Source organism: Cyprinus carpio, chromosome B25, assembly GCF_018340385.1.
Source record: "Cyprinus carpio isolate SPL01 chromosome B25, ASM1834038v1, whole genome shotgun sequence".
Lineage (NCBI taxonomy): Eukaryota > Metazoa > Chordata > Actinopteri > Cypriniformes > Cyprinidae > Cyprinus > Cyprinus carpio.
Window position 1 is genome coordinate 23,846,989 of NC_056621.1, and position 72,089 is coordinate 23,919,077.

The following is a 72,089-nucleotide window of genomic DNA, read 5'->3' on the forward strand; positions in this document are numbered from 1 at the left end:
AATGTGTTGATTCATTTAGACCGGTGGCCCCCGCTTCTACATTTAAGACACATCTAGTGCCTTGAAACAGTGTCAACATAATGATAAAGTTACACAATATGAGGGTAAATGTCAACATGGACATACACACTGTAACAACTAAAGGTTCCTGGAGGCTCCTTTTGGGGTTCTTCACGTCGCCACACCGGAGGAACCTCTGTAGAGCCGTTCTAAAAGAGGTGGCTCTCCTCATCTGAGCAACTTTAACGGCTCCTGGAGGAACCCTTTATTAAGAAAAGAAAAAAAATATTTTAAATTTTAATAAAATAAAACAAATGCATATAAAACATTGTTTATTGATAAACAACAACAATATCCATAGTTTCAAATAAATAATCACCTTCAGTAGTCAGTACTGCACATCACAATCCCATTCAGGGAAACATCAGTGTTAATGCTGTTATAAACAAAACATAAAACATTTACGCCTTGACAAAACTGTAAACAAATAAATGTGACTCAAGTATCTGAGAACTTTTAAAAAATGTACTTAAAACATAATACAATTTAAATTAATAAAATAAAATACAAATTTTAGTAAAATTTTATGTACAGTGCAATCAATAGTAACATTTTCTTTTCTGTTCTAAATGGAGGTCACTGATTGGGAAAATTCACACAGGACATTTTAAGAAATCGATATAAGCCTCAAGATGTGTGTAGTTTAATAAGCCTTTTTCACATTTCCGTGTTTCTCAGCAGCAGAAGTCGTCATAGTTGGGTAAACCTCAAGAGCAGTGAATCAGAGACTAACACAAAAATATATTTTTTGCATTCACATTTACTCAAATAGCAAAAGAAAGACTCTGTGATAGCCCTTTCACGACTTTCAATCAAAGGAAAAAAACTGACAGAGACTGATAACAGCAGTCAGAAGTGAGGACGATGTCTGATATAAATCAAAGTAAAGCGTTATAAATGTACATGTAATGAAAATGTACATAAATGGGTTTTTTTTAATCAAAATATACGAAAATTGTGAGGATTGACGATGCTGATGACCGCTGAAAGACATCATCAGTGTTGTGAAAATGGTCCATGATCTCCTCCTGAATGCCCAGCAGATACAGCAGAAAAAGAGTGCACTTTAGTGTACTTTTAACTGCTTTTCTGTATAATGTTGAACAGAACATAGGCACTCATAGTAAGATGAGCTCATGTCGGCAGATTGGGTATGACACAGGTATTACAATGATAAGGTAACTTTTCAGGATATTACTCCATGTCCCCACTTTCCAAAAGCATAGAAATCACACAGAATGGAGTGTATTGAAAATCTGAAATAGCACAAAGTTTCCTGTGAGGGGTAGGGTTAGGTGTAGGGCGACAGAATATACAGTTTGTACAGTATAAAAACCATTACGCCTATTGGATGCCCCCACTTTTCACAAAAACAAACCTGTGTGTGTGCACTATATAGTTTGTATACACACATGCACAAACTCAGACTGACCTCATTTATCATATCCAGTCCAGCACAGCAGGATCATCATGTAACAGGCAGGGCAAGGCTAGGATTTCTCAGAAGATAATAATGAAAAAAGAAAAGAACTGTTAATAAGCTATAAATAATTGAATATTTTAGAAGGGGTTCTGGTGTGTCTCTTATTTACACACCTTCAAAAGATGGGTAGGTCCAGAGAGGTCTTTTTTTTGTCAGATAGCATCAGACATCAGCAACTGTGCACTGCCCTCACATCTGAGGTGTCCACTACAGAGCCATATTCATGAAACATATGCAGAACACATTTCTTTATTACCTGCTGAATATAAAAAGAATACATGGATCATTTTTTAACGGTTTCATTCAGTTCAGTGTAACAGTGTATACAGTCATATATAATTTTGGATTAGGCCAAGCTGAAACACTATTTCAGTTATTTCAATGTCAAATAAACTAATAAATAAATACTTACATAGTGCTGCTCTGTGAACCCTTTGAGATTTTAAGAGAGAGCTCATGTATACTGGATTTTCTGAGGAGAGATAAAAAAACAAAAAATAATTGTAAAATTTTTAGTTGTATATACTGTGGCTGGTTTGTAGATTTTGTATGTCCTTTTGATATTTTATTTTTATTTATTCATTTGTTATGACTGCCAATTCTGACTGTGAACAGAACAAGTGTGAAGTGTGAAGTGTGAAGTTTTAAAACCATTTAGTCTTTTCTAATCATACAAGTTCAGACGGCAAGTCCCACAAAAGTCATTACGTTCCATCACATTCCAATAAAGTAAATATTAATAATGTTAATAATAATAATAATAATAATAATAATAATAATAATCAGTCATATTTCATTTTTGTCACCATGAATCTCTGGGTTGTTCCAGATGCTGGCTTTTACAAGTGAGATCTTCCAGGTCCCACTTTAATGTTAACAGATGTTATAATAACCCTTTTTAAAATGGGAGTTGGTGCGAGGAACAGCCGAAACTAGTGCTCTGTCCTCCTGATCCCTCACGCGTGCCTTTGTTGGGTCAGTGCTGCATCTTCTCAGGGATTTGGCCTGTACGTATGGAGTACGTAACAGTGTCTCAGAGGATCTACTGGAAATGACCAATCACGCAAACAGTCTCAACACTGACCCCACAGTCTTATCCAGAACATGCCAAAGACTCTAGTGTCCAGATGTGCAACAGAAAACACGGTTCCTCCGGGGGTTCACATACATTTGCATGCCGTTCTTCAGTTTTGTAGTGCGATGGTGAACTTGATGTCTATTGATTTGGAAGTAGAAATGAAGTGAAGTCCTCTGTCAGTACATTTCTTCTCAGAGTTATTGCTGTTGAGAAGGAGCAAAGGCAGAGAGCAGAGGTGAGTGAGAGGTCAGAGGTCAGGTCATGAGTTTTTCTGCTTTCATTCTGTCAAATCTTTTTTTTTTTCTGCAGGGTATGCTCAGTGCATGCATATTGTAAGAGTTTTAGTTGGCCCATACCTCTGATGAAGACCGTTGTGTGTGTGTGTGTGTGTCCATTTTTTTAGCTGAACTGACTGTGTGTCCCCGCTCTGGTGTGTTTGCAGGTCCGGCGTCTGTATCAGCAGGCGCTCCAGAACCGTCGTGTTCTCTCTCTCTAGTGTTTGCTCTTTGAGGCGGCTGAAGGAGGTAAGGTTGTAAGATTGAAAGAGGTGGGAGTGAGTCTGAATGAGCCGCTAGTGTTAGAGCCGAGCCAAAGCCAGTGACACGAGCAGCACGTTCCCAGAACAAGAGTATAGAGCACCACAGACACACGTCTTAGCTTAGACCCGAGTCAGTATTACGAGCAGAAACCCAGTGAAGACACTATGAGCTCCCCATCATCCAGTCTGTGGACCTCTTTTATCATCGTGGACGCAAGTATGAATCTGTGGATGATGCTTGTTGCTTCATGTTGTTTTTGTTTTGTTTGTTCTACTTTTAATTTTATTTTTGTTTTTCTTGAACATCACGTCATAGTTGTTGATGGACTGTGACCGCTTTGAAGGGGGCTTGCTTCTTTCCGTCCTCTAAATATACTTCAGTTTTGTTTAGTTTCTCATGGTGTCTCAACCATGTCTCGTGAAGCACGTCATTAACTCAGCTCGAGAGTTCAAGAGCTCAGCACCAAGGGTTTTTTCCCTGCTCCCCCTCCCAGTGTCAGAGTATTGATGTAACAGACTCCCTAACCTTGCCGACACTCACCATCCGAGTCTGTCGTCATGTGATATTGTTTCTTCACCAATAAAAAAAAAAATCCATCCGTGTGTACCGTGCATACACACCACACACACACACACACAGACACACACACACACACACACACGTAGGTGAACACATTCTGCAGGAATGATAATCTTACACCTGTTTTTGCTTTCAATTTATAAAAAAAAATTGAACAATGTTTCTTATTAAATTATTTGTACAGAAAATACAGTGTTGCGTGTTTATTATGGGGATGATTTGTTGTCTAATGTTACTTTTTTTCAGTTTTGTAAACAGATATGAAGAAGGTTTAATCGATTTTGTGTGAAGATTTGTGCCTCGTTTGTGGCTTTGGCCACATGGCAAACTTGTTTCTCCTGTGAGGAGGATTTCGGATCATCACACTTGGATAAGAGTAAGAGAGAACAAAGCAGTCCCTGAGCGGGGGTCACTGTATGTTACTGTTAACTACCTGATGCTTATCTTGAGACATAAAACACCTGCTTTGTTGTCCTCAGAGCCTGATCACATCAAAATATAAAATTTCCATGCGTTCCATCTTGACTGCTGTTCACTATATTGGCAATAACTGAATGCCTTTAAAGAATTCTCTTCTGTTTCTTTGATGAATAGAAAGTTTCAGAAGAACAGCATTTTTCTGAAAATCAAGTAGGCATCCCAACGGTGTCGGCGACGGGGTTTGTACCCCCCCCCCATTGTCATCATCACTTTTGATCAATTTAAAGAATCCCCCCCCCCCCCACACCAACACACAAATTACACTGACTCCAAGCTTTTTGAAGGTAGAGTGTAATGGTACAAAAGCTTTTTTATTTTAGATAAACATGCTGATCTTTGGATCTTTATGTTCATCAAAAAATTCTGAAAAAAAACTATTTATATTAAAACTTAAATATTGATAATAATAATCAAATAATAATAATCAATCATTTCTTAAGCAGTAAATCATCATAATTAGAATGATTTCTGAAGATCATGTGACACTGAAGACTGGGAGTAATGATGCTGTAAAATACAGCTGCACATCACAGAAAATAAAATTACAGTTTAATAGATATTCACATAGAAAACAGTTAATTTGAATAGTAAAAATTATTTCACAATATTACAGTTTTGGTTGCACTTTGGATCTGTTGTGTTTGTTGCATGATGAAGCACAATAAACACGGGCGGGGAATCTCTTCTTATTTCTCTTTACTGAAAACTGTTGCAGTGATGAAGCAGGAGAACTTACAAGAAACTTGCCAACACAACTCTTAACTCAGCATCAGTACAAAGTGTGGCCAACTAATATATATACATATAGTTCTATCTCACACAGTACACTACAGGATCAGATAAATGCAGGCTTGGTGAGCAGAAGAGACTTCTTAAACACCATTGAAGATCTTTCAGTTCAGGAATGGTTTGGCTGGTAGTGTAGATGTAAAGTCCAGCGGATCTCAGGTGGATGGATCGGGGGTCTGGGGTCTGATTAATAAAGGAAGGGACGTGTTCAGACAGCAGGGTTCTCCTGACTCTGGGATGCTGTGTCGCTACACAAATGAGTTCTGCAGGCTCCAATTCTGCATTCTAGTTCTTTCAATGTTTACAATAGATCAAGTAACACATTAATACACTCATTTCCAGATGTAATTTCTATAGATTATAAAATAAAAGATATTACAATGGTGTGAATAAAAAAAAACCCCCCATGAGTACATTTGAGGTAAAGCTCAAACAAAAAAAAAACTGTAGTTGCCTAGAATGTGTATTGTGTTGCGTGCATGCTATGCAAATGGACTCCATGTCTAACCCTTTGATGGGGTGAGACTGTGGTAGTGAAAATCCCACAAGGAGAGACTAAGCTCTCAATGGTCTCTCAGTTGCAGGAAATCACTGATTGCGGTGTGCAGGAAGTGTTTCCCTGTCTGAGTGAGAGTCTTGAGGAAGACGAGGAGATGTTTCCACGAGCTGTCGAACAATAGAAGTATGTAACTAGCAATCTAGTTTGATTTCATTGGATTGGCTCCTTCAGAACACACGATGGACCATTAAACATCATTGCAGTGCATGTACTGACCCTAGACAAACCTGAGGTTGTCACAGTTGTGTCTAGTCCAGGGCTGTGGGCGCAGGCAGAAGGTCCCGCTCACATCTCTTCCGCCTGTGCTGGGTGTAGCTTTCCTCCATCACAGGACGTGTAGTTACAGCGCCACACCTTCAGATCTGCTTCTGTATACCCTCACAGAGCTCACACGATTCTAATGCTCTGACTCCGTGGGGTCGTGATCCTGGAGCAACAATCACATTCTGAGAATCTCACTTCACGGCTTTCTTGTAGGGCTATGAATCTTTTGGGCAAACAGCGAATCGATTCGGAATCATAAGAATGTTTTTGCAAACTCAGAACGCTTCGATTCGTAGATTCACATTAAAATCCAGTCTTGTCAAACCATTATTTCCCTCTGATTTTGGGTTCAGGGAACGATCCCTTCACTCACCAGGAGGATCAATAGCAACTTATACATCTTTCTTCAGGAAAGTTAACGCTCACAGACTCTGGTATGACTGTTATTCCCATGATCCGTTTGGTCAGAATAAAGAAGATAGTTTGTTGTGTTCAAAGTGGAGTCCAGATAATGTTTAGTTAGTGCATGCATGACCACTGGCCGCCAAATTCAGCTCTTATTTTACTGTGTGTTATTAAAAGCACTTTTCACTCCTTTATCAGTCATCCTAGATATATATATATAATATATATATATAGCTCATGTTTTCTGAAGCAATATCTGGGGGTATCTGATGGGCTTTGATGCAAGCTGTCTGTATTTGATTTGGAAGCAGGTTACTATTGTTCTTGACCTGATGCTGTCTTGGGATGGTATCTTGTTCACGTGGTTAAATGGAGGAGGAATTGTTAATGCAGGCGCGGGTCACCTTCACAGTCGAGTCCCTCCTCACCTAATCTGCTGGTTTGTTTTTCAGATCGCAGTAGTGACACGCAGATGATGGGTTTTATATCATCACATTGTACCCCTCATATCTGATGGACTGGAATGTAAAATGTGTTGTGTTCTAATGTCGACCTTTACTTGAACATCAGCAGTCTGGAAAGACTGTGGGCAGCGTAGGACAACATTCACTAGACCACCTACCTGTGTGATGTGCAGGGCAAAACTCACCCCTTTCCCACGTCCTAGAACCACTTTCCGCTCTCACTTTCTGGAGTACAGCAACATCCAAACGGCAGCGTCTCAGGTGTGGATAAGGCATTGATTTGGTCAGTCTCAGGAAAGCATAGTAATGCTGCTCAAAAGCTCAAGGTTTGTTTGAGTCCCTCAGAACTGTGATTTTGAGAGTACAATTCTGCTGTGCTGCTGCCGAGGCCCAGTTTCTCAGTCCCACCCTCAAGATGTTTGAGACGGGAGAGTATCGAGGAATGCCTCTTTCCTACTGGACTCATCTGTTATGTTTTCGAGGTTTGGTCAACTCCCACTGTCACTAGGACAGCCACTGACCTGTTTTAACCTGGTTTACAGTTTTTCACCAGACGGCTAGGACACATTTCTCAATACTTAGTTCACTTTTGCTAAACTCGTTCACACAGTTCCTCCTAACCTAACTTTCAGCTTGGCAAAGCAGTTCATGTTCACATTCAAAATGCACTACAACTACCAAAACACTTTTAGTCAGGTCTTCGGATCAACTCATTCTTCCAGAACACTAGCAAAGGTTGACAGCCTGACAAACCACTTTGTCACCCACAAAACAATGACCTAAAAAACACTAACAAACATGTAGCATATTAGACAGTGTTTTCTTGTGTAAAACAAGGACACATCTCTGTAATAATTCACTGCAGTATATGTTCTCTTGGAATGAATTTAGACATGATGCAGAATTCCATCAAATATTTTATGTCCGTTTATTAATTTACTTTTTTTTTTTTTTTGCACTGAGTAATTCCAAAATACGAAGAATTTGAATACACACAATCACCTGATACAGACACATAGTAATGCTAATCTACCTCGGTCTTCTCCATTTGGCCAAAGGTTATTCATCCACATCACATCTTATGTCATCTAGAGCAATACACCTACGGAGAGAATCTTCTGGCATGCCTGATCATCCCCTGGCGATCTTCTGCTGATATGTCCAGGCATCCAGCATCATTGCGTCCAGGAGGGACATTTGATCATGTGGATGGTCATCTTTATAATTGTTTTTATACGCATTTAATTTTAAGATTTAAATACGTTTTTTTGTTTTTTTATTACTGCTTGGAAATTCAAGACCTCTTAAAATGTTTTTTTTTTTAAAATATTACTGTAGAATGTAGCAAATTGCTGTCTTACGTTCAGTTTTTGTATTATGTTATTGTTTTGTAACATCACAGTTTAAACAGTTTTTGGATAAACAGTATGTAACATGTGCAAATTGGCCTGTCCGAACAAAGAGTTTTGGCAGTTGTTGTGTGTGCGTGAGTGAGAAAAAGAATTCCATGAAATTTGACGAGATGTAGCATGAATGCAATTTTGTGCCGAAAAGCAATGATAAATTGATCCTCAGTTAGCCCACAAGGACTTCTGTTGTGCTCACTGTGTGAAGAGTTCTGCAAAAGTGCCTAAGTATTGAGGAAATGTGTCCTAGCATCTGCTTAAAAAACGGTAATGGAGGGGATGTGTCTGTGACCCCCGATCTGGTGCAGCTTTACTTCCTCAGGCCAGTGTTTTCATGGCAGTTTTACAAGCACCTGTTTCTCTGTCTGTGTCTTTTTGCTGGCTGGTCTAAAATGGATTGAACTGGTCAGCGCCAATTTACTCGTGGTTAGTGTGTCGACACACAGTGGCATGCTGCGCTCACGATGATTCCTTCGAGGTCTCCTCCCAAGTGCTTTTATGTTCATATCGCTCTACTGTCCTATCTATATAAAATCATGTGTGTGAGTGTGTCTGGGTGTGTGTTGGGTCTGTGTGTTTGTGTGTGGTGTCTTGTGTGTGTGTGTGAGTGGGGTGGGTGTGGTGTGTGTGTTGTGTGTGTGGTGTGTTTGTGTTGTGTATGTGTGTTAGTGGTGATGTGGTTGTATGTGGTGTGTCTGTGGTGGAGTAGTGTGTGTGTGGGGTGTGGTGTGATGTGCTGTTTGTGGGGGTGTGTGTGTGTGTCTGTGTGTGTCGTGGGTCGTTGGGGAGTAAGTATGGGTGTGTTATGGTGTGGTGGTGTGTGAAGTGTGTGTGTGAGGTGATGTGTGAGTTGTGTGTGTGTGTGTGCTGTGTTGTGTGTTCGTTGTTGTTGGTTGTGTGTATGTGTGGTGTGTGTGGTGTGAGTGTGTGTGTGGTTGTGGTGTGTGTGTATGATGGTGGGTGGTGTGTGTTGTGGTGTGTGGGTGGGTTGTGTGTGTGTAGGGGGCTTGTGGTGTGAGTGTGAGTGGGTGTGGTGTGTGTGTGTGGTGTGGTTGGACTGTGAGTGTGTAAAGTTGGTTAATTGAATTGTGGGGATTTCATGGGTGTGGAAGTGTGGGTGTGTTTGTGGGTTGGGGTCTGTGGTGTGTATGTGTGGTTGGTTGTCGGGTTGTGTTGTTGTGTGTGGTAGTGTGGTTGTGTTTGGGTGATGTGAGTGTTACTGTGTGTGTGCTGGTGGGGTGTATGTGTGGTGTGTAGTGTGTTTGTGTGTGTGTGTGGTGTGTGTGTTGCCAGTGTGTTTGAGTTGTGAGAGGTGTGCTTATGTGGTGTGTGGGGTGTGTGTGAGTGTGTATGTGGTGGTGTGTGTCGTGTCGGTTGGGTGTGTGGAGGTTGTGTGTGTGGTGTGTAGGTGTGTGTGGAGTGTGAGTGTGTGGGGGGTTTTGTTGGGTGTCTTTTTTGTGTCGTGTGTGTGTGGTGTGTGAGTGTAGCTAGTGGGGCGTGGGTGTTGTTGGCTGTGGCTGTGGTGTTTGGAGGTGTCTTGTGTGCTGTGCCCGTGTGGGGTGTGTTGTGTGGTGAGGGGTTGTGTGTGTGTGTGCTAGTGTGTGTGTAGTGAGTGCTTTTTGTGTTTTGGTTGGTCTGTGTTGGGGTGTGTTTTGGGTGGGGTTGGTGTGTTTCTTGTGTACTGTCGATAGTGGTGTGGTCGTGGGCTGAGACGTGTCTGTGTGGGGTGTGGGTCTGCCGTGTGTCATTCTTGTGTGTCGGTGTGTGTGTGTGGGTGTGTGGTGTGTTGTTATGTGGTGGTGTTGTGGACGGTGTCATGGTGGGTCTGTGTGTTGGGTGTGCGGTGTTCTGTGGGTGGGCCAGTGATGCTGTGTGGTGGTCTGTTTGGGTGTGTGTGGGTGGGGGGAGGGTGTGTGGGTCTGCGTGTGGTGTGGTGAGGGTGTGTGTCGTGTGTGGTGGTGTTTGTTGTTTGGTGTGTTGTTGTTTGTTGGGCTTTTGTTGTTGTGTGTTGTGGGTGGTGTGTGTGTGTGGCGTGTGGTGTGGGGGTGTCTTGTCCGTGTGTTGTGTTGTTGTTGGGTGGGTGTGTGATTGTGCAGTGATTTCGGGTGTGTCTTCTTGTGTTTACAGAGGTGTGTGTCGTGTTGTGTTGGGGTGTGTGTGTGTTTGTTTGTGTGTGTGTGTGGGTGGGATTGTTTATGTGTGTGGGTTGTGTCTGTGTGTAGTGGGTTGTTTGTATTGTTTGTGGGTCTGTGTGTGTTGAGTGTGTGTGTCTGTAGGTGTGGTGTGGCGTGCGTGTGATGTTTTGTTTGCGTGTGGTGGTTTTGGGTGTGTGTCGTGTTTGTGTCTGGTGTGTCTGTGTCTGTGCGTGTCTAGTGTTTGTGCTTGTGTGTGTTTTGTTGGGTGTTGTGTGGTTTGTATTATGTGTGTGTGCCGTTTTTGCGTTGTCTGTGTACTGTTGCCGTGTGCCAGGTGGGGGTGGTTTTGTGTTTTTGGCGTGTGGTGTGTTGTCTGTGTCCTAATGGTGTGTTGTGTGTCTGTGTAGGTGCGTGTGTGTGTGTTCTGTGTCTGTGCGTGTGTGTGTGTTTCTTTTGTCTGTGTGTTGTCTGTGTGTCTGTGTCTGGGTTTCTGTGTGTGTGTGTACTGTGTGTGCGCGTGTGCGTGTTGTGTGTGTGTGCGTGATGTTGTGTCTGTGCGAGTGTGTGTGTGTCTGTGTGTGTCTGTGTGTTGTGTGTCTGTGTGTCTGTGGTGTGTGTGTCTGTGTGGTGCGTGTGCGTGTGTGTGTTGTGTGACACTCCTCAGAAGATATTTCTCTTCCTTCTTCTTTTGGAAGTGACGGTGTAACATACAGACCAAGTATGTGACCCATACTCAGAGATTCGTGCTCTGCTTTTAATAACGGGGGAGGGGCCAAAGTGAACAGGCACACAGCAGTGAACCAAACACACAGGACCGTGAACACACCCCACTCAGCAGCCGTGTGTATCATTTATGTTGCTGCCGGCGCCCGTGGGACGGCAGTTGGGGTGGTTCAGTTCTACTTGATCAAGGGGGGCACCTCAGTCGTGGTATTTATTGAAGGTGAGGGACGCGAGCGCGTGAACATTCACCCCCCCCCACCCTACAATTCCTGGCAGGGCCACGACTTCCCCATTTATACTAATTGTATAAAATTATATTTTTATCGAAACTTTTAAATCTAATATTTTTCTAAATAAGGGCAAACACACCTATATGGGTGAATGTTAACTGTTTTTATCCAGTAAACCCAGAGAAATTTTTACTTTTTTAACGGGAGAAACAAAGATCTGCGTACTTGTCGCCATGTTGAACGGATCTGGTAGATGTGTTGATTCATTCGAAATCAATCTTTATTTTGAAATTCTGTGAATAACGAGTCCTTAAAAAAATGTTGCAGCGGATGAGACATATCAATCATAGAGACATAATAAATAACATTATTATTAGACATTTGTTAATATCTCAGGACAGCACACACATTGCTCTTACAGCACTTGATGCAGACGTCGAAGGACTGAAGCCCTTGGATCTACCCCAAAGAAGAGTTAAATGATTGTTCAAAGTTCTCAGGTTTGATTGATAACTGCTTTTTGTTTATATATTTTGTAATATATTTCAGAATATTTTCATTTTATAAATTACAGCATAAAATCCCCTGCTGAAAAAAAAACAAAAACACTATAGTTTAGTTATGTTTTATGTTTCAGTTATGATGGGACTGTATTGGACCGTGGTGGTCTCTGCTGGTGTAATGATGAGAAACTGATGAAGTGAAACTGTTTTGAAGGAATCGCCAGGCGCGGCTCTCTCAGCTGAAGGTATGTGTTGAGAGGTAAGTAAACGTGCATTCCCATGGCCAGTACTGACGAGCAGTTTTTGCAAAGACCAGGATTAAATGTGAGAGGTCTAAAAAAGAACTACGGAGTGACGTTAAATTTTGTTTTTCTCTCACTTTAAGATCATGTCTTTGTGGCTCATAGTAAACCCGGAAGGCCACTGATGCTCGCTCAAAAAAAATCACTCCTGCTAGACTCTAGAACAAGTCCCAACTTGTTCGGTATCCAAGAACGGTCTGTCTAACCTGTCTGGACATAAACCTGTGAGTTTGATGAAGCTGTTTGATGCAGAATCTGATTCGGTGTTGTTGTGCAGCAGCAGACAGATCGGTGAGTGGGGACTGTCCACTCACTGAAGATCTGAGCTCCCTATAGGCCTTCTAGAAATCTGGGCCATGAACTGCACTGAAACTGTACTGAACTTTCTGTATCTTGTGGAGTAGTGTTTCCAACAGGCGCAGCAGAATAGATGCCGGCCACGGACTCGAGCACAAATAACAAGGAATAGCAGTTATTTCAAGAGAAACACTGTCAAGGCCTGTTAGATGAGGGGTCTGAGATGATCTCTAGCCCTCACCCCACCATTGAATAAGAAGGAAACGGCGGTCAGGTCACTCTTCCGTCACTGAAAGAGTTTCTCCTCAGCGCTCAAACTATGCATTCCAGATTGCAGAGACATCACAAAGCAGAAGCATGGGCACGCTGCTTCTATTCTTATAAACCATGGAAGCCGTTTGTCTGCATTGAGATGAGTATTTACTATGGGCAGTATGCACTGCATTTGCGGTCTTTGTTGAACTGAGGGTTAGGGGACGATATGGTTACATAAACTGTTAATGAGATACAGAGCCAGGCCTGCTCAAAATGTGTGTCAATAACCATTTAGAGTACATTGTATTAATAACCATTATATTAATAACAGGATTTTAATTCATTTTGTTATGTATATGACTAATATTGGCCAGTGCCATTCATATTTCTTTTTCTTTGAGGATTTTTTTTATATTCATTTATTGCGTGTGCATTACTGATCCATTTTTTACAAGCCTTATGTATTTGTTGTTAACTAATGGCTGACTACTAAAGTTTTAATAATAAACGGTTATGTTTAAACTTTAACTTCAACCAACAAAAGAGCTTCCTTTTAACAGTGATTATAAAACAGATTTCAATGATTAATACAAATTAGCTAACCCGATAAATGTCATTGCAAACAAAGAAGTTAAACAGGGCATGTGAGGTGTGGCTGTGTTGTAAATGTCAGAGAGCATCGAGACGAGACACATGTGTGGACCACTGTCTATGAAAAACAGGATCGCGTTCATCCGTAACAACGTTCCTTTCTAATGTGTAAGATATGCTCGAAAATTCCAGAAAACAAAACGAGATCCAGCTCAGGTCGGTAAACAGCTGCGGAAATGAAGAAAATGTGAAAATATCATAAGAAAAGACTTTCTTTTATCATAAAAGTGGCCAAAAAACGCGACTTCAAAATGACGGAAGGAAGAGCTAGGATGAAGAAGAGCGTACAGGTTTTACCCTTTGTAAGGTGTCCGTGTTACAGTGTATTACACATTTAAGTACTGGGGGGAACATTAATAAACTCCATATGGGCAGAGTTATCTGGGTTTTCTGGGTTTGTCTTAGGGTTACGTTGCATGTAATTATGCATCATTTAGTGACTATTATAATAGTAATTTACAGTTCAAACCAAAAAATTATTCAGGACACCAAATATAATTTTTTATATTTTTTACTAGTGGGTGCAGGACACTATAGTTCAAATTATTGGTAAGTGAAGATAGCAAGATAAAGTAAACTTGACATATTCTACCCAAAAATTCTTCATCCAGTGGATACACGTAAAATTTGGGAGTCAAAGTGATTCAGACATTTTGATCTGACACTGTATTGTGAAGTGTTTTTCTTTAATTGCTAATGAGATCTTTTCCACCACAGACCTGAACACAGTTGAAGCAGTGCTTGGTAATTGGTTGAGCTAAAATTGGGTTTTATCTAATTTGTGTTTTTGTAAGTTGAACAACTGACAGCTATTTAATACCGAATTCATTTACAGACCTTTCTATCAGCGTTATCTGACTTGAACATCATCGAGATTGAATCTTGTTCTGACACAGTTTAACTCATGAGTTCTTGTCATATTTTTATTAACATTTTATAAAACTATTTAAAACTGTGATAATGTGAGAAATTTTGAAGGTGTGTCTGAATAAAGTTTCGCGTTGACTGTAATTGGTACGAGTAACTACCGAAACTATCTTCATTTATCTTCACTTCATTACAGCGATATCGTTGACTTTGATTGCAACATTATTGCACAGATACCACTTTTTAAAATGAACTGAGCTGCATGATTGACATCACTGAATTCAATGATGAACTGCCTTTAAACTGGCATTTTGTGATTATTTACACTGTTTTCTAATAATGGTGTGTTCAGTTGCCTTTGACGCAATCTGTTTTATTAAAAGTGCTATAGAAAATAAAGATGACTGACTATCTGCACAAGTCCATGAGAAACCGTGACAATCCACACCCAGTGTGTGTTCTTCAGAGATACTGACTGTAATCTCTGATCGTTAGGTAAAAAAGGTTAGCCTGAATGCACTGTAAGTCTCTTTGGATAAAAGCCGTTGCTAAAATGTGTAAGTGTAATAAGTTGTAAGTGTAATCTGTGTGCTGTATATCATGACTAGCCAGGTAACAAGCGTTTCTTCTCCGCTAGGTGGTTTTCTGGTGGCACGACGTGGACACAGGCTTGTGTCTGAGCACAAACAGGAGTGTGGTGGTCCTGAGGAAGTGTGACGAGACCAGCTCGTGCTTCAGCAGTGGGTCTGGACCAGCTTGCAGCAGACTCCAATCACTGCCGCTCATGTCCAGATGTCTGTGGGCCCAATCAGTACCAGCGATGTCCCACCATCACGCTCGCGTTGGTCTAAGCTCAGCTGACTGCCACAACTGCCCCGGCCTGTGAGCTGCTACCACCAACGGGCAGGGGTCTTTGGATCTGGCAGAGACGCCCATGTTCCTGAAGAAGCAGGGCGAGAGGGTTGTTGTCCGCTTTGGGCAGTGACGGTACTCAAACTAGGTCCATGATGACGGGGGACTCTGAGGGGAGACTGTGTCCACGTCTCTCAATTGTCCATCCACAGGTCAGCTGACTGTCTCACATCACATAAACACTCACTCATATATCTGCTCACACGTGTCTTCTCACAATTAACATTTGAGTTGATTCCATTGCTATGGAATGCTACAGTAAAAAAACAAAACCAGTAGGATTAGTAAATTAGTTAGATCTAAAAATATGTCAAACGTTTCTTCAAACATTTAGTCTGAGGGTTCTTTTATGCTTAGGCCAGTAATATCAGTTGTACCCCCCAAAAAAAACCCTATTACTTTTGTTTTTTTTAATTGCTTACATTTTCAAAACTTTGCTCCTTTTTTCAGAAATATTCTACACAAATCCAAAGAATTGCACCCACATAAATAGGCAAAATGCCTCACAGTCTCTTGCAAAAGGAAGCAATGGCATTCAAAATATCACTCACACATCTCAAAATAAACAGTTTGCAAAACACCGATTGCCATAATATTTAATTGTTGTTAGATGTGTGTGTGTGTTACAATAGAGAACTGTGTGTTGTGAGTTTTTCAAGTGTTTTATGAAATTGAAAACCGAGTCGAAGGCTGAGAATTAGTGTGTGGTTTTGCAGTTTTGGTGTTTGCTTCTGCTGTGTTTGCAGTGTCAGCTTTCAGAGAAAACTGTGTGACAAGTAAAGATTTTGGTGTGTAAAGCAGTTGGGAAAAAAAACTGTAAATGGTATGCAAGTCATTCGAGTGTAGTTACAGTAAGCAGTGTTGGGAAGGTTACTTGCGGGAAATGTAATAGGGTTCTGATTACAAGTTACCCTGTTTAAAATCGAATAAGTTGTGTACCTATTTCAGTTACTTTCAATTATTAATTTATTTTCAAAAGAATGTAACTGATTACATTTGATTACTTTTGAGCCGATGAATAGTTTTGTTTAACTGTTAATGATTTTGAAACATGTAAAGCAGCAGGGTTAAACTTTACAGTAATGCTAAAACACTGATTACTGACAGGACTTTCTCACTCCGTCTTCACTATTCCCAACAATTTTAGAGCAACAGCCACAACAAATCAGGACTTTAGCACCGCTTTTTTACTTTCAGGTCATTTCTGAGGTATAGTTTAATAGATATAATGCTGTTTCTGAAAATCAAATCATTTGCATAGCTATGACAGGAAACCACTGGCATCTAAAAAATGCCTTAGGAAACACACACAAAAAAAAACTGTTAATCTTAAAAAAATAAAATAAAGCATATACATAAACATATAAAATAAAATAGTTTGGAATAAGCATGTGCTTCCTATCTTGTGTCCTTAACTCCTGCAACATGCTGTCTCATATTTTAGCTGCAGTCAATGTAATTTATGAAAAAGCAAACTCAATCAAAATCTGTATCTGTGTGAAAATAATCAGACGTAAAAACTGTGTAATCAATTAACATTTTCATAAGTAACTGTAATTTAATAACACATTTTTTTCTCAGTAATGGTTAACAGATTACAGTTACATTTCTTGGTAAACACTCTATTTTAGTATGTCCTTGTATCACGTTACATTGTGCTTTACTTAATATTCATATAACAATGAAATTATGCATAATTACATGCAAGTAAACCTGAAAACCAAACCCTGAATCCTAAAAAGATAACCACTATAGTAGAGTACATGTAGTTAAATAATATGGACCCCCCCTCAAGAAGTACTTTGGTAAATGTATTAATTTGCAATGTAACCAAAAGACACCGGATTAAAATAAAGTGTAAACCCATTTATTTTGAAAACTAAATTGCACAATTCTGTTACACTGTAACGACAGAATAGCGTACTCCCCGAACGACTATGACAGTCAATTAACATTGTGATGTCAGAAAGAGTGTTTTAAACCCTAGACCTCATCATTAAGTTATCAAGCACAATCGATTGAGCCACAGGGCGACTGAGTATGGGCTTCAAGTGGTGTTTGTGACTGAATAATCCTTGATGTTACTAAAAATACCATAAAAAATACAGTATACAAGTATGTTATAATCAGGGTATTTATGCTGTTCGGGTGGTTGTTCGGTTCTATTAAAACCACATTGGTTGTTCAGTTGGAAAAAAAAATACCTCTTCCCTGCCATTTTTGTGTGAAACTCCAAAAAAAGCCGTGCCTTCATGTACGATGTCAACAGCAGACAGTTGCAGCTGGAAAATGAAAGACACCACACAACCTTTGTTGGAATGCCACTTTTAACAATCACTTATTTCACTTTGAAGGGTGTTGTGAAACGCTTGAAGAATGAAGCAATCACTTACTGGATATTTCACTTTAAAAAAATGTAGTGAAAACGTGAATCAAAGCAATGTAATATTATTTTGTAGGAAAAGATGTGATTTGCATGTTTTCCAGGTATTTTATCCCTGCTGCAAGTAAGGTTCCACATCGAACAGATAGTTATACAGGATGGGGGCTGAAGAAAAAGTCAAAACTGAAGTTCTTTTCCAGTGTTTTACTTGAAATATTCAGTTTTCTTCAGTTTTCAGAAATCTTCACAATATAATTTTTGTGAAACTATAATGCAAACACAAAACATACATTAAATGTGACGTGACATACAGCCAAGTATGGTGACCCATACTCAGAATTCGTGCTCTGCATTTAACCCATCCAAAGTGCACACACACAGCAGTGAACACACACACACACACACACACACTGTGAACACACACCCGGAGTAGTGGGCATTTTATGCTTGCGGTGCCCGGGGAGTAGTTGGGGGTTCTGTGCCTTGCTCAAGAGCACCTCAGTCGTGGTATTGCTGGCCGGAGACTCGAACACACAACCCTTAGGGTTTAGGAGTCCAACTCTCGAAACCATTAGGCCACGACTTCCCCTGTAAAAACTATAAGTATACTGTTAAGTAAAAAAGTATGAGTAAAAGTAATTTTTAAGAAAGAAAAAAACAATCTAGCGTTAATATGCAAGAGAGAACAACAATCTTCTTATTTAAAAGTACAACAATCTACGCTGCAAACACTGCTGTTGTGAAGTGAAATCTAAGATGGCTGCCATATTTTAGAAATTCCACTATTACCAGTACAACAGTTCTTTAGAATATCGGTCACTTCTGTTCTCCTGGTGACAGAAGAAGAATGACTTGGGACACCAGGCCTCATCACTGCCAGGGAAAAACCTTAGTGACAAGAGCTATTGGCCAGTCATTTCTCTTGACTTGAGGTTCCTTCATTAGAAACTATATGTTCTACCTTGATGTTAGACCAGTTAGTATGCCAGTTGCGGCGACTCTGTAGACTGACCCAAGTACTCAAGTCTCCATTTTTACCAGAAGGAGTCAGCAAGTTGTTGAACTTGTTTCCATTTCTGGTGGCAAGGATCCTTTGTTTTCAAAGTCTCCTGGAGGAGGAGAGAGCACACCAACCTTTTGAGTTCAAAATTGTAGCTGGAGTCAACAGATCGGATGAGTTTGGGTCAGCTGAGATAGGTGCAAGAGGTCTTGCATTCATAATTGCAGAAACTTCTGCCAATAATGTAGCTGACATATATCATGAGTGAGATGAGAGTAACTGTTTTGAAGCAGCATGTAGTCTAATATGCCATGTACAACTCTGATAAGTTGCTCCCAGGCACCTCTCATATGGGATGCATGGAGGATTAAAGATCCTGCAACATCCTTCCCTACTCAAATAGTTCCTGAAGTTAGGCTCCTCTGTAAGCATTCCCAGCTCCTTACAAGTGCCCTTAAAATTTGTGCCACAGTCACTTGATCGGCAGGGTTTTGACTTGTGGGAACATAATCTGGCCTTGTCGATTTCCTGATCCGCTGAACTCTATTACTCACATATACATAAAACCATATGATTTCGTTATGAATATACCCCAACACCAATTTACAGCATTTGGGTGAATGTCTAACTCATTTTTAATGAGTTCCGCTACTGCTTCCTACTGCTCCTAGCTCTAATCTAGGTATGGTTGTGAGCAGACACCAGGGCAAGTTTTTAGCTTTTCCTAAGACAAACCCTACATCACATAAGCCCTCTTTATCTATCACTCTCAGGTAGGCTACAGCTGCAAGCATCAGAAAAAACCATGAATATCTGTCCTTTGTGCCAAAGACAGAGTAATCTTTGAGTCCCCACTCTGGGCATTTCAAACTGAGCTAGATCCTGCAAAAAGTGTTGCCAAGCCTTCCATTCGGCTTCCACTGTCGGTAGGTAGAGGGGCAGCCCCAGTCTTTTGTTTCAACTGTTCAAATCACCGAAGAAGGAACTTTCCCTTGGATTGTAACAGGTGCTGCCAGCCCAAGAGGGTCAAAAAACAATGTTGACAGTTGCTAAGGCACCGCTACGTGTGAAAGGCTTCTCTTCTGCATCAACACAGAAAGTGAAAGTGTCAGCTTTAACATTCCAACTCAGAACCAAGGCTCCTCTAAATAAGGTGGAGTATTCTTTTCCAAATCCAGATCCTTGAGGTCTTCTCATGATCTCATCCTCCACAGGAAAGGCATTCATTAGAGTAGGAATGTTATATGCGATCTTACCAAGTCAAGTCAAGTCACTTTTTATTTATATAGTGCTTTAAACAAAAAAGATTGCGGTCAAAGCAACTGAACAACATTAATTAGGAAAACAGTGATTGTCAATAATGCAAAATGACAGTTAAAGGCAGTTCATCATTGAATTCTTCAGTGATGTTATCATTCAGCTCAGTTCAGTTTAATAGTATCTGTGCAATAATTTGCAATTAAGTCAACGATATCGCTGTAAATGGAAGTGTCCCAACTAAGCAAGCCAGAGGCGACAGCGGCAAGGAACCTAAACTCCATCAGTGACAGAATGGAGAAAAAACCTTGGGAGAAACCAGGCTCAGTCGGGGGGCCATTTCTCCTCTACCAGACGGAAAACCAGCAGTTCAATTCCAGGCTGCAGCAAAGTCAAATTGTGCAGGAAGAATCATCTGTTTCCTGTGGTCTTGTCCAGTGGTCGTCTCTGAGACAAGGTTCTTACAGGGGATCTGTCTCTGGGGCGCTAGTTGTCCTGGTCTCCGCTGTCTTTCAGGGCTGTTAGAGGTCCTCTCTAGGTGCTGATCCACCATCTGGGCTGGATACGTACTGGCATCCGGATGACTGCAGTGACCCTCTGATTTGGATACAGACTGGATCTGGTGGCTATGGTGACCTCGGAATAAGAGAGAAACAGACTAATATTAGTGTAAGATGCCATTCTTCTAATGATGTAGCAAGTACATCGGGTGTTATGGGAAGTGTTCCCGGTTTACCTAATTAATGCAGCCTAAAAATCCTGTTAACGGATTTGGATATTAGAAGCGTATTAGTGTGCTAGGTGTAAGCCAGGTTAAAGAGATGGGGCTTTAATCTAGATTTAAACTGCAAGAGTGTGTCTGCTCTCCTGAACAATGTTAGGTAGGTTTTTCCAGAGTTTGGGCGCTAAATAGGAGAAGGATCTGCCGCCCGCAGTTGATTTTGATATTCTAGGTATTATGAAATTGCCAAAGTTTTGAGAATGGAGTGGACGTGGAGGACTATAATGTAACAAGAGCTCATTCAAATATGAGGTGCTAAACCATTCAGGGCTTTATAAGTAATAAGCAAGATTTAAAAATCTATACGATGTTATATAGGGCGCCAGTGCAGTGTTGACAGAACCGGGCTAATATGATCATACTCTCCTGGTTCTTAGCAAGAACTCTAGCTGCTGCATTTTGGATCTAACTGGAGTTTGTTTATTAAGCGTGCAGAACAACCACCCAATAAAGCATTACAATAAATCTAACCTTGAGGTCATAAACGCATGCATTAACATTTCTGCATTTGACATTGAGAGCATAGGCCGTAATTTAGATATATTTTTTATATGAAAAAATGCAGTTTTACAAATGCTAGAAACGTGGCTTTCTAAGGAAAGATTGCTATCAAATAGCACACCTAGGTTCCTAACTGATGACGAAGAATTGACAGAGCAGCCATCAAGTCTTATACAGCGTTCTAAGGTTATTACATGCAGAGCTTTTAGGTCCTATAATTATTTAGCAGTAAGAGATTACTCGTCATCCAGTTTTTTATATCGAATATGCATTCCGTTAGTTTTTCAAATTGGTATGTTTCACCGGGCTGCAAAGAAATATAGAGCTGAGTATCATCAGCATAACAGTGAAAGCTAACACCGTGTTTCCTGATGATATTTCCCAAGAGTAACATGTAAAGCGTGAAGAGTAATGGCCCTAGTACTGAGCCCTTGAGGTATCCCTACTGCACTTGTGATCAATATGATACCTCTCATTCACTGCTACGAATTGATGGGGCGGTCATATAAGTACGAGTTTAAACCATTGCTAACTGCACTTCCATTAATGCCAACAAAGTGTTTTTAGTCTATGCAAAAGAATAGTGTGGTCAATAGTGTTCGAACGCAGCACTAAGATCCAATAGCACTAATAGAGAGATATAACCACGATCATATGATAAGAGCAGGTCATTTGTAACTCTAAGGAGAGCAGTCTCAGTACTATGATACGGTCTAAATCCTGACTGGGAAATCCTCACATATACCAATTTGTTCTCTAAGAAGGAATATAATTGTGGAGGATACTACCTTTTCTAGCATGTCTTGGACAGAAAAGGGAGATTTGAGATCGGTCTATAATTAACTAGTTCTTGGCGGGGTCAAGTTGTGCGTGTTTTTTTGATGAGAGGCTTTGAATAACAGCCAGTTTTAAGGTTTTTGGGGACATATCCTAATAACAATGAGGAAATTAATAATAGTCAGAAGAGGATCTATGAACTTCGGAAGCACCCTCTTTTAGTAGTCTTAGACTGGAATAGGGTCTAACATAAATGTTTGTTGGTTTAGATGATTTAACAAGTTTATACAATTCTTCCTCTCTGCCTATAGTAGAGAATGAGTGGAACTGTTCCTCAGGGGATCTTTAGTGCACTGTCTGATGCGATACTGTAGCTGACAGCTGCATGGTTACAATTTTATCTCTAATAGTATCAATTTTAGAAGTAAAGAAGTTCTTAAAGTCATTACGAAGCCTCAGGTTGGAACTTTGCCAAAATCCTCCTGAGATCTTTTCAACAGATCAAACCGCTTTGCTCAAGCGTGGGCACTGATTTTAGGCCATCATCCATCTAGAAGTCAATGCTCTACAAAGGCTCTTGCATCGTTCTCAAACTCAAGTTCCCCATGTTGAGCCACCACAGATGAAGTCCATAGAGTGCGACTGCAGGAGAGCGACTATTCCCCCAAAACATGGACCTTCATTCTATCTTTCTTTGACATCTTTAGAGGGGTCATTGTCCTCAAACCAAAGAAGCTTGAGAAAGTTGCGATGATCGCTCCTCACCACAAAGCTATGGAACCACCTGCTCGATGTCAGCATCAAACGCTACCACCTCTTTTCGAAAACACAGTAAAACACCCAGTAAGGAATTCTTCAGGTAAGGCTCCGGAGAGAGAAGTACTTGATTCAGGGCAAGACCTTGGTAATGGGTGCTAGAGTCAAAAACGACTGTCCCGGATTATGAGGGTGATAGACACTGAATATAGGCAGTGTACCACACTTCCTTATTTTCCTTTACAGAGTGGAGCTAAATGAAAGTGAAAGTGACGTGACATACAGCCAAGTATGGTGACCCATACTCAGAATTCGTGCTCTGCATTTAAAAAAAAACCCATCCAAAGTGCACACACACAGCAGTGAACACACTAGGGCTTACATAGACTAGGCGAGTAGTCGAGTGCTCGACTACTTTAACCACTAGTCGGTACTGTTGGAAACAATCGACTACTCGAGCGTGCATAACCATAATGCATGCACAGTTTGCCTACAACGCAAATTGTAGGATTACAATATTGCGTGTAGCTGTTACTTTCTATCACTTTTCTCTATGTTACATGTAAAATTAAAATATGTAATGTAATAATTAGGAATGGCACGGATAATGGCTTCTACAAAATGAATAACGCATAAGGAATACTTCTGCCTGGATACTTCGGCTGAGGCTGGCACACTTTGCTGTTTGCTAGATAACACTTGAGCCAGGGGTTCAGCGCAATATTATACACCAGACCTCTAAAGTCACGCAATTAATGAGTGTGTGAAGTGAATGAATATAACCTTTATGAATGAAAAGAGCGCAAATCAAACACCGCATTAGTGTTGCCTTCTCCATGCATCTCTCATCAGGAAATCAGAGCTTGGCGAGGGAGTAATATCACCTATAATAATACATCATACACGTTATATTATTTGTATATATTTAAAAGGCAATGATTTAAACTGTAGGGCTACGAAAATGATACATGAAGAATGGAAATCAACAGCACAATCACCAATAAAACAGTTCCGCGCTTGCGCACCTCAGTCCTCTCAAAAACCAAACCAGTTCTCTCTCTTAAAAGTAGGCTAATAATCAGATTAGATGAAGATAGATAGTTCTGTGTTTGCTTCTTTATCTTTTGCTGGTTTGCGTGGCACACGCACATTTGTTTAGTAAGTTCAAAAAGATTCAAGAAAAGAAAATTCTGCGTAATGAAAATGTGCACCTTGAAATCATTCAGTCAGGTCACGTTCAAATGATCACTAAATGTTTGTCATGATGTCTCTGCTTATATGATTAATTTATTTTTAGAAATTAATAATTATTTTACTTTAACGCAGCATATTTGTTCAGTTATAACTACCGGAACAAGGAAAAAAAGATAACGGTCTTATCAAGTAACTGTAAGACACCTGGTTTTATCTGAAAACAGATACTAATAATTTTGTGACTGTTACAGATACAAATACTGACAAAAAACATGTGACGTCATAATTATAAAGTTTTGACAGTTTACGTATGCTTATGTAATTGTTGCATTAGGCTATTAATTAATTAGTTAATTAATAAACGTTTACTGATAAAAAACTATTTCATGTCTATTCATTTACAGTAGCATAAACCACGAGTAGTCGAGTAACTCGAGTAGTAGTTTTTTAAATAAGTAATCGACTAGCAGAAAATCAGTAGTCGTGCAACCCCTAGAACACACACCACACAGTGAACACACACCTGGAGCAGTGGGCAGCCATTTATGCTGCGGGGCCCGGGGAGCAATTGGGGGTTCGGTGCCTTGCTCAAGGGGCACCTCAGTCGTGGTGTTGCCGGCACGAGACTCGACCCCACAACCTTAGGGTTAGGAGGTCAACCTCTCTAACAACTAGGGCCGCGACGTCCCACATGAACCCCTTTAATTCCGCATGACGTGCATTAAAAAATCCTTTGACTGAATGTAACACAAAATTTCCTTGCATCTGAGGCTTTCTCTTCAGTGTCTGACAGAGTGACAGGAGACGTTTCATACTCTGGTCCCTATCGTTGGGCAGCCGTTGGCATGGAACTGGAAAAGGAAGAGGTGACTACCCAGCTGTTAGAGCTATAAAATGAACATTTCCTTGTTCATCAGTTCTATGAATGCTTAATCTTCAGTGTAAGGGGCTACCTTTTCATTATCTTGGGTCCCGTTTTAAAGATATTGTTACCCAGCAAGTGCTCAGGACAAGTGTTTGAGTTACAAATGACAGCCATGAGAAGAGACAGCATGATCTTTGTTGCTTAGCTTCTCTTTGACCTTTATCTGATTAGGACATGGCTCACAAAGGCTTAGACGTCCTTTGTGAAGTATGTTTGTGCGGAACGCATCAACTGTCGCTAGGTTTGTGTGATGACCCCAAGCAAACATTTCCTATTATCACCCAACTGAAATCGAGTTTTTGGGCAAATGGTGCCTTGGTTCGGACCACTGAACTATTTTCCTGCTTTGTGGACTTGAATTATGTCTTTTCCCTAAGGAGTAGCAATATTTGAGCACATGGATCGATCTCAGGTATTTCATGACCGATAGACTTCAGATGGGGAACTGATGTGCAATGGTGGTAGATGGAATCTCAGAATGGTCATCCGGTATGTAATTGCACTCGATAAGTGATGGTAGTGACATGCTTTACCTTCCCATTCATAGATGATGAGGCTTGAAACCCAGTGCCAGAAGTTTCCATCACTCCAGCACAGGTTCGAAGAGTGTATGGATGCTCTGTTCCTTTTACTTTGAATATGTCAAAAAACTCAGATCTAGCTAGAGGATCTGTTACTTTGCTCGGCGAGCACCACATACAGCTTCATCATAGTCTCTGGAGAGCCTCAGGAATATACTCTTATCAGACATATCTTAGAGCATGATTTGGGTATTGGACTGTCTCCACAAATCTCTGTGAATTACGAAGTGACATTAGCCAGAAGAGCCTTTTATCATCCTCCCCGCCATGATCTGATAAAGGGGTCTTTAGTGGCCCATGGAGGAGGACCAGGATGAAGTGAAGAACATGAAATGAAATGGGCTCACGACGGGTAAGAAACCTTGCTAAATCCCTCATTTCAGCTTCTCCTTGTAAGTCAGTGCAGGGGCCAGTAATTATTTGGGCTGTATGTGGCCCAGGGACAGACAGACTGAGGTTTTTCAATCGTGACAGCTTTGGCTTCAAGACTGAATCAAACCATTTTTACACAGTCAGGTGGAGCACACCCTAGAGGGTTTTCCGATTAACAATCTGTTTTCATTTTCATAACGGTTTACAAATTCAACATGTGTGGTTGGTAAACTTATTTCTTCAGGAGGAACTGCAATGGAATGACTTGGGTGCTGCTCCACATAATCACTGCTGCATTGCACAGGGTTACAGGAGGAGCAATTTGGCTCTGAATGACAACTGCCTCCCTCCATGCTCTCTATAGCCTCTTCCAGTATTCTCACCTCAGCCCTAGCAGCAGCAGCCTCTTTTTCATGTTTTAACACAGTAAGACTGCCTTCAATACAAACTTTGTCAATTTTCAAGTTCAGTTTCTTTCCTGTCATAATATGCACGTATACACTCAGCTTCAGCTCTAGCTTGTGCTTTTGCTGCCATGCTAGCCGATGTCCTACTAGACCTTTTTAGTTGATGTTGTTGAACTGTCCGAAAATATACACTATACTACCCCTAAAGCTAACCCTACCCATAATTTATTCCTAAAATCAGTGTGAAATGATAGCTGATTAACAAGAGGTGTAGAAGCACCTAACCCTGATCGTAAGCCTAAAACAGATTATCCCTGAAAAGTTATCCCTCAATTCTGATTGGTTTTGATTGTAATGTTATTCCAGGATCAGCATGGATGTTGATCCAGGGAACATGTTGTACTTGGTGAAAACACGCTCACCGTTGTAACAACAGATCTAGTTTAAATATATTCTCAGTCTCTAATAAAGACACTTCATGTGTGAGAGCAGACTTTGTACCTTAATTGCTGAGATTCCGTCTTCTTTCTGAATTGAAGAGGCTTCGTCTTTTCAATATTCTGTCCCTGCTGCAAGTAGGTTGCACCTCGACAGATAGTTAAACAGGATGAGGGCTGAAGAACAAGTTTGAAACTAAAGGAGACCAGTGTTTTTCTTGAAAATGTTCAGTTGCATAACATACTTGTTTTGTGAAACTAACACTATAATGCAAACACAAAACATACATTAAGTATAAAGTATGAGTAAAAGTAATTTTTAAGAAAGAAAATACAATCTAGAGTTAATATGTTTTAGAGAGAACAAACAATCTTCTTATTCAAATGTGCAACAAATGTTTTTTTTTAAATGGCATAAAATATTTTTTAACAGATTAAATTCAGTAAAACAATTAAACATACAGATGATGGCCTTGCATGAAATAACGAGAATATAGCTTTTATCAGGGAGACATCTACTGCTGCATCACTGCTGTTGTCAAGTGAAATCTAAGATGGCAGACATGACCTCTAACCTCACATAAAGTCACATAACGTGTCTCAACCCATAAATAAACTCAAAATGAGCAATGACTATACAAAACAGTCAGAACACTAGGTGAACCTGGTTTGCCAGGTTTGCACCATTAAAAAGCACTCATAAGAAAAAAAGTTGTCTAAAAAAATGCACATCCATTTCATTTTTGAAAATGCACCTATAGTGAAAAACACATCATGCTGCATAAAGCTAACATCAGTCTTTTTTCAACAGGCCCGTCCACAGTTTCAACATGAACTCCCAAAGGAGAACTGACCCACTCTGACAGTCCCCGTCATTACTGAAAGCAGAGCAGTGACCCACCACAGTAACACAGTCAGAAGCAGAACCAACGCGCAACCGCTTACCACTTGTCTAGCTGATCCGAGGACATTCACTGCCAAAACAGACTTTCAGGAGAACGAGACTCAAATGCCCGAGACAGATTCACCCTACAAGATGAGTGATGCTACAGATGTGTCCTCCACCGCTCTGATGGTCACCAGAACTCCTCGTGCACCTCAGAACTTCACCCAGAATAGAGCTGACATGACAGAGACCACCTCAGATGTTATGGAGCAGACCCACAACCCTCTGACTCCTCAGACAGAGTTTACTATCTCCACGACAGACGCAGAGCCTTCGGGTTCTTCTGACTTTCATACAGGACCGTCTGAAACTCACAGCACTGATGCAGATCCTACACTGACCAAGAGTTCAACCAGTAGTGTCCCAGTGTCAAACACAGACGAGGAGTGGACAAATGCCACGACCAGAAGCCCAGAGATCATCAAAGATGTTCAGACCTTGTTGCCATTTAAAACAAGAACGAGCCGAGCCATTACTGAAGATCTTCCCAGTACAGATACTAGAGCTACTCCCAATACAGCCACTGGTTCTGCTGAAACTAGAGCGCATGCAACAAGCAGCCCTGCAGCCCTGTACACATCTACAGCTGCCCCGGACACATCAACAACATACACAACTACTGTGGCTCCAGCCACAACTGTAGGAACCACCAGCACCATCCCCAGTACTGCTGCTCTGAGCACAGGGACCTCACCTCCACCATCTACTGCCACTCCGACCACGGCTTCCACAGCACAGGTCAGCAATTATATTCTCTCTGGTAGAAGTTTTGCTGTGGCCTTTCTGCTTACAGTCTTGTTTGATGCTGTCAAGAATCTTAATCTTGAAGGATTCATGCAAATACAACAGCTAGTGGTGTGTTCACTAGATGACAGTCAGTAAAGATTTTGCAAGGTTTCAGGTAAGTTTGGAATCTTTAAGATCAGCAGATGCACCATCAAAGGACAAGATACAAAGGTTCTGATGTCTACTTTGCAGCCAAATTTTGCTACACCCCCCCCCCAAACACACACACACACGGTATAAAATACAATAACATAAATAGTGCTAGTACTTGGATAATTTTACATTTTTAAATGCTTATAATCAGATTGCAGTTACCTTTTTCTCGATTACATGATAACAAATTAATCACACAATGGCAGTAAATTAATTAATTAATTATTCTCTCTAATTCTTCTTTTTTCTCTTAAATTGTAAATTCTACATTTGCGTATCATATTGAATACAGTGACAGTGTACCATGTAAATGTCATGTAAATTAATTTGTGATCCATGCATTTGAATTTGGGGACAAAAGCACCTCTCGGTCATGAATGTTACTGAACACTGACGATGTATAACTGACAAAAATAGTTCAAACCTTGAAGACTTTTGGCCATGTTTTTGAGTTTATTAATGTTTGTTCATGTGATGCAGGGTTTTCTCAACTTTTTTGTCAGTCTAACACCTGAGATTTCATTGTAATATTTCACAACACATTTGCATGTTCTCTGATGTCAGTTAATGGTCAAATTTGATTCTTTTCTCTTTTTTGCCTATAACAATAATCCCATTTCAGTCTATAAACAAGTTAGATAAAAAGTAATCTAAAAGTAATCCAAAAGTGAGTAATCTAATTACATCACAGACTACAGTTTTTTATCATATAATATTGTAATTAGTAACAGACTGGTTACTATGTAACTACAGTAGAAGCCCTTGAGATTTTCTTGGGATTACCTTTACCTGTACCTGCAAATACTGGAGGGGTTTGCAAATATTTGCCATAAATCAATTACAGTGTCCAGTGTGTTTATGTGCACAACAGATTTAGTAGATTTTTTTATAGTACTGGTCAGTATCTGTTCCTCTTTAACTTTCCGTTGTGTATTTCTCGTTTGTAGCTTGTAACGACGGAGGCGGTCAGGTGTCTGGTGAACATGACTGCAGCAAGTATTCATATGGATTATTGTGTGTTGAATTTCACAACACCTGGCAAATCCTGCAGCTTCGTCATGACTGATGCTTCTCACTTCACAAGGTGTTCTGAAGACATGAAGCGTCCAAGCCATTACACATGCACGATGATTGGTTTGACTCCCGGCGCTACCTATTGGTTTGGAATCATGTCTGAGACAGATGCTGCACACTTAAACGTTACAGTTCAAACCAGTAAGTCCTCTTACATTCCATCATATCCAGACTGCAATATAGTGTTGGCCCAGTTCAGGCCCACATCTGGCCCACGTGAAATCCATGCGGGCCAGATGTGGGCCGGATTTGGGCCGAAACTACTTGATGTCTGGGTAGCTTTAGATTTCTTAACCTGAACCCGTGGACAGAAGTGTCATGAACCAGAGGAGGGTCCTCATGTTCTCTGATTAAAGTGCTTTAAACCTGATTTTCACAATAGCATACAGTGATTTATGGTTGTTTCTTATTGTTCATTGATATGGTGGAAACACATTGTTCTGACAGATTTGATAAAGCACCTGCATTCACACAGATTCCAGAGGATGTGTCCGTGAACGGCTGTACACATGCCGTATATAAGTGTTTTTGACGGAAGTCTTGGCAGCCGCGCTGAACAGTGTGTTCAGAAGAGCTGTCGTTGACCCTCTCTGACTCTCGTTTCCTCACTCAAGGGCATCTTTGGGCTGCAGATATGAAGTATCTCTTATCTGCAGTATCCAAGAGTACAAAGGGTATATGTATATGCTTAATCACTGTTAAAATTATGAGGGGGCCTTGGAAAATGTTTTCCTCTGTAAGGGTTTCCTGGGCCCGAAAAGTTTGAGAACCCCTGGACTAAGTTTACTCAAAAAAAGTAATCAGTCCCTTATTGCTATTATAACGCCTCTGAACAGTCCCAATTCAATACTCAATACTTTAAAACAAGAATAGAAATCAAATTGTTCTCATAATTATTAGCAAATAAATAAATTAAATAAAAAAATAATAATGGGTCCATTCTCAACATTTGTTGGTTTTTCAATAACATTTAAGAATTCATTCATGTAGGCATTTCTTACAGTTTTCTGTCAGTGTTTTACATTGACAAGGATCATTCCTCCGAGCAGAATTCCTTTAACTATGTTTTTTGGAGGGATTTCAATTGGACTTTAAATCGGTCATTCCAGAGACCTTCATCCCTTCTTCTCAGTCATTGCTTTATGGATCTGCTGGTTCATCTTTAGCTTTTTTACAGATACCTTCACCTTCTCCTCATGCATTTTTTTGGATGATGTGGAATCCTCAGTTGACACTGTAGTGTTTGTCTGTCTGGAACGGTGTTCAGACAGGTTCAGATGAGGGGCAGGGCCCTGATGAAACAGTGCTGTGTTCTGAGCCTTCTTTCCTGTATCCTGTAGCCTTTTATTTGCTCATTTTACACACTGTAACATACAATAACAGCAGTTGGTCAGGTAGTCACTGCTTTAATGTTCACTGTGTTGTATGTAATGTTTGTTGTGTTGGTGAGCGGCTCAGGGTCATGTGACATTAACATGGAGCATGATGTTGTTGTGGTTTGTTTGGTCTGGGTTAAACCATCAGAGCAGTGTTATCTGACAGAAAAATATGTCTGGGAATGGCGATCAGTCCTGCTCTGAATCAGGGAGTCACAGTATGGGTTTACTCATGAGCTGATTTTACACTGGTACAGTCATCATGTTCCACAGGACACAGAAACACCTCTAAACCAGCCGCAGGTTTCACTCCTCACCAAAGGCCAACAGCTTTTTTATCCTTATTCCCAGGATATTTCCAGCTTGCCTCCTCCCTTCCTGCTTTAGCAGACTACCCGCCTAAATATCCTGTCTTTGACTGCTTGTTACCCTTGATGCACACACACACACACACTCACACACACACACACACACACACAAGTATTGTCCCATAGTCTTCAGGAAACACTAATGCTAAGATTATGAGATGATGGTGAATACTTTCTGTCATTATTTACTCGCCCTCATGTCAATCCAAACCTGTTTTTATTCCCTTAAGTAACTAAATGTAATAAAGTCCTAAACACAAAATGAATCTATTGTAATAAACACTTCCAATGACATTAAGTGCACTAAAAGACATGTTTGTCGTTCGTGCAGCTCCTGCTCCCGTCACATCACTGACTCTCCAGAGCAACGGCAGTCAGGACGCTCTCAAAGCCGCCTGGATTCCTGCGGTCGGACGCGTGGAGTCCTACCAGCTCTCTCTGTCTCCCTCCATCTCTTCACAACAGGACCTTATTCTGCCTCCAAACACTACTCAGTGGGTTTTTAGCGGCTTGACACCTGGAAAAGATTATCAAGTGTTGGTGAAGACGAAGAGTGGAGAACTAACAGCTGAGACCAGGACAAACAGGGAGAACAGGCAAGAACGATGACACCTCTTACATCTTCCTACCTTATTTACCCCTAAATGGTACCTTAAAAGCTATTACCTGAAGTGTAGATACAGTATTGGTACCTTTTTAATAGTTACCTTTAATAGATCATAAACAATGAGCTTCAGTTAGCTAGAAACCATTTATAACCAGTTGCCATTATAAAATACATATATACACTGTGACATATGAACAAGAAGTGATTTTGGTGGCTTGTCAAGCGATCGATAGAAATAACTGAGATGTGTCTTTGTGAGTTCTTGTTGTGTCTGCTGCTCATCAGCTCCAGGATGGGCAGCTCATCTCCGGCTGGAGGCCCTTGATGAGAGGACCCTGCGGCTGTCCTGGTCTGCTCCTGCTGGCGACTGGGATTTCTACCGTGTGCTGCTGTTCAACGGCTCGTCTGTGCTGATGAACCGGACGGTGGACAGGAGTCTGGTGGAGTTCAACTTCACAGGACGGGACTCTGATTCCAGGCCGTGCTGTACAGAGCTGCTGTGAGCGTGGAGAGCGGATATCTGAGCTCGACTGCCGACTGCCACGAGAGACTAGGTGTGTTACTGGTCAGCTCAGCTTCACAAACCAGCAGCCTGCTCTTGTGGAAAAGAAGGCCACTTAATTGTATTGTGTGTGCACTTTTAGTGTACTTCAAATCTTATTTAAAAAAAAACTTTACTTGCAGATATATAACACTAATAATGAAAGACCACTAACGGGGTAGTTTACCAAAAATGAAAATTAGCCCACGATTTACTCATCCTCAAGCCATCCTAGGTGTGTATGACTTTCTTCTTTCAGATGAATCCAGTTGGAGTTACAGTTTAATGTAAAGTTTACGGTCTTTTTGGGCAGGATAAGTGAAATCAGTCGTCAAGTTCGGGTGTAGAGTATACCACACTGCCGTCAGTAATTGACCTAAAAAAATCTATATTTCTATGCAGTAAATGCAGTAAAATATTTCATATGATCTGGAATTATTAAACAAGAAACTGTACCATTTGGCATCTTGCTCGGAAGGACAGTGTGAATGCTTGGCAATATTTCACCTCTTATTTCCATTCATTATTTGGAGCGTGCCTGTCATTCAGTAATCACAGTAAGCTTTGTGCTTTCTTACTTTTAATCAGAGATAAAGTATCAGCTTTCAAATTCTGAAGAAGGACTTCAGTAAAACACCACACAATGTCATGTAAAGACTCATTTACCTCCAGAAAAAGACATTAATTGTACATAAACTCGATAGTTGGCTAGAAAAAATAACTCTAGAGAGAAACATTGTAATCTGCCACAGAAATCTGTCATGGGAACATGCAGGGAGTCTTCAGATTGAAAAAGGCGGGCTTGTTAGGAAATGTTTTCTCGGTGGCTTCACTTGTAATGACGTCTTGAGTGGTTCAGTTTTATATTAGTAGTTGTAGCCATTGCAGTTTCAGCTGTTACTGCGGGAGAATGAGCATCATCTGTGCCGGGCGTAGTTGCACTTTTTATTATGAATGGATGCACTGTTTATTGCACTGTTTTTTGGACTATAAAAATAACAGCCATTCACTGCCATTATAAAGCTTTGAAGAGCCAGGACGTTTTTTTTATTATAACTCTGATTGTATTCATCAGAAAAAAAGAATGTCATATGCATTTAGGATGGCTTGAAGGTGAGTAATTCATGGGATCATTTTCATTTTTGGGGTGAAATATCCCTTTAAGTGTACTTACCGTAAAGAGAGCCCACTTTCATGACTATGATTCTTGAGCACACTTCTTTGTATTTATGTGTAATTAAAATGAGGCTCGCTGTCCTGCAAGTTGAGTCCCCAGCCTGCTTCAGCACAGCTGCTGGTTTAGCTGTGGTGTTGAAAAGTAGGACTGAGCGGGACTCTGCAGGAGCAGGACTGAAGGGACAAGGGTACACTCATAGATTGTTTTCTCCATCAGCTCCCCCGGTCCGTTCAGAGGCTGAGTGTCCGTCACGCACCGAGACCTCGCTGAGCGCTGGTGTGGAGCCATCCCAGTCGGAGAGTGGGACAACTACACCGTCCTGCTGAAGGACGGAGACGTCACTGTGGACACACAGACATTATCCCGTGGTGTGCAGGAATGCAGTTTTAATAAGCTGATGCCTGGACACACCTATATGATCACCGTGACGACCAATAGTGGAGATCGGAGTAGTTCGGCCCACGTCTCAGGGAGAACCGGTGGGTCATGCAGATGTCCCGTGCTGCTGTGATGACTGGAGTGTCCATTCACTTGATTTTACTGAGTAATGCTGTGTGTGGTCAGTCCCTGCACAGGTCACCCAGCTGGGGTCAGTAATCAGGGCAGCACAGACGCTCTGCAGGTGAGCTGGGACGGCGGCGCGGCCGGTGAGGTGGATCTGTACCGTTTGCTCCTCATCCACAACAGCGTGGTAATGAAGAACGAGAGTGTGCCGCCCAATGTCACCTCCTACCACTTCCAGGGCCTGAGATCTGGCGCTCTGTACAGGACAGTGCTGACCACAGTGCACAGGGGCGATCTCTCGCGCCAGACGGTGGCTGATGGGCGCACAGGTAATACACCAAAAACACAACACCAGGTGTGTGTTATTAAAAAACATACAGGGTACTTATTAAATAAGGGTGGCATGTCTGCACACTTAAAGGAATAGTTCATTCAAAAATTACAATTTGCTGAAAATGTGTTCACCCTCAGGCCATCCCAGATCAGGATAAGTTGTGTTTTCTTCATCAGATTTAGAGAAATGTCTCACCAATGGGTGCTCTGCAGTGAATGGGTGCCGTCAGAATGAGAGTCCAAACAGCTGATAAAAAACATCACAATAATCCACAAGTAATCCACAGCACTCCAGTCCATCAGTTAACATCTGGAGAAGACAAATTCCATCATGATGTTTTTAACTAAAATACATTGAGTCCATAATCCATAATTACACGTCCTTCAGTCTGCTGTTGTCTCTCACATCAAAATCCAGTCAGTCATATTGTTTAGAGCAACGGTTTGAAGTTAAAACATCTTAATTTATTACAAACATTCAGCTATTTGCTTGCACAAGACAAGACATTAAGTGATAGGCTGAATTCATGGCATCAATCATTTGTCAATGACTTTTATCAGCTGTTTGAACTTAAGTGTCTTCAGAACTGTTTATTTGATTTTCCCTTTAAAAAGAATTCTCAATGCTGTGCTTAAAAGTTATGGTTTAAAACCATGGTTATGTTAAAAACCATAAACCACAGTGCCTGTGTAACCTGTTTAATCAGAATGGTTGCTTCAGATTTGCTTGAAGGATGACACAGGTACGATGAACTTCACACACACTCTTATCTGGAGCTGCAGGAATGCTCCTGGAATTTTCAGGAAGCCTTGAATATGTCAAGGTCATTTGTGCGACTTCCTGCAGGGAGTGTTGTTGTGGAGGGAGGATGTTGTTCTTTGTCTGAGCGAACAATCATGCTTTTACTCAACATATTATTATTGTTAAACATAGTAACAAGCAGAGTTTGTTATGGGCAAACATGAGACGTGATATTTTTATGGCAGGAGTGGTTTCTTAATGTAAGAGCAGCTGTGCGATCCACATCTCCAGTCTTAACTCCTTAGCATATTAGCTTACTTCTCTTAGTTTCCACCATTTTCTGTTTGCTTCCTTTTAGCCAAAACAATATTTATTTATATGTAGTGATATTGAAAGCAAACAAACAAATCACTAGCATCAATCCTGATTCTGTTTGTCTATATTGAACAGTGTGCAGCTCTGTCCTGTGATCTTGTCTTGTGTGGTGTGTTGATCAGTTCCAGCCGCAGTGAGAGACGTGACGGTGAGCAACAATGGCCGCATGGACTTCCTGAGTGTGTCCTGGAGAGCAGCTGAGGGAGACGTGGACAGTTACTTGGTCACTCTGAGAGATCAGGAGAGAACCATTCACACTCTCACTGTGTCCAGGCTCACTACCGAGTGTGTCTTTAAGTCTCTGGTGTCTGGACGCCTCTACAACATCTCCATCAGCACCCGCAGTGGAGAGTATGAGAAGCACACCGTGGTTCAGGAGCGCACACGTAAGAGCACCTAGCAGAAGTTTTGATGATAGCGTCTATCTGTTACACTGATGGAGATGTTGATGCTGCGGTGTACGGTCTGATTGTTCACGTTATTCTGTGCTTCTCTGCTCCAGAACCTGCCACAGCGTTGAACCCTACAGCCACACACATGGCTCGTGACGACCGTCTGAAGGTGTACTGGCGCCACGCGGCTGGAGACTTTGACCACTATCATGTCTCCATCAAGCACAACAACATCTTCCAGCAGAACAAGACGGTGCCCAAGACTCAGAATAATGGGTGTTCAGTGGGCTGGTGCCAGGCCGACTCTACACTGTGATCGTCAGCACATGGAGCGGGAAATATGAGTCCAGCGTCTCAACTCACGGAAGGACATGTGAGTATGCCTGGGCTGTTTTTACTTTGAGAGCTCTGTAGGTCATTTTGCTGTAGTTCTGTAGCTGCTACATTTTATAGCTTGCTGATTTAGTTTGCTTAAATTCTATGGCTTTATAGTTTAATGTATTTCTGTTGCACTGTAGTTCAAAGTTTTGTTTTTATTTACTGTAGTTCTTCCTTCTCTGTAGGTCTGTGGATGAGTTTACGGTTGCTCTTAGTTTTCTGTTGTTCTGTAGTTTGCCATAGTTTTTTAACTATGTAGATTAGTTTACTGTAATTCAGTAGCACTGTAGTGTAGTTTACCACAGTTCTGTAACTCTGTAGGTTAGTTAACTGTAATTCTGTAGCTCTGTAGTGTAGTTTACCACAGTTCTGCACTTCTGTAGAGTAGCATACAGTTGTCCTGTAGCACTATAGTGTAGTTTACCACAGTTCTGCACTTCTGTAGTGTAGCATACAGTTGTCCTGTAGCACTATAGTGTAGTTTACCACAGTTCTGTAGTTTTGTGGTATATGTTCTGTAGTTATGTAACTCTGTAGTTTGGTTAACTGTAATTCTGTAGCTCTGTAGTGTAGTTTACCACAGTTCTGCACTTCTGTAGAGTAGCATACAGTTGTCCTGTAGCACTATAGTGTAGTTTACCACAGTTCTGTAGTTTTGTGGTATATGTTCTGTAGTTATGTAACTCTGTAGTTTGGTTAACTGTAATTCTGTAGCTCTGTAGTGTAGTTTACCACAGTTCTGTAGCTCTGTGGTTTTTTTTGTCTGTACTGTAGTTTACTATTATCCTGTTCTCTGTCAGTGCCAGCAGGAGTGCAGAACCTGACGCTGGCTGACAGCGGCACAGAGGACCTGCTGGTGACGTGGGTTTCTGCCCCCGGAGATGTGGATCATTATGAGGTTCAGCTGCTCTTTAATGACATGAAGGTGTTTCCTCCGATCACACTAAACAGCAGCACCAACAGATACCTGCTCTCTTCACTCACTCCTGGAAGACTTTATAAAATTGTGGTGTCCACCTTTAGTGGGCCAAATCTAAGTGTGCAGTTTATCAAAGGCAGAACAGGTACATCTCACTGTTGCCTTTGGATATCTGAGAAATATAGTGATTTAACATATTTTTGAGTGTAGTTATCTTGCAGAGTCTTACATTTTGTGTGTTTTCGATTTATTTCAGTTCCCAGTAAAGTGAAGAACATTCTTATCAGTAATGCCGGTCAGAGCAGCAGTCTTAGAGTGAACTGGACGCCGGGACAGGGTGATGTGGACCACTATGCTGTGTCACTGTCCCAGACGGCGCGGCAGGCTGAGGAGAGATCAATCCCTAAACATGTGCATGAGATCAGTTTCCAGGGTCTACTGCCAGGGCAACAGTACATGATAACTGTTACATCAGTCTGTGGATCTCTGATCAATAACAGCACAGCAACAGGACGAACAGGTAAAGTAACACACTTAAAAAAATAAATAAATTAAAAAAAAATATATGGTGTTTTTCTGCTGTTTTTGTCATGTTGATGCTGTTGTTTTTATAAGATTAATAATTTGGTCAAGATGGTGCATTACCTGCATTCCTGACAACATCATGGTAAAACCAGTGTACTGCACGGCCTGCAGTGGCAAGCTTAACTCTCAAGCATCCTTCAGGACAAATTTGGGCAAAATCATTTTGTTTTGTTTTATTCTTTCAGTTTCTTTAATCTGAGCGGTACTAGACTTGGCTACTTTTCCTAAGTTTGACACCTGAACACACACAAAAAATGACTCGATTCAACAAAGTTAAGTGATTAAAAGTGGGTACCCACAGGAGATGAATGGGAAATACTATGATTCAGAGCATTTTTTATATTTGTCCAATAAAAATCAAAAAATCCAACACACTGCCGGTCATACATTACACACATATGAAGGGGTGAGCCTATACAGCATTCTCAATGTGGCAAACACTCACACACACACACACACACACACATACATACAAAGCATTGAATGAGCCTATAACAGAGAGCTGTTGAATAAAAACACACATACAAAGTCACTCACACATACTAAAACAAAGACTTAAATGAGCCGATGACTGAAATTTTTTAGAATGTACCAATCGGCAACTGTATACACACACACACACACTTCAATGTCAGATCAAAGTCCTACTTCAAGATTTGTTGATTCCAAACAAAAAAGTCTGAAACATGCTACTTGTTAGGTTTACTGTTTATTCTTTTGTGGGGTTTTTTTTTTTTTTTTTTCAATGTACAGTCAGGTCCATATATATTTGGATACTGACCCAATTTTGACAATTTCAGATCTGTATGCCATCAGAACAGAATTAAAAATAAAACAATCAAGATGAAATTTAAGTGCAGACTTTAAGCTTTAATTGGAGGGGTTGAACAAAAACACAACATAAAATGCAGAGGAATTGCAACCGTTTTTATACACAGACCCCCATTTTCGGGGACAAATAAATGTAATCATGAATAAAAAGTTAATTTTTGATATTTTGTTGAGAATCCTTTGAAGGCAATGACTGCCTTGCGTCTGGAGCTCATGGACATCAGCAGAGACTGGGTTTCCTCTTTTGTGATGCTTTGCCAGGCCTTTACTGCAGCTGACTTCAGTTGTTGTTTGCTTGTGGCTCTTTCTGCCTTTAGTTTTGTCTTCAGCGAGTGAAATGCAGCTCAATCTGGTTGAGATTCTGGCCACTGCAGAATATTCCACTGTTCTACCTTCAAAAACTCCTGGGTTGCTTTTGCTGTATGCTTTGGGTCATTTTCCATTTGTGCTATGAAGCGCTGTCCAATCAGCTTTGCTGCATTTGACTGAATCTGGGCAGAGAGTATATCTCTACACACTTCAGAATTCATCCAGCAGCTTCTGTCTTCTGTCACATCATCACTAAACACCAGTAACCCAGTGCCACTGGAGACATGCTCATCATCACACTGCTCCATGTTTCACAGATGATGTGTGTGCTTTGGATCCTGAGCTGTTCCAAGCTTCTCCAGACTTTTCTCTTCCCGTCTCATTCTGGTACAGCTTGTTCTTAACTTCAGCATCCAAAGAATATTTTTCTAGAAGTGGTCTGGCTTTTTTTTTTTGGCGAAGTCTAATCTGTCTTGTTTGCAGCTTGTGGTGAAGCCTCTGTTTGCTCTGGTGAAGTCTTCTCTTGATTGTAGACTTTGACAGAGACACGTCTGCCTCCTGGAGAGTGTTCTTCTCTCGGCTGGATGTTGTGAAAGGGTTTTTCTTTACCATAGAGAGGGTTCATTGATCATCCCGTGGATGTCCAGGCCTTTTTATGTTTCTGAGCTCACCAGTGCGTTCTTTTTTTTTTCAGAATGTACCAAACTATTGATTTGGTGACTCCGAATGTTCCTGCTAGCTCTCTGATGGATCTGTTTTGATTTGAAGCCTAACAATTGTCTGAGATCCTTTAACCACATGATGTGGGTTCATAGCAACAACTTCCAAATGCAAAAGACACACTTAGAATCAACTCCAGACCTTTTACCTCCTTAACTGATGCAGAAATTACAAAAGAATAGCCCACATCTGTCCATGAAACAGCTTTTTAGTCAAATTTGAAATTTAAATTAAAACTCAAGCCCATATTCATTATAGAACTGTAAATGTAAAAAATTGCACCTGTGTCCAAATATATATGAACCTGACTGTAAACGATTACTCTGTCTCCTACTTTGCCCTGTCCTTATAGCATGGTCAGATTTGTCTGTAAGCATATATTGGCATCTTTGTATAGTCCCACCCAACACAATTTATTTATTTATTTATTTATTTTAATTCTATAATTTTAATTTGTGATCAAATCTAAAACTTGAGAGGTTAAGATGGTATATCTTTCAGGCTTTATGGAGCCATTGAGTACTACAGCCAAATAGTGGCTATTAAAATTTTTTGATATTTTGATGTACCAGGTGTCACCAAAGTTACCAGTGTTTTTAGGTTTTGGCTGTCTGAACTTGTTGGATTTTTTTAATTTATTTATTATTTTTTTTACTTAAGTAAATAATTAACAATAAGCATATTTTACATAAAAATATGGCACTTTTAGTGGTAAATAAATACAAAACACAAAACTAAAATCGCTAAAATTACATAAATAGTTTTTATTTTTTCAAAGATGGTGATTTGACATTTAAAAAAAAAAATGGGATCACACCTGAGGCCTTTGTGCCCAAATTTTTCCACTAAGGACCAATTAAAGGCTGTTGTATGAAGGATGCTTGAGGGTTAAATGTAGCACAGATACTGTACTGTGGTTTTAATTATTCTGTCAATATAAATATTTAGCCTACTTATCTTTATTGCTAAATGCAGACAGACTGACATGATCCAGTCATGGGTTTCTCTATTGCTCCTTTGCTCTGCAGTGCCGTCCTCCGTGAGCGCTCTACAAGTGGAGGACCAGCGCAGCACATCCAGTCTGCTGGTGTCATGGCAGGCAGGTCGAGGGGTGTATGACGGCTATCAGCTGCAGCTGCTGGATGAGCGAGGGTCTCTGGTGGCTAACAGCTCTCAGACTGCAGAAGCCAGCCAGCAGTACTTCAGACAGCTCACTCCAGGAAAAAAATATCGTGTTGTGATGCAAACCACCAGCGGAGGAATCAGCAGCAAAGCTGTCATTGCTGAGGGCAGAACCTGTGTGTAGATGATGCCTTTTTCTCAGTTTTAACATGTGATCATACAGCAGATGAACTGAACAGTTACAGTGTCTGAAAATGTGTGTGTTTTAGATCCAGCGATTGTTAATAACCTGTCCGTCATAAGCAACACAACCACAAGCCTGTCGTTCCGCTGGGATCTGCCAGATGGGGAGTTTGATGGATTTGATGTTTTTCTGTATACTGGAGATGAAAGCTTGCAAGATCAGAAAACAGGAATGATGAACATGCAGGACTGTTCTTTCCAGAACCTTCAACCTGGGACTCAGTACAAGGTGGTGGTTCTGACCCGCAGTGGGGATCAGACCAATGACACGTCCATCTGGGCCCGGACAGGTGAACAACACACACCAACTCGCCAGTAACCAAAATAAAATGTACTTTTCTGATTGTCATTATGATACAGTTCAATGTCAGGCCCAATCACAGCAGTTTAACAGCAAACACGATCATATATTCATCACAGTTTTACTGTTTTGGCCACATTTGTTCATGAAGGTAAAGATAATCAATTTTAGGGATGCACAATATATCGGCTACCATATTGGTATCGGCCGATAAATGTGAATTTTTACATTTGGTCAATATATTAAGGACGATAGATAGTGCATTATTTCCTTCAGAGACACTTCAGATGTGCACAGTTCGCCATGGTGGCTTTGACTTGCTTGAAATGTGTTTGTAATCACTTTGAAAAGGAAAATACTGTGAAGTGCAACATGTGCATGGCAAGTCTGTCACAAAAGCTACGTAAAATTATATTAAGAACTTTACTGTAAAATAATGTTGTGGATCTTTGTAATCTTTGCGCGCCAGTGTTTTAGCGCGTTGTTACTGGAAGACCAAAGAACGCAACAGGAGTCACACATTCTGACACATAACAGTTCAAGTTCACTTGTTCATTTGCATCTTTTTGTGCTTATATTTTATGTAGTATTAATATTATTTTTATGTTTATATATTTATTTATATATCACCTAATTAACCCATTAACAGTGCTTCAGTTTAATGGTGTCCATTCAGCTCTTTATATATAAATATAAAATTTGGATTTACATTTATCGGCCAACATATCGGTTATTGGCTTTCAAAAATAATTATCGGTTAGCAGTATGGGCCAAAATTTCCATATCAGTGCATTCCTAATAAATATCATAATAGTCAATAACTTTGTTAAATGTGCTTCCTGTAGTTCCTGCAGCTGTGACGTTCTTGTGTGCCGACAATAGAAGAAGCTCTGAGAGTCTGTGGTTGAGCTGGAAACAGGCCGGGGGTGAAGTGAGCAGCTATACCCTCCTGATTTACAACCCTGATGGGACTCAACAAGAGGAGCAGAGCTTGGGCCCGGAGAGCAGAAGCTACACGTTTCAAAGGCTGGTGGCTGGACGACTTTACCAGGCTGTGGTCCTTACACACAGTGGAGATCAGACCAACATGGCAACCACTACCGGCAGGACGGGTAAGTGTGTCCTGTAAGTCGCAAGAAATAATACATGAAAACATGAGCTTGACGTGTTGAATCAATCTCAAAAACCTTAAAGGCAGGGTAGGCGATTTTTCAAAAACTCATTGGAAAACTGAATCGGGCCAAATAACAAAACATACTTGTAGCCAATCAGCAGAAAGGGGCGTGTCTACTCATGATGCGGAGGAGAGAGCGTTCAGTGCACAGGACGGACGTTAGCTGAGACGAGCAACAGAAAGATAGAGATGACGGATAAAAAACAAAAGAGGAAAAAACATCTGCAGAACAAAAGAAGGCTTAAGGCAAGAAGTAGCACCCATGTAAATGTCAGTGGAGATAACTGGAGAGAACTCAAGGAGCAGAAGGCCTACGATTGGACACTGAGGTTGCTTTGTTTTTTCTCAATATGTGAGTAACACCGTGTCTACATCAGACACACACCACGCTGCAACAGCTAAAGTCTGTCTACACTGGACGCCACAAAGCGACCGTTGAAAATCATTTGAAATCTGTGTCAATATGTCATGAATAGAACGCAGCAGCAGTTTTCTGTCGGGGATTTGTCGTGTCGTACCGCACCACATCCAGTATAGACCATATATATATATATATATATATATATATATATATATATATATATATATATATATATATATATATGGTGTAGACAGCATCACTGATTATAATGAGTTTCATAGTATTTTGTCGCGCCACGCCACTCACGTCTGTTGTAGACACGGTGTAACATTGGTTTTGCTTTGTTTCACAGAACTAATCGTTGCCTGGATTGCGTACGTATGTGTGGGGCGGAGCTATCAAAACAGGGACGAGACCCTTTTGGGGCGGGGCGTGTTTGGTTTTGGTTATTTCAAATGTCAACATTCGTGACCAGAAATCGCTTACCCTGCCTTTAATTTTGGTTATTTCTTTTGTTAAGTTTATTTTTAGGAGATGTATTTAATTGCATTTATGATTTTATATGTTGGACTCTTTTCCTTAATGGTTTTGTTGTATTGTAGACCCTAGGCCACCTATCTCGTTCTCATTTGGAGAAATCAATAACACTTCACTGGAGATCACCTGGAGCGGTCCAGAAAACACTGATTATGATGACTTTGACCTTCAGTGGAGCCCCAGGGACCATCTGTCTGTGTTCAACCCCTACCACAGCCCCACATCTGGAAACCGTATTCTGAAAGGCATGTACCCTGGCCGTCAGTACAACATCAGCCTGCGTACAGTCAGCGGCGCCGGAACCAGCAACCCTACCTACAGCTCTCCGGTCCACAGGAGCATCAGGACAAGTCAGTGGAGCACCAGACACACATGTATAAGAATCAGTTTATCAGTCGTCCCCACAGGAAACAGTATGTCCAAACCAGGCTTTTTAATCATTTCACCAGAGAGACTACTGGTCACCAGAATCATCTCAGTTTGGACAAGATCATAGTTTAGTAGTTTTACAGCCATCTGTCTCTCCTGAGACTTGCATGAGGATGACAAGTATGTGTTGCAGGGGTTCTCAACTCTGGCCTTGACTTTCCTGCAGAGTGTAGTTCCAACCTTGATAAAACTCATCTGCTTGTAACATTCTAGTAAAGACCCTGAAAACCTAGATAAGCTTGTTCAGGTGTGATAGATTAGGGAGCTAAACTCTGCAGCAAACTGAATCTCGAGGGGCCCCCTGGGGCCTCATGTACAAACATTGCGTACGCACCAAATGGCCATAGAAATGTGTGTACGCTGTTTCCATGAACGTATCTGGATTTATTAATAAAAAAAACTTGGCGTAAATATGTGAGCACCATAGGCTGTGTGTAGAGTGAGAAAAGTAATGAAGTAAACAAGGATATACAATACATTCACTCAATATATACATTCACTCTCATTATTTGGGATAAGCTCTGAAATTACATAAAGTAATTTCACAGAAGTTAAACAAAAATTATATGAATTTAGGCACATTTATAGTGATTAGCTTGATCACTTTTCCTGTGGCTCTGTTCTAAGGACAGCGAGGACGGCTATAGGTGCACAATAATACATCTTTAAACTAAACTGCAGACCTCATGTTTTGAGAAAATATAAATATTAAGCGAGAACAATAATGCGCACTTATGGCGGGCACTACTGGATTCCTATATGTCCAATGATAATATCTTACTGTACAAGTGCAGCTGCACGGAGGTGTTGATGTCATGTGAAGACATCTCCAAAACATGATGAAAAATACCACTGTATTTGAAGGATACAACATAAAGAAAACTGAAAGATTTACACGTTTCATTTTTAAAACACTTTGTCAGTGACACGCAGAGTCAGACAATTGTATTTACACTGCAATAAATATAGGTTTATCTGTTTCCACTAACTATAGCTAAAAGATGTTAATCAACAAAACTGCATAAATTTAATTTGATCTGAATTCTTTAAAACAACTGAAATACTATTTGGCCAGTGGAAAAGATTGAGATCAACTACATTTAAAAACATTTATCTGATTACCTTTGACGATGAGATTGTACATAGTAAAACTGGGTGTTGTAAGCTCTATATATGGTGATTTCAGGGAGGAGACGAGGTGGAGATGCACATACACACAATCTTCCCCTGACTGGGATTTATAAAGGGATTTTTGCACAGGTTCTGGCGTACGCATGGTTGTATAAATCTGAGAACTTCTGTGCGTATGCAGAGAGTTTTATACAGATGGTAGACAACCAAAATGGGTAATACCGCCGCCGCAGGGCCGCGGCGTTAACTTCAAGGTAGAGACAACATTTGGGATGTTTCTAGAAACTAGGTTCAGGTGGCGCAAAGGGACGGATTGCGAACTGAATGTAATTGTAAAATGAGATAAGAAGGAGGAGGTAAAACAACAATAACATTATGATATAACATTGTACCATCTTTAAAAAAACATTAAAAAATGTACAGTGAGTTAATTTCAAAATGTAGGATAGTCTTAGGCTACAGTCTACTCATCAAAAATTAAAAGAAGACCTTTACACAAAGGATCTTATGCTTGCTATTGTTATTAAACAGTCATTAAATATAAGGCCTATATATACGGATAAAAAAGCTAAATGTTTTCATTTCGGTTCATTCTTGGTTTAAAAAAAAAAATCCTTCAGGTTCCATTTGCAGATAGGTCCAGCATTTAGCAATAATTATGATTAATTCTGTTATTATTCTTGATTTTTCAAACTGCTAACACTTTGCATTTTTGAATTATGCCTTTACTGTACGACCAAAAATTTAGTATTTTCTGTTTCATCTGTTTGATCGAGCTGGTGCCTCGCGCACATTCATTGGAAACAGTAGCCGTTCACTGTTCACTTTGGCATATTTTTGTTAATTATGATTTTTAATTTTTTTTCCCGTCGATACTGAAACACGCGTGAACTACAAAGCCTATTTTTTCCTAATGAATAATAATTAAGCTTGAAATAGGCAACATCACGAATATGGAAACGTTTGGATTTCTCCCGAATGAGAGCCCAACCTTACCTTATGGTTCGCTTTAAATTATTATTCATTTATTTTTTGTTTGTTTGTTTATAGCTAAGCCTATATTATTATATACTGCAATTGTATTTATCCATTAGAATTATATATTTGTAATTATTGTTCTGTTCTGATAAATTTGTTAAATTTAAAGGATTTGTTGTAAAGTGAAGAGAACTAAAAATTATTATAACACATTATAACATTATTAGGCCAGCCGTTATTATTTCTGAATGTAATAAAATGCAACTTATACATGACTTACATATTCTTATATATATACTTATACTTATATATTTTTTCCTCTCACAAACTTAATTTATTTTTTAGCCTGTTTTAAAAAATAAATAAATAAATAAATAAAATAACATGCAGCAAACGAAAATAGGCGATTAATCGGTTAAAATTTGTTACTGTGGGGTAATTATAATTATTATATACTTGGGAACAGAGTCTGGGCCTAATCTAGGCTATTCAGGGTTTTTTATTTTTTTTTATTTTCATTGCATCTGAAAATGACTTTGTGCGGCACATTCACTTCGCACGCTCAACCTGCCTCGCGCGTTGCTCAGCTGTGGACGATTTAAAAATGTTTGATATAAAGGTTGATGTCCCATTTTATGCAGGAATTGTTCATTTAAAAAAGAAAAAAAAATCTAATTATATTGTTAGTTCTAATTATATTGTTAACACAAGTTCATTTAGGCTATTTAACATGCACTGTGACATTTTACCCTTTTTAACTTATAAACTCCTTGAGATTTTAAAGTCAGTTTAATAGTATTGAAGTTCAAGTTTTTAAAAAAAGGTTTTAAATGCTTAAATTATTTCTATGAATTAATAATATGTTATCAGGTTTTAATTGCTTAAATTATTTATATGAATTAATAATATGTTATCATGTTTATTCTTGTAGAAAATAAGTGTTTATTCTTTAAGAAAATAAGGGAAAAAATAAGGGACGATCCAAATATTATTCATATTTGTTTTGCTTCACCTATTTATGTAGGCTACAATTATTCTAAAAAAAAAAAAAAAAAAAAAAAAAAAAAAAAAAAACAATTAAAAGTTAATTCGGCCTGAGTAAATTTGACCATTATAGAATTGTGACTTTAAAGGTTAGTGATTCAGGAGGTGAAAATACTGTGAAATTACAAATGTTATGGGATTTTAACGCATAACAACTGAGGGTCTATGAAACGTTAGCCAATAAAGCATTTTTTTTAAACAATGGCACTTAAAGTTTTGAACTAAAATATTATTTCAACCATATAGCCTGTGAATAAACAAAAAAACATACTTTTCAATGAAAGAACACTGAGAGTTTGCTTCTGGTGTTTGGATTTGTACTTCAATATAATGAGCTCCAAGTTTAGGAATAGCCAACACGTTTTTTTTTTTTTTTTTATTTCTCTCTCTCTCTCTCTCTCTCTCTCTCTCTCTCTCTCTATTTAACTCTCTATTTAATTAACAGCATTAACTTACAATGAAATACATCTTCCTTCAGGTAGACTGAATGTTTTTCTGTCTTGCTAAATGTTGGGCTCATGATCAGTAAGTTGTATTCGCTCAAACTGATTTAGTTAAATCAAAACTTGCGGACTTTGAAGCTGGGTCAGTTATCGCGAGTCACGCGCGCTGTGAAGCGGGAGCAGCTGATGGAGGACTCCGCTTGGTCTTAAAGCCTTCCGCAAACGCTACGTTCACAAATAACAATGATTTTCGTAAAATAATGATTAATTATCAATTGATAATTTGTTATTATTATGGTTATTATTATATATATGTGAAAACAATAATATGGGCTGCGGGAAAATAATGAATAAAAAGAGTAAGGCTGCTGTGAGTGCAGGCATGTTTCAACCCAGTAACATGACAACACACCGTTCCTCAGCCAAAAAACAGACCGAGCTCAGTTCAGCTGGAGGGGGTTGGGGTAGTTCTGTATAGCTTGTGGGGGTCAAGATAAAGGTGTGAATCTCTTGGTCTTTCATATGGATTATGAGGGTATCAAACTTGCAGAACAGGTTTAGATAGGACGATTGCCTCGTTATTTTGGTTTTAGGGCAACTTTGAAGAAAGATTTTGATCCACTTCAAATGTTGACTAATGTATAGCGCAATATAGTTTATTAATTATTATAACTTCAGAGGAAGTTGCCTTAACTCAATAAAATAAATAAATAAATTCGCAAACGACATCCAGACCAGTCCAGACATCAGTATGATCCGTCTATGATGTTTTATAGGCTTTTTTAGATTTGGGAATACACATGCGTTACAGACATGACAAAAAAACATTTTGGAGTTTTTGGAGACATTATTATTATTATTATTATTATTTTTTTTTTTTGTAGCCTATTTACAATGCACAAACCAGAAGCAACAATATCTGCAGAGAAGGGTTGGCCATTCTCACAAAAAATATATCAATTTTATTTCAATTTTCGTTTTTGTGTTTCAGAGGAAAAATCAGTGTTAAGGCATCTCTCCATTACAGACCGTTCTGAAAGAAGGATTTATGCAAACGCGTATAAAATTCTTTAAAAGCTTTAACAGAGATGTCTAGAGGGTATTTAATAGATCTGCCCCCACATAAGATTTTTCTAGTAACTAGTCGTTCATTTGTCATTATTCAACTAATCGCAGGATTATATTACATTTACATCTATAATCCATAATGAGCCTTAATATATTCCACGCTCAAGCACATGCATTAAGTTTGCCACAAAGCACAGGCAGAAGTAGCCCAATAATTGTAAAAAAGGAGACATTTTAATTATTTATTAATAAACAAATGTTTTCTTGTCGGCTGCAAGATGAAATTCACAGTGCTGACTCTCTCCACATGAACGCGCCTTCAGAGAGAAATACAACCTTCACAGATTACATAATGCTTTCGTTCTGAATTGATTCGTTTAAAAGACATTTCAAGCTTTCTGTAGATATATTTCTCATGTATGTGAGACACCACAATTTTAAGTTATTTCATTATCAGGAAAAAATTCAAGTGATCTAGAGGGCGCCTCCCTGTCCTGCATGCGCATTAATAATTTTCGCACAAACACTTGAGTATGAATAATAATTCACATTTTGCATATGCGTTACAACGTAAATTATTTTTTACATGCAATTATCCAAAATAAAACCAAACAAGATTTGTAGTGAAGATAAAACAAATAAGAATAAATGCTGCGCATGCACTCAGCATCACTCGCGCCGCGCAAATCTTGCACGCAGACATTTTACACACCTGCATTTAAATGCGGCTGCAATTTTTTTTTTTTTTACTTAAATTCTATGTAAGCAAGTAAGGGCGGCTCCCTTTAAAATCACTGAAGTTGTCTATTAATGAAGCTCTTTTTTACATCATTTGCAGTTTGTTGATTATAAAGAGAGAACTTGAGTTTAATCGTGAGGAAGTTTTATTAATCCGTCCATTGTTTAGAGTTTCAGTGATTTAGTTATATCGTGCAGGTTTAATTTATTCGTTTCTTGTTTTAATTAGGCCTAAATAATGGGAACAAAATTATACAGTGCCTCACATTTTACTAAAAGAAAATAATTTATAAAACAAGCAACAAATTCTTACAGACAAATATATTTTCCCAAGAAGTTGTCTGTCAAAATAAAGGACAGGTAACGAATAACAAAAATGCATGTTGTTTTATTAAAGGAATTTTAAAATATAAATTAAAATATAGGCCTAATATATGAGAATATTGACATTTTCCATATAAATCCATGTAGCCTAGCTCACTAAAATAGGCTACCACTTTTAATGCTCTGATGCAAAGTAAACCACAATTTCTTTTGAATAATATAACACATAATTCATATTATATAAATAATTATGCACACCTATTAAATGTGTCAAATCTAAAATATGGTGTAATACTGTGTAGCTTAGAGAAAATATAAGCACAGGCTTGACATTTATCCTGCTTGAAATCGTTCATAACTGCACATAACTTCATAATTACCAAACTTTCATCTGTGAATATTAAATATTTTAACTATATTTTTTTCTTTCATTTTCCCTGACTGCAGCCGTCAAATGTAACACATCAGCGAGGCAAAACTGACGTCTATTTGCGAAAATGTGCTTTGATGCGCTTGTTTGAAAACTTGTGATTAAAGCGCCACTCAGCGGTCAAAAGCTGCAAATGCACTTTGCAGACGCCACGGCGGCGGTACGAGCGGCGGTAGAAGTGACGTTTTGGATGTCTACCTACTGTACATGAGGCCCCTGCTCTATTGCTTAATAGCAGAGCAATAAACCACTCAACTACAGTAACATATGGCATTATCTGTAGGAGTAGCACTAGTGGAATGTGTGTTTTTCCCTGTCTTCAGAGCCGGAGCGTGTCCAGAGTCTGCACTGCCGTCCTCAGAACTCTACAGCCATTTCCTGTTCCTGGAGTCCCCCCAAAGCTGACTTTGACTCGTACACCATCGAGTGCTTGAGAAAGGGCTCTCAGAGAATGGTGTACTCACAGCGCACAGTCAAAGAGAACACCGTCTATCTGATCAAAGATCTAGAGCCTCATAAGCAGTACATTGTCTCTGTCAAAGTCATCTCTGACAGCATGACCAGTGAGGCAGTCATGGAGAATGTGGTCACAATGATAGACCGTGAGTTAGGGCTTTGTGTTTGATATAAATCACAAGATAACTTTCTGACGTAACGTATTTACTGAATAGTTCATGTCTTCTCAGGTCCACCTCTGCCCTCAATTCGCATTGATGAGAATACAGTTAAGGTTACCAAGTCAACCATATTCTTCCAGTTCAACTGCAGCTGGTTCAGTGATATCAACGGTGCTGTGAAACACTTCACCATCATCGTAACTGAATCTGATGGTTGGAAGACATTCTTTCCTCTTTTTTTATGTTACGCAGAGATCTTCTTTTCTCCTTACACAACCAAATTAATACAGTGATCCCTCTCTTTGGTTGGATTCAGACAGTGAAAACCAGCAGCCGTACCAGCATCATCCTCTTCCCTCATACCTGGACTACAGATCCAACAGCTCGGTCAAAGCTTATCAGACCAGTTACTTCTCCAGCCACTGTGATGAGAGCCAGAACACAGTGCAGGAGTTTGAGATTCACCTGGGGTCGGGCATGGAGCATCTGGGAGGACGATGTGACCCGAAACCATCGGCTGACGCATCTCAACACCAGGCCATCTTCTGTGATGGGCCACTGAAACCCAAGACAGCATACAGGTGATGAATCTGATGCTACAGTCAGACAACAGCCTGTGCTGTTTGTTGCTAATGGGGTGTTCCTACATGACCAGTGTGTCCAAAACTTAACCAGTGTCTCAGGAAACGGACAATGTGAGTTTAAAGGGTTAAACCTATCCTTAACCTCACATTTAGCCCTTGAACACATATGATTCTAGGATGCTCAAATCCACATTCATGCCATTGTTAACAAACCTGTGGAGGTCAAATGGCGTGCTGTCACTAATATTTTAGTCTGCAGTCAGGTGATTGTTGTTGATCTCTTGACTGTTTGTCTTGTGATTCTCAGACTCAGTGTACGAGCGTTTACCAAACTCAACGAGGATCTCCCTGCACTCTATACTGATACATACCTGTCCGAGCCCATCATGACAGACGCAGGTATTACATGTGGCTTGACCCTATTAAAGGCTGATTTGTGTGCTTGGTTAATTGTTCATATTTTTGTGTTCAGAGCCATTGAGTGGGGTTATCGCAGGGGTCAGCGCTGGACTCTTCCTCATCGCCACCATGGTGGGTTTAATTGTTCTGCTGATCTGCAGACAGAAAGTCCACAAAATGTGAGTCCTGCTTTACACTTTGCACTTTATTAAAGCCATCAAAAGTCAATATTTAGAACATTAAAGCTAAAACTTAAATACATGTCCTGTCCTAAACATCATTGACCCCTTACCCAACGCAAAACTGGAGGGGTTACTGATGATGAATTTCTACATAGGTATTACGGTAGTGATGATAACAGTTTGTAGGGGGGCTTGAACAAGAGAATTTACAATACCAGTGTTCAGAGTATCTATAGAAATTTTGCATTTTGCAACACTTCTAGTTTGTGGTGGTGACAGTCTATGACAGTAATGACAGGTTAGCCAGGAAAAATGAATAGTGACTGATTAATGTTGACAGATATGTTGATACAGGTTTGTGGTGTTTTTGGCATGATGTGTCAGTGACAATAATGATGAGTTTATGATGATCAGTTTGAGTTAGAGCTGATGGGTTTGTAATAGTGGTTTAGAGCAGGGGTTCTCAGTTGTCTTGATCAAACTCACCTGCCAGTAACCTTCTAGTAACCCTGAAGACCTTGAGGAGCTTGTTCAGGTGTGTTTGATTAGAGCTGGTGCCAAACTCTGCAGGACAGTGGACCTCGAGGGCCAGAGCTGAGAGCCACTGGTTTAGAGTTAGCGATGACTGATTGGCAGTGATGAGCTAGAATTGACTTTAGCTGAGGAGCAGAACAATATCTAATTAGATACTGAGGATGGCGAGTTAGTGAAGGCAGGTTTTTGTCGTCTTTTCCAGGAGTGCACAAGAGCCTGTGGTCAGAATGAGTTTGAGGAGAGAAAGACAACCCTCGGGAAGTCACGTCCTTGTTAGAGGGTAAGAGTGACTGCATTTATATTAGCATTATTACATTACATTATTATAATGGCATTTAAACAACAGCATAAATTCTTATTACAGTGTTATTTTCTCCTGTGTTTTAGGAACCGTCGTGTCTCAAGGTACTGTACTACATCCCAGAGCGGGATATTTTGTGATATTTTCAGTATACCGTATGTTCTTTGAATGAACTCTTGATTTCTTTCTGTTATGTATTGTAAGATAGTGTTGTCTTTTCCAACTACAGTCCCATCAGCATCACACATTTTGAGTCACATTTAGCTAAACTTCGAGCAGACTCCAACTACCTCCTTTCTGAGGAATATGAGGTAAAATACAGTATCTTCCATATTTCATAATATGATATTTGGAATGTTTCAGAATGAACACATTAATTCTTTGTTCTGCTTTCAGGACCTGAAGGATGTTGGTCATAACCAACCTCAAGACGCAGCGTTATTGCCTGAAAACAGAGGCAAAAATCGCTACAACAATATACTGCCTTGTACGTCTAGGCAAATCAGAGTGTTTGTTAAAATGTCTAAAATTATTGTAATACAACTTTTCTAAATGTATTTTGACGTGTTCCTTGAACAGATGATTCTACACGGGTGAAGCTGTCCTATGTTGATGATGACTCCTGCTCAGATTATATTAATGCCAGCTATATTCCTGTAAGATCTTTGGCCATGGAAGTACATTAATAACAAAAGTCAAAATTCTTTCATACAAAAAAGCATGTTGAATTACGGACCAAAAAAAAAATATGATGTGCATGCATTTTGTGAGGCTATAGTTTGCCAGGTATGGTTGTGTGTTTAAGTAGTACATATTTCAATTAAAAGCATTTGGCACATGATTTTTATCAAAAATGTGGTAAATAGTGATAGATATAGTTCTCACTCAGTATAAATAGCAACAAATATAGTGTAAAAGTAAAATGCTATTGGTACTAAACGTAAAATATCTGAGCAGTGGTGAGCAGAAAATATACTGTAAGTGCTTGTTCTATCCTAAGGCTAGCCAGAGACACTTAGCTAAACTATCACATGGTTTCTTTTCTAGGGTAATAACTTCAGACGGGAGTATATAGCGACTCAGGGTCCTTTGCCCGGCACTAAAGATGATTTCTGGAAGATGGTCTGGGAGCAGAATGTGCACAACCTAGTTATGGTGACACAATGTGTTGAGAAAGGAAGGGTACGTCCATATGATGACACATGATTCTTCTGCTCATCAGGCTCTTTTGGCTTCAACTCAATGAATTTGTGTTTGACACTCTTATTTAGGTGAAGTGTGACCATTACTGGCCATTTGATCAGGAGCCGCTGTACTATGGGGATCTGGTCGTCCAGATGCAGTCTGAGTCCGTGCTGCCCGAGTGGACCATCCGAGAATTCAAGATCTGTAATGTGGGTATAATGTCTCTGTTCCTCACCGATGAATTCTAATAGGAATACACTAATGAGCTGTGTGGCATGTCTGTACAGGAGGAACAGCTGAGCTATTCCCGAATCGTGCGTCAGTTTCATTACACTGTGTGGCCGGATCACGGCGTTCCAGAGATCACACAATCGCTCATTCAGTTTGTGCGGACTGTGAGAGACTATATCAACCGGACACCCTTCTCTGGAGCCACTGTAGTGCACTGCAGGTGGACAGACCAGTCATTATTACAAGATCACCTTGATCATAATCTTGTGTAGTCTCTGAATCCCTCCAAGACTGAAGTTGTCTAACTTAGGCACTGTCCCAAATGGAAATGCTCTCCAAATGCTTGCAAATATCTGTCTGTCTAAGAGTAATTGACAAACATAATTCAAAGTTAGCAAAGTAGGACATTCTGGTCAAAATCTGGTATACTTGCGGCAAAGCAAGTTTAGCAAATCTAGTACATAGATCTTTTCCTGACGAAAGAGTGTTTATCTCTGTGCACTATTTTATCTCTGACAGTGCTGGAGTGGGGCGCACCGGAACCTTTATCGCTCTTGACAGAGTCCTTCAGCAGCTGGACACTAGAGACACGGTGGACATCTACAGTGCTGTGTTCGATCTGAGGCTTCATCGCACACACATGGTGCAGACGGAGGTGAGCGCTTATCTGTAAAACACACCACTGCTTTTAAAACAGAGAGAATACACACACACAACACAAGTATATAAATCAGATGTATTTGTCATGTGTGTTGCACTAGTGCCAGTACTCGTACCTCTATCAGTGCGTGCGAGACGTTCTCCGTGCGAGAAAACTGCGTAGTGAACAGGAGAACCTCTTGTATCCCATCTATGAAAACATGCATCTGGATTACCACAGAGGTTAGTGTGCAGCTAATGTCTGTGTGATGAGTGTGTCTGTCTCATGTATATATTGTATATCTAATTGATATTTGTATTTCTTCATATAGATGTGGTCTACTCCAAACGCTGATGTGCAGGTGGATAAAAAGAGACCAAACACTTTGATGTCAAACACATGTAAAAATTTATTTGAAAATGAATTTAAGGTAATATGCTATGTGTATGTCTAGATGTAACAGAATTATATCATGTACATATATTATTCAATATTAATTCAGAGTTTATGTTAATTCTTGCATAATGGAATGTGCATCACTAATTAAATGTTGTAGTTTATTTTATATAAATAAAAATATTACAAAACAAAATTGTCTGTTTTTCTGTACCATGTAGCTGAATGCATAATTCACAAGTCACCTTTATTTCTATAGAGCTTTATACAATAAAGATTGTGTCAAAGTAGATTCACAGAGATAAACATGGGACAGCAGAATCAGTTATGAAAACACTATAGAGATTCTGCTATAAAGCAGCTTGAAAAGACAATAAGAAAGGCGATAAAAAAGTTAATCAATCAGCTATAAACATTTCTACAAAAGCCAGCAATGTTGTTTTTCAGCTCCAGTTAGTTCCATATTAATTCAATTCAGTTCAATTCCGATGCCGATGTTGCAAGATGCAAGCGAAAGCAATTCTACGGAAGATGATAGGGCCTTCACCCATCTTAATTCTGTTTAAGTTTTGTAATTATCCGATGGAGTCAGTCTTCCAGACACCAATTAAGCAAGCCGGTGTTGATTCAGTACAGATCAATAACAGTGTGAAGTCCATCAATCTGAAAAGAGTTCAGTTTAGTTATAGACATTTCTACAAAAAGCGATGTCATTTTTCTGCTATTGACTCAGTGGATCTCAGTAGTGTGATTCAGCTGTAAAGCAGCTCTACAGACATCCAGCTTCATTTAGTTCAAGTTTTGTTCTTATCCGTCATTCCGTCTGGTGTCAGTCAATTCATAAATTACATAAGTGTCTTTTAGATCCCAACAAAGCAAGATAGTGGCAAAGAAGCCAAACTCCATCAGGTTACAGAAATGGAGACAAAAACCTTGAGGGCTCCTGAGGGCTCGTTGAAATCTTTGTGGACCATGAAGGGCTGTGTTGTGATTGTTCCTGGGTGCAGGGCCACTATCTGGACTGGATGTTGTCTAGATCCAGATGACTTCAGTAACCTTGGGATAAGGGTGAGGCAGGCAGACTAATATAAGTGCAGATGCCATTTTTCTTTTATGATGCACATCGGATGTTGTGGGAAGATTTCCCAGTTCCGGTTGCCCTAATTAATGTAGCCTAACAATCCATTGCCCCAATACATGTAATTATTATTTAATAGGACATATCTCTAGTCCTACATTCAGGACCAATAGTGCTTTGGACCACCACAATGGCTATGCAAGCAGAGCTGGGGGACCACCAGTTGATCAGACTTTACTGAAACAAACAGCACAGAAAGTTTAGAAACAGCCCCTGTGGCTGTATCAGGACAGGCAGAGAGTTCAGGGACGACCTCCGTGGCCGTGACGGGACAGGCAAGGAGCTCAAGGGCTGGTACCAACACAGAACTGAATTCTGGGATTGAGCGTGCTCTAGAGCAGACTCATGGACTGGAGCGTGTGCCGCCGCCTCGGGAGGAAAAGGAGAAGTGTGTATGGCCCATTACTGGAAGGGCATGGGAAGAGAAAATGCAGGCCGATATTGTGAGTGGAGACCCAAGCTTGAGCAGCATAGCCCCCCAAAAAAACCCTGTTTAAGGGAAACCTTGGTCACAGTGGCCTCCTCCTCCACCTTTTTCACAGTGGTATGCCAAGTCCAAAAACTCACATGTATTTGTCCTCGAGGGAACGCTGGCCCTGGCGAAGAAGGATTAGATGCATTCCTGTTAGTTCCATGTCTTATTTTTTCTGTTTGATCAGATATTTGATTTTAATGGATTATATGAAATATTGTTTGTGTTATTGTGTTGTTTATTTTACTTTTGTCATCTGTGCAGTATTGCTCTCCTCTTCTTGTTTGTTACAGTGTGCTTTGTGGTTTTATACAGGGCTGGAATTGCAGTGACGTTTGGCCTCCTCTGTGGTGTAGCTGACACTGGCTGGGTGGTGCTTATCAGAAGGTTGGCACTGCAGTGGTAAAGGTTCTTTTTGTGTTCGAGGTGCTTTCTTTGGGTTGTCCTTTTGTTTTCTTTTTCTGGCCTTTCTTCAAAGGCTTTGAAGGATATACCTGTGTAGGAGTATTTTACTGAAGTGTTGCTTGTGATATCTGTGACAATGTAGTCAACATGGGGGCATCAGCATTTACAGGTAAAAATACCATTTAAAGATTCTTCTCAGCCATCAGTCTCAACTTTTTAAAAGCAAGACAGGATGGAAGGATACAGATCCAAGATCTACTAAGACTGATGTCACGGACAATAGATTCATTAGACCTTGGATTTAAAAGGCCGTTTTGGAACACAGGTAATGGATTAAAGAAGAAAAATTCTACAGACAAAAATACTTGAAATGTCTGGGCAGAGTGAAGTGGAGAGACGTCTGTCCAAAAAGTCATTGTACTCTGTTTATTTCTGCAGAATAAAATATCCTGATAAAATATACAGCCTAAATACTGCTCCCCCCATGAATGCGCTTTCAACCGAAGGGGTTCAACCGATCGGTCTAGTGCGCATATGGTTGAGAAAGAGTGACCTGTCTCATTTGGTTAGTGCAGCACTTACCCCTATCTAGGGCTCATCTAGTTGTCCTGGTCTCTGCTGTATTTCAGGGCTGTAGAGGTCCTTTCTAGGTGCTGATCCACCATCTGGTCTGGATACGTACTGGATCCAGGTGACTGCAGTGACCATCTGATCTGGATACAGACTGGATCTGGGGGCTACAGTGACCTCAGATTAACCTCTGTTTTTTTTGTCTTCAGAATTTAAATTCAAGTTCAAGTTGAGCTTTATTGTCAATCCACTACATGTGTGGACATATAGTGGTACTAAATGTTGTGCCTCACAGGACCACAGTGCTACATAAATACAGACATACAACAATGAAGTAAACAGTATAAATCTATACAACTAACCTGCTGACAGATTTTGACTATAAATATACTATATATAAACGTTTACCTATACATAAGCTAAAAAAAAATACAGACTATACGAATGCTTCACATAATACTATACCTATACACAATTAACCTACTGACAGATTTTGACTTTACATAAACTTTATATAAATGTCTACCTATACATAAATAATAATAAAAAAAATACAAACTATACAAATGCTTCACATAAACACTACCTATACACAACTAACCTACTGACAGATTTTGAATATGAATATACAGGTCCTTCTCAAAAATTAGCATATTGTGATAAAAGTTCATTATTTTCCATAATGTAATGATAAAAATTAAACTTTCATATATTTTACATTCATTGCACACCAACTGAAATACTTCAGGTCTTTTATTGTTTTAATACTGATGATTTTGGCATACAGCTCATGAAAACCCAAAATTCCTATCTCAAACAATTTGCATATCATGAAAAGGTTCTCTAAACGAGCTATTAACCTAATCATCTGAATAAACTAATTAACTCTAAACACCTGCAAAAGATTCCTGAGGCTTTTAAAAACTCTCAGCCTGGTTCATTACTCAAAACCGCAATCATGGGTAAGACTGCCGACCTGACTGCTGTCCAGAAGGCCATCATTGACACCCTCAAGCGAGAGGGTAAGACACAGAAAGAAATTTCTGAACGAATAGGCTGTTCCCAGAGTGCTGTATCAAGGCACCTCAGTGGGAAGTCTGTGGGAAGGAAAAAAGTGTGGCAACAAACGCTGCACAACGAGATGAGGTGACCGGACCCTGAGGAAGATTGTGCAGAAGGACCGATTCCAGACCTTGGGGGACCTGCGGAAGCAGTGGACTGAGTCTGGAGTAGAAACATCCAGAGCCACCATGCACAGGCGTGTGCATTTGAACCAGAAACAGCGGCAGAAGCGCCTGACCTGGGCTTCAGAGAAGCAGCACTGGACTGTTGCTCAGTGGTCCAAAGTATTTTTTTTCGGATGAAAGCAAATTTTGCATGTCATTCGGAAATCAAGGTGCCAGAGTCTGGAGGAAGACTGGGGAGAAGGAAATGGCAAACTGCCTGAAGTCCAGTGTCAAGTACCCACAGTCAGTGATGGTCTGGGGTGCCATGTCAGCTGCTGGTGTTGGTCCACTGTGTTTTATCAAGGGCAGGGTCAATGCAGCTAGCTATCAGGAGATTTTGGAGCACTTCATGATTCCATCTGCTGAAAAGCTTTATGGAGATGAAGATGTCGTTTTTCAGCACGACCTGGCACCTGCTCACAGTGCCAAAACCACTGGTAAATGGTTTACTGACCATGGTATTACTGTGCTCAATTGGCCTGCCAACTCTCCTGACCTGAACCCCATAGAGAATCTGTGGGATATTGTGAAGAGAAAGTTGGGAGACGCAAGACCCAACAGTCTGGATGAGCTTAAGGCCGCTATCGAAACATCCTGGGCCTCCATAACACCTCAGCAGTGCCACAGGCTGATTGCCTCCATGCCACGCCGCATTGAAGCAGTAATTTCTGCAAAAGGATTCCCGACCAAGTATTGAGTGCATAACTGAACATAATTATTTGAAGGTTGACTTTTTTTGTATTAAAAACACTTTTCTTTTATTGGTCGGATGAAATATGCTAATTTTTTGAGATTTTGGGTTTTCATGAGCTGTATGCCAAAATCATCAGTATTAAAACAATAAAAGACCTGAAATATTTCAGTTGGTGTGCAATGAATCTAAAATATATGAAAGTTTAATTTTTATCATTACATTATGGAAAATAATGAACTTTTATCATATGCTAATTTTTTGAGAAGGACCTGTACTATATATAAATGTTAACCTATAAATAGACTAAAAAAATATATATATAGACTATATGAATGGTTCACATAATACTGTACATGTGCAATGAGAAACATTGTAAGTCAAGCAGCTGGCTGGGAAACAGTGCAAGATGATTTGTAGTGCATGAGCATGTAAACATATATTCTTTTGAGTCTTTTGTGGGATTATGTACATACAGCAGTGTGTGTGAAAAGGGTCTAGTGAGCATAGAGAAGAACTGCACAAAATAGATTTGAATTGCACAAAAAAATAATAGAAAAGAAAAAATAAATTTTTCAGACAGTTTTTCTGTGATTTGGTAAGTTTGGGGGGAGGGGGGGTAAAATGGATAGCAGTGGGAAATTGCTAGTCATCCAGTTTTTTATATTGACTAAGCATTCCATTAGTTTTTCAAATTGGTATGTTTCACCGGGCCACAAAGAAATATAGAGCTGAGTATCATCAGCATAACAGTGAAAGCCAACACCATGTTTCCTGATGATATCTAACAAGCATAATTGTAGAAATTTTGCAGAGATTCTAGGCTGATTTGGCGGTTACTACTGGAATGGTGGGTCCATTAAAACTCATTCAGTCATCAAGTACTTTCCCAGTTTATTTTGGTGACATGCAGGACTAGACATTTTTTCAGATGGCAGTAATGGTAATTGTTGGTTTCTAAAAAACCCATAAGCAAGACCATTAATGAATACAAACACAATTGGAATCTTAAATCATACATCTGAAAATCAGCTGTAGCAAATCAAATGAGTATAACATCAAAGAATTTATTCAATATATCATATCAAACACAATCCTGTAAACTAAACAATCAAAAAGAGGAAACTTACATGGTCAACAACGCAACAATTCCACACAAGTCATGTCTAAGGCCCCATTTACACTGCATGGTTCAAGTGACCCAATTCCGATGTCAGCAATGGAGGAGATCGCGTTCGCGGTTTTTATGACAGATGGAGTGGATGTAATCGAAATACCACTGTTTTGTCATCATGTGCATCAATTCCTTTGTTCTGCTGAACACAAAGGAGGAAATTTAGAAGAATGTTTGCAAACAAGCAGGTTTCTGCCACCATTTCATGTCCATAGTATTTTTCCATACTATACCAGTCAAAGCTGTTTTGTAGCAAACATTTTTCAGAATTTCTTCCCTTGTTTTAAGCCAGACCCTGACACTTCTCAGATGAAACCACACAAAGATTCATAAAGGCTAAACAGTCCATTTAGATATGTATGTGTGCATGTATATTTTTAATGGACTGTTTTATTAATTCACACAAACATACAATAAAATAAAGTGAAAATTACAAGGAAGAATTCTAATTAAGAGAACAATTAAATAAAATAAACGTATGTCCTAATTCTTAACTTCACTAGGCGTGTTTTGTTTTTGTTTAGATCGTATGTAATATATAAATAAATGGTTAATCTAATTCTTAGAATAAAGAGAAAACGTATCAGTTCACATTCTCAGCCAATGAGCATGAAGCTGTGTCGTCAGTCAGTCGTTTCCCATCATGCTTTTGAATAGCGCAGTCGGTGGAGAGCAACTGCGCTCGACTGCTCAGTCCGACACAGCCGAGAGTTTTTTGGCACAGGTCAGCATGAAATCAGATCAAGGCGGACGTAACTCGGACAATTTTCTAACCGACATGCATCTCGCGGTGATCAGTTCTGCGCAGATTTTTCTCATCTCAAATAAGCCTATTCTCCAGTAAATGCGAGTCATACGTCATTAAAAAAGTGATGTCAACTCAAGTGGACACCACCAACTGAGATCACATGACTTATTATAGGCGCGATGGAGGACGAAGGATACACACAGTGGAGCAATGTGGAGGTTTCATGTCTTTAAGTCTTTGGGGCAAAGAGACAGTGCAGGCAAAAATGCAGGGTTGTTACAGAAATAAATCCGTGTTTGAAGACATTTCACGAGATATGGGGAGGCACGGTTTAAGCACTTTTTTCTCCGCCGTACAAGACCAATGTTTTGCTGATTTTTTTTTGTTGACTTTTCAAAATATTGTGGAAAGCAAAACACTGCATAATTTTATTTGCATCTTCATCCATTGTATTTCGTGCTGTTTTACTTCCTTTTCCGGGTCAGAACATCTACGTTTGGTAGTTTCTGCAGTGTACAGTGTAAATGCAAAAATAGGATACGGGTCACTTTTAAAAGATGATGTAAGCGGGTCGTCAAAAAAATGGGATATAGTCAGAAAATCGGATTTGGGCATCCAGACCTGCAGTGTAAATGCAGCCTAAACTACAGCCTTTTGGTTCAAACAAGAGGAGACTAAAACATTACATATTTGTTTTTGATATATGTTAACATATTTGCATTTACAGAAAGTTCATGTGATTGAATTATCAGCATCAGTTAATTCAGGAAGAACAATCAAACAGCTGACTGGACGAATCAAATATTTCCCTTTGCTGAAAATCTCAGCAACTCTCACTCTTCCATCAGAACTTGGCAAAATCTTACTGACAGTCCCTATAGGCCAGTGTCCCCGAGGAAGCTGAGGTTCCACAATCATGACGACAGCAGAAGGAGCAATAGGATTACCATCAAGTTCCCACTTTTGACGAGTCTGAAGACTTGGAAGATAATCTCGAACAAAGCTAACCCAGAATCGATCTGCAAGAATTTGGCTGTGTCTCCACTTCCTACGGGTAAGTAGTTCTGAATCTGCATACATCACTTGTGGAAGAGATGCATCCCGCTGCCCCATCAGTAGGATATTTTGTGTGATTGGACCAGGGTCTGAAAGATTTGAAGACACATAGCCGAGAGGTTTTGAGTTTAACAACTCCTCGATTTCAACGAGCACTGTATACAAAACTTCCTCTGAGACTACTTGTATTCCCAAAACTACTCGTAATGCCATTTTAACAGGCCGTATCTCTCTCTCCCAAGTACCTCCAAAATGGGTGGAGTATGGCGGATTGAATGAGAATTGAATTTGCTGTTGGGCAAATATCTTTTGAAAAGAGGAACTAAGCTGCGAAAATGCCTCCCGGAGTTCTCTTTCTCCTCCCTTGAAATTAGTTCCTTGATCAGATAATATTTCATAGGGCTTACCTCTACGGGCTGCAAATCTTCGAAGGGCCAAGAGGAAACTGTCAGTATCCAAACCAGAGAGGAGTTCTAAATGAAGACACCGTGTCGTCTGGCATTTGAATATAATGCCCCACCTCTTCTCCTGTCGGCGACCTACTTTGATGGTTAAAGGCCCAAAACAATCCATACCCGTCGACCAAAAGGGGGGCTTATACAGGCGAAGTCTGGAAACTGGTAGATCGGCCAATCTAGGAACTGAAGCCACACCTTTCCACTTCCTACATTCAAGACATGATCTCTGGCTCTTCTTTATTAACTGTCGCCCTCTCAGAACCCAGTATTTCCGACGAAGCTGAGCAAACACTCTTTGTGGTCCTGGATGGCATAGAGTGGAGTCATAATCAGCAACCAAAAGTTTGGTAACATGATTCTCAGGATCTAAAACAATTGGATTAATAGCTTCAAGATCCAAATCCTCGCTCTGACGAAGCCGTCCACCCACTCTTATCAGCTCTGTAACAGGATCATACTCTGGTGACAAACCAACTAAACGGCTGTGTGAGGGAACTCCATGACCATCTTTAAGCAGTTTATATTCCTCAGGGAAATCCTCCATCTGGGCTTGACGCAAAATACATAATTCTGCTTGTGTTTGAGAAGGTTTAGTCTCAGCTTGTAAGTCCAAAGAGAGGTTCTCAACAGCTGCTGCAATCAACTCTGACCAGGTATTAAATTGAGATGCATCATACTTTAGAGACTTTACTGATGTTTGATTAAGTCCACAAAACAAAGGTTTTCTTAGCTCTGTCCCAACCTCCTCTGTTCTTAAGGCTGGAGATTTTGGCCATTGCTGATAGGGCAAATATAGAAAGGAATGTCTTTGAAACCAAGAACTAGTTGCGGAGAATTGATCAAGCCTCTTGCCTCAAGTGATGTCATCTGCTGGATTACTTAAAGTGTCAACATATCTCCACTGATCTGGTCTAGTATACTCAAGAATCTCCGTAATGCGGTTTGCCACAAAGATCTTGTACCGACATGATTCAGACTGGATCCAGGTCAACACAGTTGTGGAATCAGACCAAAGTGTCACCCTTTCAACATCCAAGGTGAGTTCCTTTTGCAACAGGTTCGTCATCTGAGCCCCGGTCAGAGCAGCACACAGTTCCAAACTAGGAATGGAAATGGTCTTCTTCGGTGCTAGTCTGGAACGAGCCATAACCAGAGATATAGAAATCTCACCATTTCCATTTACCAGACGCAAATAGGCAACTGAACCATAGGCCTTTTCAGATGCGTCACAGAATACATGAAGCTCTTTGATGACTGGATCTTCCCAGTTTGTTCTTGGACCATACCATCGAGGTACTTGGAGCTTAACCAAATCTGGCAACTCTCCTTCCCATGCCTTCCAAGCTGCCTTGATCCCCTCTGGGATATCTGGATTATCCCATCCTCTGTTAGGTTTCATCAATAATTGTTGGAGAAGAATTTTAGCACGTGTCGTGAATGGAATAATAAAACCCAGAGGGTCATACTGACGAGCAAGTACCCGATATACAACTCGCAAAGTTAGGACAGTATACTCCACTAGATGGTGCTTGTAGCTCAAGTATCCTGCAAGCGATGCCAACTTAGTCCAATTCAATTCAGTTTTCAATTCAAGTTTATTTATATAGCGCTTTTTACGATACAAATCATTGCAAAGCAACTTTACAGAAAATTAAGTTTCTACAATATTTAGTAGTAGCTTATCAGTGGTGACTGTCAGTTTATGTGCATATGGCAGAAATGTTCAGAAAAATCAATAAAAGACGTAAACAAACAGACGATTAACACTATTAACAGCAATTATGCAATAATGTTTATAGCAAAGTGTGGTAGTTCTGTATGTTGTCTCTGGGTTAGCTTTTTATGGGGTTTTTTGAGTGGTTGGGGTCATCTCTTCTCAGGTGTTCTGGATCCAGACTGGAGCTTGTGTAAATCCTAGTTACAAAACAGAGAAACAAATAGAGACATAATTAGCGGAGCTGCTGTTCCAACCAAGTAAAATTAATTAGTTTAACCCAAGCTAAAGAATATAATGCGCTTTTGATCAGATATAACTGCAGTCCAAAATTATGAGATGCATTATTTGAATGCTTGGCCAAATAGGTGTGTTTTTAATCTAGATTTAAACAGAGGGAGTGTGTTTGAACCCCGAACATTATCAGGAAGGCTATTCCAGAGTTTGGGAGCCAAATGCGAAAAAGCTCTACCTCCTTTAGTGGACTTTTTTATCCTAGGTACTACCAAAAGTCCAGCGTTTTGTGACATTAGGGAGCGTGATGGGTTGTAGCGTGGTAGAAGACTAGTTAGGTACGCAGGAGCTAAGCCATTAAGGGCCTTATAATTAAGTAATAATATTTTGTAACTGATACAGAACTTAATAGTTAGCCAGTGCAGAGACTGTAAAATTGGGGTAATGTGATCATATTTTCTTGACCTGGTAAGGACTCTAGCCGCTGCATTTTGGACTACCTGTAGTTTGTTTATTGAGGATGCAGGACAACCACCTAGCAGTGCATTACAATAGTCCAGTCTAGAGGTCATGAACGCATGAACTAGCTTTTCTGCATCAGGAACAGGTAACATGTTTCGTAGCTTGGCAATGTTTCTAAGATGGAAGAATGCTGTTTTTGTAACATGGGAAATATGATTTTCAAAAGACAAGTTACTGTCTAAAATAACACCCAGATTTTTGACAGTAGAGGAAGTAACATTACATCTGTCTAATTGCAAATTGTAATCTACGAGATTCTGTGTAATGTTTTCTGGTCCAATAAGTAATATCTCTGTCTTATCTGAATTTAATAGGAGAAAATTATTGGTCATCCAATCTTTTATTTTTAACACACTCTGTTAGCTTAGATAATTTAGAAGTTTCACCTGGCCTTGTTGAGATATATAGTTGAGTATCATCAGCATAACAGTGGAAACTGATCCCGTATTTTCTAATGATATTACCAAGGGGCAACATGTATATTGAAAATAGCAGAGGACCTAGGACAGATCCTTGTGGCACTCCATATTTTACTGGTGATAAATGAGATGACTCCCCATTTAAATAAACAAAGTGGTAGTGATCGGACAGGTAGGATCTAAACCATCTTAAAGCCTGCCCTTGGATACCTGTATAGTTTCTATCTATCTATGAATATGTCGTGATCTATGGTGTTGAACGCAGCACTAAGATCAAGTAAAACTAGCAATGAGATGCAGCCTTGGTCTGATGCAAAAACCAAGTTATTTGTAATTTTAACAAGTGCAGTTTCTGTGCTATGATGGGGCCTGAAACCCGACTGAAATTCTTCATAGAGATCATTTTTTTGCAGGTAGGAGCACAATTGAGCAGACACAAATTTTTCTAAAAATTTTAGACATAAATGGAAGATTTGAAATGGGTCTGTAATTTGCCAGTTCACTAGGATCTAGTTGTGGTTTCTTAATAAGAGGCTTAATAACCGCCAGCTTGAATGGTTTTGGTACGTGACCTAAAGATAACGACGAGTTAATAATATTGAGAAGCGGTTTTTCTGCTACATGTAACAACTCTTTCAGTAATTTAGTGGGTACAGAATCTAATAAACATGTTGTTGGTTTTAGGATGCAGTGATAAGTTTATTTAGCTCTTCCTGTCCTATAGTTGTAAAGCACTGCAGTTTATCTTTGGGTTCGATGGATAAAACTAAAGTATTAGACGCTGTAGAATCTACATTTGTTATTGTATTTCTGATGTTATCTATTTTATCAGTGAAGAAATTCATAAAGTCATTACTATTTAACTGTGAGGGAATATTTAGATCGGGTGGCATCTGGCTATTTGTTAATCTAGCCACTGTGCTAAATAAAAACCTTGGATTGTTTTGGTTGTTTTCTATGAGTTTGTGGATATGCTCAGCGCTGGCAGTTTTTAGAGCCTGTCTATAGATGGACATACTGTTTTTCCACGCAATTCTAAAAACTTCCAAGTTAGTTTTTCTCCATTTGCGCTCAAGACAACGAGTTTCTTTCTTGAGAGAGTGGGTATTACTGTTGTACCATGGCACTGTACGTTTTTCTCTAACCTTTTTCAATTTGATGGGGGCAACAGCTTCTAATGTATTAGAGAAGATAGTGCCCATGTTGCCAGTCATTTTATCTAGTTCATGTGTATTTATGGGTACACAGAGCAGTTGAGATAAATCAGGCAGGTAATCTGTGAATCTGTCTTTGGTGGCTGGAACAATAGTTCTGCCCAGACGATAACGCGAAGCTATATAGTTATTATCATCAATACGCAAAATGCACTATACAAGGAAATGGTCAGTAACATCATCACTTTGAGGTACAATATCTTTGTCAGTAAGATCGATTCCATGCGATATAATTAAATCTAGTGTATGATTAAAACGATGAGTGGGCCCGGTGACATTTTGCTTTACTCCAAAAGCGTTTAAGAGTCCAAGAGTTCCCTCGCATGGATCTGTGCAGTCATGACTTAACCACAGGTCAGTATCTACTGAACGAGCTTCAGCTGGTAAGTGGTCAGTCACAGAGACATGGTTACTGGCCCACTGTTGAATCTCAAAACCTCCTTCAGCCAAGGAAGAACGCAATTTCATAATCATCTCCTTGGCCTCTTTAGTAGTTGGAAAACTTTGTAGACAATTATCCACATAAAAGGAATGCAAGACAGAAGACTGCACATCTTAAAATTCGACAGGAAGGTTTTGAACACATTTCTGGAGAGCATATATGGCACAACAAGGACTACATGTAGCACCAAAAGGCAAAACCTGCCATTCATAGACATCGACTGGATCTTCTCTTCTCATATCTCGCCACAAGAAACGTAGAAAAGGAGAATCAGAAGCCAGGAGACGAACTTGATGGAACATTGATCTAATGTCTCCACTTATAACAACTTGATGCTCTCTAAACCGAAGTAGAACTCCAATAAAGGAAGGGCCTAGAACTGGTCCAGGTAACAAATAGGCATTCAAAACTCTCTCCTTGATACTGATAGGAACAATTGAATACCACACAATGCTTGCCATTTTGTTCCACAAGATGGTGAGGAATATACCAAGAATCATCACTGAGCTCAATCTCATTTAACTTCAATTTCTTAACACATCCAGCTTCAGTGAGTTTCTGAATCTCTTGCTCATAAATAGCTGCTTGAGCTGGATCTTTAGCTAGCCGTCTCTCCATTCGACGCAAAGCCGGCATTACTGCCTCTTGAGATGCTTTAAGAACTGGTGCTTTCTCAACTCGAAGTAAAGGAGTCACATATCTTTTGATTCCATTAATTTCTTCAAGCTTTGTTTTCTCGTCCAGACACTCGAGAGCTTTCTTATCTAGTTTAGACTGCAGAGCATGCTTTGGAGTCTGAGAGAAAGGTATTACGTCAACTTGCCATAATTTCTCCACATCTTTAAGCAACTGATCCATTGATAGGGAATGCCTGGAAGAAACACTGAGTTGTGGACTTAGTCTTCTCACCCAAGGAAGTTGGTCCATGTAATGCCCATCCCAGTCGAGTATGCAAAGCAGCTGGACTTCCAGGAGGACCAAAACGTACTCGCTTTTAGGAGTCAAAAAGGTGATGATGATCAGCTCCCACCAGTAACAAAGGTTTAACTTTCTGAAACTCCTCCAGAGGGAGGTCTCTTAGATGTGGATAACATCTCTGTAGAATTTGCACAGGATAAGTCTGTTCAGGTAAGTCGATCATTTGAGCAGTAAAAGCACCTTGTATCTGGTATTTACTTTGCTTGTGAGAAGCTGGAGATATGGTGAAGGAAACCGTTGCACCTTTAATTTTCTCTGTGTCTTGCTGTATGGTTCGAAGAACCAATGATTCTGCATGAAGACCTAAATGGTCTGCTGCAGAAGACATGAGCATGGTTCTTTCTGAACCGTCGTCTAGAATGGCATACGTCTCCAGAGTCTTTCCTTTGTGGCTCAGAACTACCTTCACAATTTTCAGAAGAACTGAGTTTGAACCACTTGATCGGCTCAAATAAAATATCCTAGAATCTGGTTTGTGAACATTTACTTCATGCAGTACTCCTAAGTGACGATCTTAACACAATGGACATTTTCCTCTTAAGTCACACTTAGATGATCTATGGGCCCAACCACATCTCCAACAACGATTATTGTCAACAATCCATTTCCGTTTGGCTACCATATCGAAACTCTGAAATTCAGGACAATGACTGAGATGATGATCATTACTGCCCACAGCTTGCACACAATGGTTTAAGGCCCTCCTTCTTGCCGTGTCGCTGAATTTCGTGCCTTGCAGTTTCAGTGTTCTTTCTTTGAGTGGGATTAACTTCTTGACTTATGCCATGAAGAAATGTAGCTGTGTGATATTGGGACTTGATAGGCCTTACTTCTCTTACCTGGTACTTCTTCATACTTTTAGATTGTTCAAACACTTGGGTAGCTAGATACTGACAATCTTATTCCTCTTCCAACCAAACTGAAAAATTCACCAAGTTATAGGACTGGTCTGCTCGGGGTGGTTTTAGCATATCTTGCAAAAACTAGCAACCTGATGTGCTGGAAGTTTACTAAGCAACTGATGGACATGTGATGCACAAGATAATTCCTTTGCTCCTTCTTCATGATCCCAGGATTGAAGCATTCCCACAAGAACTTGAACTCGTACAGCAAAGTCACCAAATCCAACAGCATCTCCTGAACATACAGCGGGTAAGTTCTTAATTGTAGCAATCTCTCGCAGCACCAAACTGGTGGGGTTGCCCATATCTTTTCTGAAGAGCTTTTAAGGCAGTAGTATAAGGCTGGGAATGATGGGCATAAGCCAAGGCCAAAAGTCGAGCTGCCTCCAACTTCAAATGATCCAGAAGAATATGATACTTGTATTGCTCAGGGTAACAAATTCTTTCAAGCCATATTCAGCATGGCAAACTCTTGGGGGTCATCACTCTTCAAATATGGAAATGAAAGTCTTTCAATACGGGCTGACCTGGAAGGATGTAAAGCTGGCATACTTGTGTGGGACACATTCACTGATGAATGAATAGACATATGCTGGTTAGGTACCATCATTTGCATTCCAATGGGGTAAAGTGCAGTTATTTGATTCACATCTCTTTGCTGCCCCTGAGGTGCTGATGCAGTGGCCATAACTCTGGGTATCAAAGGATCCTGATGAGACATGATGGAAGGATTATCTTGCTGTGGCACAGTTCTAGTTGTCTGCTGTTCTAAAGAAGTTTGATGTGAATGACCAAGAGAAGCATAAGTAAGTCCAGCTGATAAATCTCTTAGAGGCAATGTTGCAACCCTGGAAGGAACTGGCGGAACATTGTGGATATGAGATGGATATAATACTGGATGGTAATAATCAGGTAGATGTGGGGGCCTTAACAATCCTCCATTTGGAGGGAAGGTTGGCCAACTTGGAGGCATCCACGGAAGACCAGGCATACAAAATGCATTTCCCTGCATTTGATCAGACGGCCAAAGGCTTTGATCCCTTCCAACTTGTTGATCACTAGGATGATAATTGTGATTGATTTGATGATGACTGACTGAAGATGAAAGACCATCACGTTGTTGCTGAGTTAAGCCTTCACCCATTACATTTGAATGCATTAAAGGTTGTGACCTGAGGTTATCTGGGAGAGGAACTGAGAGCCTAATAGGTGGACATGGATCAGAAAGCTGCTGGTGTTGTCTCTCTGATGGCCCTCTAGTGGTGGCTGCTGAGGAAGTAGGCATTGAAGAGGTAGGTGGCACATATTGAGATGGGGGCAAAGTATTTTGTCCCTGAACTTTTGGTAGTGTAGATGGCACATTATCCTGCTTGGTTTGATGTTGTCGCATACATTCACTCAACTCATCAACAATAGAATCTCTGGCGTTCATCTCATCTTGCTGGTTTGCTTGTATTGGGATATGAGCAGGGGATGCTTGAATAGAACTGCATTCTGAACCAGTAGAAAATGAAGAACTTCCATTCCTTTGCATATCCTTCATCATGTGTTCCACATCCAACAACATTCCTTTCATTTGTTTAATCTCCTCAGACAAAGACTTCACCTCATTTTGAGTTGCAGTAATGGAAGCTCCTTGTGATGCAACCAAATGACTCAAAATCTTCTGGCTGGTGTGACAATTGTCCAACTGGATGGATTAAAGGAGTCATCAGATAATCTTAGTGCCATCTGGGAGGTTTTACAATCCTTGCTGAACGTTTATGTTTCACACAGTCATCCTCAGTCTCCATTCCAGCAGCCTACTCCGGCTCGAAGGACCATGTAGAAATTTAGCAGAGATCCTAGGCTGATTTGGCGGTTACTACTGGAATGGTGGGTCCATTAAAACTCATTCAGTCATCAAGTACTTTCCCAGTTTATTTTGGTGACATGCAGGAGTAGACATTTTTCAGATGGCAGTGATGGTAATTGTTGGTTTCTAAAAAAGCCATAAGCAAGACCATTAATGAATACAAACACAATTGGAATCTTAAATCAAATGAGTATAACATCAAAGAACTGCTAAACATACTAGAATTCAATATATCATATCAAACACAATCCTTTAAACTAAACAATCAAAAAGAGGAAACTTACATGGTCAACAACGCAACAATTCCACACAAGTCATGTCTAAACGACAGCCTTTTGGTTCAAACAAGAGGAGACTGAAACATAATTAGTAAGGGGCCACAGGTGATCTTTATCAAGACTCAGTCAGCCAATCAGATCACAGCAGGATTTTCTACAGTAATATGTAAAGCGTGAAAAGTAACGGTCCTAGTACTGAGCCTTGAGGTACTCCATACTGCACTTGTGATCGATATGATAACTCTTCATTCACTGCTATGAACTGATGGCAGTCAAATAAGTGGAATTTGAACCATGCCAATGCACTTCCTCTAATGCCAACATAATTTTATAGTCTATTCAAAAGAATGTTGTGGTCAATGGTGTCGAACACAGCGCTAAGATCCAATAGCACTAATAGAGAGATACAACCACGATCAGATGATAAGAGCAGGTCATTTGTAATTCTAAGGAGGAGCAGTCTCAGTACTATGATACGGTCTAAATCCTGACTGGAAATCCTCACAGATACCAAGACACCTCTAAGAAGGAATTTAATTGTGAGGATACTACCTTTTCTAGTATCTTGGACAGAAAAGGGAGATTCGAGATCGGTCTGTAATTAACTAGTTCTTTGGGGTCAAGTTGTGTTTTTTTTTTTTTATGATTTGGTTTATAGTTGTGTTTTTTTTTTTTTTTGGGACATACCCTAATGACAATGAGGAATTAATAATAGTCAGAAGAGGATCTATGA

At 40.0% G+C, this 72,089-nt stretch overlaps 1 protein-coding gene across 1 annotated transcript; it reads left to right on the forward strand.

Annotated features, from left to right (window-relative positions):
* Positions 1 to 27,308: 27,308 nt before the first annotated feature.
* On the forward strand, positions 27,309 to 55,056 carry LOC109056291 (receptor-type tyrosine-protein phosphatase beta-like). The gene is given in 32 exon segments (XM_042753362.1): positions 27,309 to 28,036; positions 29,185 to 29,452; positions 31,387 to 31,651; positions 31,901 to 32,148; positions 33,623 to 33,859; positions 33,945 to 33,965; positions 33,968 to 34,213; positions 35,457 to 35,720; positions 35,837 to 35,998; positions 36,001 to 36,099; positions 36,905 to 37,168; positions 37,280 to 37,543; positions 40,497 to 40,766; positions 40,860 to 41,123; positions 41,980 to 42,246; positions 43,272 to 43,556; positions 50,115 to 50,393; positions 50,478 to 50,621; positions 50,725 to 50,989; positions 51,300 to 51,391; positions 51,465 to 51,570; positions 52,310 to 52,387; positions 52,495 to 52,512; positions 52,638 to 52,719; positions 52,805 to 52,895; positions 52,988 to 53,064; positions 53,456 to 53,590; positions 53,680 to 53,802; positions 53,881 to 54,044; positions 54,344 to 54,479; positions 54,586 to 54,706; positions 54,796 to 55,056. Coding segments are annotated over 32 exon segments (6,033 nt in total). The 5' UTR covers positions 27,309 to 27,361; the 3' UTR covers positions 54,819 to 55,056.
* Positions 55,057 to 72,089: the final 17,033 nt, after the last annotated feature.